Source organism: Orycteropus afer, unplaced genomic scaffold (assembly GCF_000298275.1).
Source record: "Orycteropus afer afer isolate SDZICR_OR568_19922 unplaced genomic scaffold, OryAfe1.0 scaffold00018, whole genome shotgun sequence".
Classification (NCBI taxonomy): Eukaryota; Metazoa; Chordata; class Mammalia; order Tubulidentata; family Orycteropodidae; genus Orycteropus; species Orycteropus afer.
Window position 1 is genome coordinate 18,809,613 of NW_006921605.1, and position 69,217 is coordinate 18,878,829.

General features: G+C 52.7%; 3 protein-coding genes across 3 annotated transcripts; all 3 read left to right on the plus strand.

Moving 5' to 3' along the window:
* The first annotated feature begins 6,661 nt into the window (after positions 1-6,661).
* SCN4A (sodium voltage-gated channel alpha subunit 4) lies at positions 6,662-35,930 on the plus strand. The gene is made up of 24 exons (XM_007959721.2): positions 6,662-6,934; positions 7,019-7,137; positions 7,254-7,343; positions 7,632-7,760; positions 8,172-8,263; positions 10,715-11,044; positions 11,879-11,942; positions 12,168-12,309; positions 13,246-13,455; positions 14,051-14,189; positions 16,071-16,309; positions 17,988-18,161; positions 19,408-19,764; positions 24,586-25,065; positions 27,518-27,653; positions 28,349-28,503; positions 29,036-29,209; positions 29,766-29,888; positions 31,243-31,521; positions 31,812-31,865; positions 32,105-32,242; positions 32,808-32,912; positions 33,579-33,849; positions 34,705-35,930. The coding sequence occupies exons 1-24, from the start codon at positions 6,662-6,664 to the stop codon at positions 35,928-35,930; spliced, it is 5,499 nt and encodes a 1,832-aa protein (XP_007957912.1).
* A 6,178-nt stretch (positions 35,931-42,108) lies between these two features.
* On the plus strand, positions 42,109-45,131 carry CD79B (CD79b molecule). Its single transcript, XM_007959722.1, has 6 exons — positions 42,109-42,175; positions 42,740-42,793; positions 43,770-44,081; positions 44,376-44,494; positions 44,880-44,921; positions 45,033-45,131. Exons 1-6 carry the CDS (start codon positions 42,109-42,111, stop codon positions 45,129-45,131), a joined length of 693 nt encoding a protein of 230 aa, XP_007957913.1.
* An 11,778-nt stretch (positions 45,132-56,909) lies between these two features.
* On the plus strand, positions 56,910-58,408 carry LOC103213950 (somatotropin). Its single transcript, XM_007959726.1, has 5 exons — positions 56,910-56,919; positions 57,190-57,350; positions 57,560-57,676; positions 57,783-57,944; positions 58,208-58,408. The coding sequence occupies exons 1-5, from the start codon at positions 56,910-56,912 to the stop codon at positions 58,406-58,408; spliced, it is 651 nt and encodes a 216-aa protein (XP_007957917.1).
* Positions 58,409-69,217: the final 10,809 nt, after the last annotated feature.

A 69,217-nucleotide genomic window follows, 5' to 3' on the forward strand; every position in this document is an offset into this window, starting at 1 on the left:
GGAGGCTTACATGCTGCTGTGAGGCTGAGCAGGTTTCAGAAGAGCTTCCAGACCAAGACAGACTAGGAAGAAAGGGCTGGTGATCTACTTCAGAAAATTAGCTAGTGAGAACCCCGTGGGTCAGAACAGTCCAATCAGGCAGTGTTTTGTTCCATTGTCCTCCTGGTCAGTATGAGTTGGCGGCCAACTCAACAGCAGCTAACGATAAGAGGGAAAGAAAGAATAGGGGTGCTCCAAGAGGTATGCAGACCATGAGCAAAGGCACAGGGATGGGAACAGCTTGGTCCAATAGTAAATATGGAAGTTGCAAGGCCAGAAGGTGGGTGCATGTGGGGAAGGGGTGGACAGTGAGGTAGGGATCAGACTATCAGGGCCTTGGGGGCCTGTGCTGAGGGGTTTGAACTTGCTATGAAGCAGTGGCAAGCCACTGAAGGATTTAAGCACGAGGGTGATATGTAGAGGGTAGTTTAAGGAGCCCTACTGGCACAGTGGTTAAGTACTTGCTGCTCACTAAAAAGTCAGCAGTTGGGAGCTCACCAGCCACTCTGTGGGAGAAAGATGTCGCAGTCTGCTTCTAAAAATTTTCCCCCTTCAGAAGTCCTATGGGCAGTTCTACTCTGTCCTATAAGGTCACTATAAGCTGCAATCAACTCAGTGGCAATGGGTGAGAGTGGGAGCTGGATAGAAGCAGGGCTTCGAACCAGTTCAGTCATGAAATCTGAACAGACTCAAATTTTTTTAAATGTTTAAAATTCAGGTGAAGTGAACAGTAACCAAAAGGGAACAATTATGGGTCAAAGCCTTGGAATGGGAGACTCAGAAGAGGTGCAGTGAGCCCTTTCAAGAGTTGGAGATTGGATTATTGCCAGGAACGTGGAGCGTGACACATTCAAAGCAGTGCAGTCAACTACCATCTTTGAGCAGGGCACCGTTGTTTCTAACTCTGCCATTCAAAACATGTGGTTGTTGTGCAACACACATGCTGTCCTTGTTTTCTAAGAGGGGGATTAAGTTTATAGCAGGTCATTTTTTCTCATTCTGGTTATCATTCTAGTACACCACATTTTACAAAGTTGAGTGCATTTCAGTTTCGCTTCATTGGCCATGACTAAACAAGGAAGAGCTGATTTAAAGCCCTGGAGGAGAGCCAGGTAGGAGGGAGGGAAGAGGTGAAGATAATTTTAATAGAGCTGGTGAGGGTTAACGAAAGCAGCAATAGCTGTGGAGAAAGGAAAGGATGGGGTGGATGCTGGACTGGGGAGCTGACCAGATGTACCACTCCAGGTGCTTCAAGCAGCCAGCAAACAAAACGGTGCTTCAACTGACACAAGAAATGGAGACATCTTTTTCCTGCACAGAATAAGAAGTCCAGACAGCAAGTGACTTCAGGGTTGGTGAAGAGGATAGGAAAACAGGAATTCAGAATGATGAACGCATTTTGAAGGGAGAGATGAGGAGTCCCATTTGGGGTTGGCTGGGGATCAGCAAAAGGAGCTCTGGTGGTGTAGTGGTCACAGTGGTTAAAGCATTTGACCAAAAAGTCAGCAGTTCAAATCTACTCTGCCGGATAAAGATGAGGCCGTCTGCTTCCATGAAGATTTATAGCTGTAAACCCTATGGCCATCACTTACCTGTTAGTCTGTTGTATTGTGGTGGCTTGCATGTTGCTGTGGGGCTGGAAGCTATGCCATTAGTATTTCAAATACTAGCAGGGTCACCCGTTGTTCTGCTTACCTAGTGCCACTCTGACAAGAATATACCACAAATGGGATGGCTTAACAAATGGGAGTTTATTCTTAAATTTGGAGGCTTTAAGTTCAAAGTGCCAGGCTCTAGGAGCTGGGTGAAAGCTCCTCAACCTTGGGCTTCAGCTCTGCCTCCAGCTCCTGGCTCACTGAAGCTAGAAGCTTTTCTTTACCCAGACAGCTGCTGGCTGCTGAGACTGACAAGCCTAAGGTTGACAAATAAAATGGCGCAGTCCCGATATTACCAAATCACATGGCAGACCATTAATTCAAGTCTTTTGTAAGTCCCAAGGTTGGCAGAGCATGGCCGGCTGCTGAACAACGACACAGCTACATGCAGGGTTCCGGGTGCCCTAAGCTAGAGACCATTCCCAAAGCTGCTGCTTATATACGGGGAGCAGACCACATCCCAAAGGCAGCTACTCAGCTGCTTGTGGTAGATCCCACCATGGAGTTGAATGCCAGTCTCATCATGGGGAATAACTACCACCAGCTGCCCAGCCACTCAACCAGGCCCAGCCAAGTTGACACACAAACATAACTACCACACCCGTGGTGGACAGGTTTCAGCAGAGCTTCCAGACTAAGACAGACTGGGAAGAATTTATAGTTACTCAATCTGTATGCTGAGCAAATAACCCAAGAATCTGGACTATATGAAGAATGCAGAATCAGGATTGGATGAAGACTCATTAACAACCTGCGATATGCTCATGACACAAGTGAGCTTGCTGAAAGTGAAGATGACTCGAAGTACTTACTGATGATGATCAAAGACTACAGCCTTCAGTATGGATTACACCTCAACATAAAGAAAACAAAAATCTTTACAACTCAACCAACAAGTAATATCATGATAAATGGAGAAAAGACTGAAGTTGACAAGGCTTTCATAGTGAACGCCCATGGAAGCAGCAGTCAAGAAATCAGATGTATTGCACTGGGCAAAGCTGCTGCTTTAAAGTGTTAAAGAGCAAAGATGTCAATTTGAAGACTAAGGTGCGCCTAACCTAAGCCACTAAGACACTTGCCTGCTAACCAGACGGCTGGCGGTTCAAACCCACCAGCCACTCCTCGGAAGGAAGGTTGGGCAATCCTACTTCCGTAGTGATACTGCCTCGGAAACCCAAGGAGGGGTCGCTATGAGTCGGGGCCGACTCGACGGCACATAACAACAACAACAACAACCTAAGCCACAGTGTTTTCAATCACTTCATATACACATGAAAGCTGGACAATAAATAAGGAAAACCAAAACTAGAATCGATGCCTTTGAATTGTGGTTTGGCAAAGAATACTGAAAGTACCATGGACTTCCAGAAGAACAAATAAATCTATGCTGGAAGAAGTGCTGCTGGAATGCTCCTTAGGAGACAAAACAGCTAGGCTTTGTCTCACCCTAAATGAGATGGACTGACACAGTGGCTGCAACGATGGGCTCAGGCATAGCAAAGATTGTGAGGCTGGCACAGGACCGGGCCGTGTTTCGTTTTGTTGTCCACAGCATCACTGTGAGTCCGAGCTGTATCAATAGCACCTAACAATAAACCCTATGGGGCAGTTCTACTGTGTCCTGTCAGGTAGTTAAGAGTCAAAATCGACTCAATGACTGTGGGTTTGGTTTTGGTTTGGGGAACAGCAGAGTCCCTGGGTGATGCAAACCCTTAACATGCTTGACTGCTAACTGAAAGGCTGGAGATTCGAGTCCATCCAAAGATGCCCCAGAAGAAAGGCCCGGTGACCCACTTCCAAAACACCTGCCATTGAAAACGCCATGGAGCACGGTTGTACTCTGCCGTACATGTCACCGTGAACTGGAGTCAGCTCGATGGCAACTGTTTTTTTCTGGAGAACAGCAGGAGGAGGGACCAGGTTGTCTATGACATGTGTGTGTCTGAGCCCAGGGGAGGCCCAGGCTTGAGGCGAGACCCTGAAACACAAACACGTACCAATGCACCAGGTGCTAGGTCCAGCAGTGGCCCCAAGCCCCAGCCTTCAGGGAGGGTGGCAGGGAAGTCAGACATCAACAGATAACCATACTGGTAGCACTTTAGTTAAGTGTACTAAGGGCTGTGGAGGCTGTGGCCCCACCGACAAGGTGTCCCTGGCTTAACCACTCTGAGGCCATCAGGGAAGTGGAAACAGATGTGCCAGGGCTGTACAGACACAGAAAGAAGTAGGTGGTAGGTGCTTCCTTGGCAGGGAAAAGGATGGACAGGGAGAGGGTGCATGCTGTAGAAAGAATGCAGACCTGCAAACCAGCCCCAAGAACAAGCAGGGAAGGAGGGGCACGAAGGGCTAGGCCAAGCTCTTCCTTCAAGAGAAAGGCTATGAGTAGCGTGAAATGCGAGAGCCCGGAAGGCCAGCTGAGAAGATCCTCTGGGTCTGTCCACAGGAGCCATGGCTGGCTAAGGGGAGGGGAGTTTCTAAAGAGCACCAGGGGCTGGGAACCAGACTGCTGGTTCCTGGTGTTTTGTGGTCCCCTTGGGCTCCTGTGAAGGGGGCGTGGGAGTATTCAGGTCAGACACCCTTGACAAGGAGAATTGTGGACGTGGGTAGACAGCAGCTTTGGGGTCCCTCCAAGGCCACCTTGCAGGTCAGTGTCCTCTGTTTGGTAACGAGTGAACTTCAGGGTCGAGTAAGGTTGTGTAGAGGTGTCGGCCATGGGAAGAAAGGTGGTGAGGTGCATGACGCATGACAGGGCCGTAGTGAATGGTGGGGGTACAGATATGAGGGTCTGTGTGAGGGGTGGTTTCAGGCTGGTGACTGTGTGTGTGTGGTGCATGCAGTATGTTGTATGTGTAGTATGTGTTGTATGTGTGTTTTTGTGTGTTGTGTTTGTGTGTGTGTTGTGTATATTGTGTATTTTTATGTGTGGTGTGTGCTGTTATGTTTGTGTGTTGTGCATGCTGTGTTTGTGTGTTATGTGTGTATGCCTTGTATGTTGTATGTGTTGTATGTGTATGTTGTGTATGCCTTGTGTTAGTGGTGTGTGTTGTGTATATTGTGTTTACTGTGTATGGTATGTGTTTGTGTGTTGTGTGTGGTGTGTATCTTGTGTTGTTGCATGTGGTGTGTGTGTTGTATGTCATATATGTTTGTTGTGTGTGTTGTGTGTTATGTGTTGTGTGTGTTGTGTTTGTTTATTGTGTGTGGTGTGTGTTTGTGTGGTGTGTACATATGCTTTGTGTTTTGTGTTGTATGTGACGTGTATGATATGTGTGTTTGTTGTGTGTAGGATGTGTGTGTTGTGTGTTGGGTTTGGGTGTGTATGTTTTGTGTGTGTGTGTTGTATATCTGTTCTGCTTGTTGTGTGTGTGTGTGTGTATTGTGTTTCTGTGGTGGAGGGGGTGCTCCCACACACACGATGGAGCCCATGCGCAGCTGAGGGCCAGGGCCAGCAGGAATGAGCAGAGTCATCCCCGTGGAAACACGACTCCTCGCTCCTTGGGTGATGGCAGAGAGCAGCTGGGAAGCAGGCACGGGTGGGAGTGGTCAGCTCTGCCCAATGGCTCCTGCCGCTCCCTGGGCCACCCTTCCCACCTGTTGGCCAAGCCTGAGAAAGTGGCCATGTTGGCCAAGGCAGAAACACTTCTGTGGGCATCTGGGCCTGCTGAGAGGGGACTGCCTCCTGCGTGTAGCTGTGGGAGGCTCTGGGGGGTCTTCTCAGGTCCCTGTGGGGAGGAGTGGCTTTGGGGGAGGTCTGTCTGTGTGTGACTGGGCTGCAGCGGTCTCCTTGTGCTTACCCACTGATAGACATTCCTCCAAGGCCATTTGCAATCTGTGTGGCCACCACCTCCCTTCCACAGACAGCGGGCGTAGGAGGGCTGGGAGTGAAGGTGAGGGTGGCTGGGAGAGGCCTGGGGACTGACCCAGGAGACCCAGCTGACAGTCCTCACAGGCCTCAAAGGCTCTTGGTGGGTGACCCTTCCCGTCCAGTTCACGCAGGACCACCCACCAGAAATGGGCTCTGGGAGCTCCAGCCCTGCCCCCGCCATTCAAATGGTCCATTTCTCCTGTGTTAGCCTCTGCAAGTGCTGCTGGCGTGGCCCACACACTCCGTGCATCTTCCTACTCTGATTTTCCCCGCCCACCAGTAGTTAGATCCCACGGTCCCTGTGGAAGAGTGCTGGGCCCAGGACTCTCCCATTTTCTCACTCCCAGCCCAACACCACACTTCCCTAAGGCTCAAGAAGGAAGATGTTACACCCCACATCTTCCTTTTCCCTTCCTTCCAGCCCAGGGATGGGCCATACAGGCAGATGTGCCATATTCTTTCCCGTGTCCCTGGCAGACATCACTAATCAATCACAGCAGTCTTTCCCGCTGTGTCTGGATACACACTACCCAGACCTCCAGGCAGCCAGATTAGCCAATGCAAGTTGGCCCTCAAAATGAAATCCATTTCCCCTTCCTACTTTAGGTTGTTTCCCCCAGGCCCCTCATTTCACACCTGACTGCCATCCCCCTCCCTGCGGGTTAGATACAGCCAGCTGTGGTTCTCTCTTTGTCCCCACAGGCTAAAGCCACACAGTTGCCGGAATTTGGGCCAAGGAAGTGCTTGAGGACGCTTGGGGCTTTGGCCCCAAGTCCCCAAGGCCGAAGAGGCTCTAGCTTGGTTTGCTGTCAGCCCTGAGGTCAGCAGACCCCGTTTCTGGGGACAGTGCAGTGTGGGGCCCAGGGGGGATGCCCTTGTGTCAGCACCTAAGCAGCAGCAGCCACCCCACCCTGCAGGGACCTCTCCAACTCCAGGCAGGGCCTGCACGCCGGCCTCCGCAGCCCAGCCCCTGGGCACGCAGGGGTGAGTAGTGGACAGCAGGCTCAGCGCGGGTGGCCATCCAGCACCCCGGGGGCTGCACACCGCAGCTGCCCCGGCCGCACTTTGCCCTGCTGGCCCCTGAGTCCAGGATGCAAAGATGGCCAGCACGTCTCTGCCCACCCTGGTGCCTCTGGGCCCTGACTGCCTGCGCCCCTTCACCCGGGAGTCCCTGGCAGCCATAGAGCGGCGGGCCGCGGAGGAGGAGGCCAGGCAGCTGCGCAACAAGCAGATGGAGATCGAAGATCCTGAGCGCAAGCCACGCAGCGACCTGGAGGCCGGCAAGAGCCTGCCCCTCATCTATGGGGACCCCCCGCCGGAGGTCATCAGCATCCCCCTGGAGGACCTGGACCCCTACTACTGTGACAAGAAGGTCCGGGCCTGGGAACACTCCCTCTGTCTGTCTATCTATCCGGCTGTCTGTCCCTAGGCCTCACAGGCTCTCTCCCTGCCACAGACCTTCATTGTGCTCAACAAGGGTAAGGGCATCTTCCGATTCTCCGCCACCCCCGCTCTCTACATACTGAGCCCCTTCAGCATCATCAGGCGCGGTGCCATCAAGGTGCTCATCCACTCATATCCTGTCTGAGTGGGGCGAGCGCGGGGCCGGCGGCAGGGATGGGCAGACCAGGGTCCTCTATCCGCCTCCCCTTCCCACCTGCTCCTTCCCTTTCCTTGACCTTGCCCCCAACGCTGTTCAGCATGTTCATCATGATCACCATCTTGAGCAACTGTGTGTTCATGACCATGAGTGATCCACCTCCCTGGTCCAAGAACGTGGAGTAAGTACACCCCACCTCGAGCATCCTGGGCCTGGGACACGGCCTGTCCCAAGTGTCTGCAGCTCTGAGGATGCTCAGAGTGACACTGCTCTTGTCCTCCAGGGTGACACACACTGTCACCCCATCAATGTCTTAAGCCCCCAGGGTGACACATACTGTCACTGTCACCCCCATCAATGTCCTCAGCTCCCTGGGTGGCACGTTTCACTTCTGGGAGGTCCATCCCTGCCACGCACACCTGCACTTGGGTGTGACAAGCCCGGCTCTGGCTGGCCCTCTCCCTGCCAGGTATACCTTCACAGGAATCTACACCTTTGAGTCCCTTATCAAGATCCTGGCCCGAGGCTTCTGTGTGGATGATTTCACATTCCTTCGCGATCCCTGGAACTGGCTGGACTTCAGTGTCATCATGATGGCGTAAGCCAGGGCCCGGGGGTGTCCCGAGGCTGGAGTGGGGGAGGGAAGGAGGCCAGGCCTCAGAGGGCAGCTGACGGGCCTGACCCTCACAGAGGGGCCAGTTGCATGGATTGTGAGCTGTGCCATTGCAGGAGCTGCGGTTCCCTGGCTCTACCCTCAAGGCTGTCCTGCTGCCCATACCACCACGTGCGGCAACCCTAACACACAGTCCCGTGCCCCACACCCTCAGTCCCCAGGAGCAAAGCTCCTGCACTGTCGTTCCCACTCTTGGGCTCCAATAGGAGCCTTGGGGTGTCTGTACCCCGTGGTGGCCCCAACTACAAGGATTCCCGGGCCTGGACAAGCCCTGATTTCTGTTCTACCACCCACGCCTGGCTCTGACACAGCCCCCACCCCCACCCCTCCACCCAGGTACCTCACAGAGTTTGTGGACTTGGGCAACATCTCTGCCCTGAGGACCTTCCGAGTGCTGCGGGCCCTGAAAACCATCACAGTCATCCCAGGTACCAGGGCGGTGCAGGGACCCTCTGCCTGGGCCTGAGGCCTGACACTCACATTTTAAGAACCTGACCCAGAATCACAGCACGTCAAAGCCTGGACACAGAGGGGCGCCGTGGCCAGAGAGGAGAAGGGCCCAGGCAGGAAGACAGCCTAGCAAGGTGTTTATGAGCACAGACTCTGGACTAGACTGCCTGGGTTCAAGTCTCACCTCTACCACTTCCTCACTGTATGACCCTGGGCAAGTGCCTGGATCTCTTTGTGCCTTAGTTTCTTTATCTGTAAAAGGTGGATGATAATAGTGCCCACTGACTGGGTGGTTAAGAGAGTTAAGTGCCTTGATTCTATAAGGTGCTTAGAACAGCGCCTGACACATGGCCTGTGATATGCACATGTGTGTTGAATGCAATAAGCAAAGGAGGCAAGGCAGAGGCCTCCACCAGGTCTACACACAGGGAACGAAGATGGAAAGTCCCAGCCCTCAGGGCTCAATTAGTAACACACCACACACACCCGCTCAGCAAGGAGGCCAGGGCAGTTCCAAAGTAATGCATCAGGAAGCGTGAAATAAATAGAATCTGGATCATCCCAACCCTCAAAAAAGCATGTGGCGAAATTAGAGACGGTTCAGTCAAGGGAGAGAAAGGCATATGAAAAGGGATGGAGAACAGGCTCTGGGAGCAGAAGAAATAGGGTTCAATCTGAATGTTAGAAAGTTCCACCACATTTACCAGTGGCCACTGGTAAAGTTGAGCCAACCCAACTCATGGTGACGCCATGGCTATCAGTGTAGAGCTGTGCTCCATGGGGTTCCCGGTAGCTGTTTTTTCGGAAGTAGATCTCCAGGCCTTCCTTCTGACGTACCTCTGAATGGCCTTGAGCCCCAACATTCCGGTTCGCAGTCGAGCACGATAAATGTTTGCACCACCCAGTGACCTTAGAAGGTACTGTAGGTCTCTTCTAGTGCACAGCCTTTGTACTGCAGCTGAGGCAGGTGAGATTCTGAGCATAGAGGCGCTTACTGGAGGGCACACAGCACAGAGGCCACTGAGCTAAAGGCAAGCCTTCCCTCTGTGCTCTGCTTCCAGCATCCTCAGGGCTTGGGGGAGTGTTTACAAGGAGGACGTTGAGCACTTGTTTTCCATATCAGGACAAGAAAAGGAAATGGACTAACATGGAAGAGACACCATGATTAGGGAAGAAACCATGACTCCTCTGCAGACTGTAGGAGTCTGTTCCCAGAAGTCTTTAAGCACTGTTCACGCCTTTGTCGTCCCAAAGGGGCAGAATCTTTGGGGTCAGGTCAAGGTCATCTAGAGCGTCTCAGAGTGAACCCTACTGTTCCTCCAGAGTTAATAAGCTTCCACCAGGTAGCCGGGCCCTCTCTCTAGGAGCTCTGGTGGCGTAGTGTCTAAGGCATTTGACTGCTAGCCAGAAGGCTGGCAGTTCAAACCCACCAGCCACTCCTTAGAAGGAAGGTTGGGCAATCTACTTCCGTAGTGATACAGCCTCGGAAACCCAAGGAGGGGTCGCTTTGAGTCAGATCTGACTCAACAGCAATGTGTTTTAGAAGAAAGAAGGGTATGTGGTCAAATAAGGAAACATTTGTATTGAACAAAGTGAAATAAAGTTAGTTTCTGCAGGACTTTTCAGAGCCTTTAATGGGATACTCTACATAAAGACTCTCCAATGATGGAACACGGAGAGCAGCCTTTCCCAAACACATTGAACTCCCTTTTGAAAGCAAGCAGCTTGGGAGGTTAGTGTTCTGTGGAGCACACTGTAGGAGTGCTGACCCAGCAACATTTAACAAACCTCTCCCTGCGCCTCTGTTGGAGTCCCAGGGTGGTGTGAATGGTCAACACACTCAGCTGCTACCCAAAAGATTAGAGGTTCGAGTCCAGCCAGAGGCACCTTGAAGGAAAGGCCTTGTGATCTGCTTCCAATAAATCAGCCACTGCAAACTCTGTGGAGTCTACTTGGACACGCATGGGGTCGCCGAGTTGGCAGACTGAACGGCAACCAGTTTTGTGTGCCTTTGTGGAGTTCTGTGGGTTGGGCAATGGTGGCTGAGATTTGTGGCAGCTTCAAGGCTCTAGAGTGAGGACATGATCAGAGAAGGGGGGGTAGGTTTTTTTTAATTATTACTTATTTTTTGTCAAAATATACACAACAAAATATACACCACTCCATCAACTTCTATATTGTACATTTCAGTGGCGTTGGTGGCATTCCTTAAATTGTGTCTCTTTTCTTTACAACCTTTTCCAAACTACTTCATTACCATTAACACAAACTCATGGCAGACAGACGGGCGGGGCTCATTTGGGAAGGTTTCTGAGTAGTGGTGCCTCTAGGAAGTGGAGCCTTGAAGGAGATGGGGGTCGGAGGCAGGGGAATAAATGATTATTGTTGTCTTCCCGTGACCCCAATAACCTCACCTGCTCTATGGCCAGGCCTGAAGACCATCGTGGGGGCCCTGATCCAGTCGGTGAAGAAGCTGTCGGACGTCATGATCCTCACTGTCTTCTGCCTGAGTGTCTTTGCCCTCGTGGGTCTGCAGCTCTTCATGGGAAACCTGAGGCAGAAGTGTGTGCGCTGGCCCCCGCCCTTCAATGACACCAACATCACGTGGTATGGCAATGACACGTGGTATGGCAATGATACGTGGTACGGCAATGACACATATGGCAATGACACGTGGTACGGCAATAACACATGGAACAGCCATGAGAGTTGGGTCAGCAACTTCACCTTTGATTGGGATGCCTACATCAATGATGAAGGTAAGGATGGCAGGTGGGATGGACCTCTCAGGCAGCCCCCTCCTCGGCCTCTTGTGAGACAAACACCATGCACAACTGGACTCAGGTTGCTGGGCAGCACAAGCACTGTGTGATCACCCAAAGGTTGATGGTTCAAACCCACTGAGTGGCATCACAGAAAAGAGGCCTCACAATCTGTTTCCATAAAGATGACAGCTGAGGAAACCCATTGGAGCAGTTCTACTCTGTAACCCACGGGGTTGCTGTGAGTCAGAATTGACTTGACAACAATGGATTTTTTGTCATTTTTGATGGCCCTTATTCCCTCACCTGTGCTCCCTGTTCTCCTTCACACACTATTTGCTCACACCCTGGCAGGGCCCCCGCCAGGCACCCACACATACCATATTCACATGCCCATATGTCCCAAACACACACACAACACATACACATTCCCACACTGCCACTATTAGTTCATGCAAATTAGAAAAAGATCTCCTTTCTCAGCCTGGCATCCTGGATTCTAGTTCCTCAGTCAGGGGTCCTGTGCAGGTACATGGTAGCACCATGCACACATACATGTTCCTCCCATCTCTCTGTGTGCCCCTGCTGTGTCCTAACTTAACACCACACCAGCCACTGAGCTTCCTGCAAGGTACCTACCCAGACAGACACCAGTTCTGTGCACTAGAGCTTGGGGCTGCCATAAAGGAGGAGGGGGAAGGGGCACCCAGGGAGCATCCATGCGGTGTAGGTGGTCCACACAGATGTGTCCATAGGTATGCAATGAGTATGTGTGCTCACAGTGTGTCCTTGTGGGTGACATGCCTCCTTTGTGGCCTCTGACTTCCAAAGGGAACTTCTATTTCCTGGAGGGCTCCAACGATGCCTTGCTGTGTGGGAACAGCAGTGATGCTGGGTGAGTGATACTCGTGTGGGAACAAGGCACCCTGGGACCTAAGGAGATGGGGCAGAGTCAGGATAAGGGCCGGGGGTGGATGGGAGGGCAAAGGAAAACCCACAGGCATGGAGGGACACGTCCCTGTTTTCAGGGGCACAGGCAGAACTGAAGGGGTTCCCCATCTCTGTCCTCCAGCTATATTTCTCCTCCTTCCCTAAACCCAGTTCCCCATCCCATCCTTAGACGCTGCCCCGAGGGTTATGAGTGCATCAAGGCTGGGCGGAACCCCAACTATGGCTACACCAGCTATGACACCTTCAGCTGGGCCTTCCTGTCTCTCTTCCGCCTCATGACACAGGACTATTGGGAGAACCTCTTCCAGCTGGTACAGCTACCCTCACCTTGCCCTCCAGCCCTGAGCCACCCCCGTCCAGGATGGCCCAATCCCCAGCAGGGACTGTCTCCTCCAGGGAACCCCTCAGTGCTCTCTGACACCAGGCACCTGCCAGGATCACAGCCACTGCCTTTTCTTCCGTCCTCACCTTTGCCTTAAGACCTGAGGTGTGGGCCCCTGGCGGAGTGAGACCGTCTTTGAGCCACAGTCGTGCACCTTCAAGCCCAGTTATGCCCACATGTCTCCATTCCAACTTGTATTCTTTGCAGGGCGGGCAGTGAGCCAGGAGCAGCAGCGCCTTCTGATTCCTGCTTATGTTTCTAACCCTAACGATGTTAATAACAATAATGACAATGGCCAGTATTTGTTGAGCTCTTACTAAGTGCCAGGCACTGTGACAAAGCTAGGATTCAAGCTGATCCCAAAGCCTGTGGTGACCATTTTTCTGTCCTGACTCTCTGATCTGGGGAGTGATTGGCTGGGGTCCTCACAATTCTGAGCCAACATACCAGGAAAGTCTGGCTTCCAACTACATACGCTGAGTGGGGGCTGACTACCCAATAAGTAAGGTAAGCGCAGGCTTACTTATGCTCACATACTAATCTGTAGTGAGCAATTTCACATGGGTGACAATTTCACTCATATGAAATTGTTCACTGCAGACCAGTAAGTAAGCAAAAGTAAGCCCATGCTTACCTTGTTTATTGGGTAATCCATGCCTGAAGCTCCCTGGACTGTGGCTTAGCCTGTCAAGGATGGTCTTTCTCTGCCTCAAAGTTTCTCAGATCCCCAGGCTCTGGGAGGGACCCTCTGTTTATGTTTACCCATCTGGGCAATGGGCGTGCAGAAAGGGGCAGTGGGTGTAAAAGGGAACAGGATAGGCGTGGAATGCCGAGTGACACCCTCCCCACCTGCCCCTGCCCCCAGACTCTGCGAGCAGCCGGCAAGACCTACATGATCTTCTTTGTAGTCATCATCTTCCTGGGCTCCTTCTACCTCATTAATCTGATCCTGGCCGTGGTGGCCATGGCGTACGCCGAGCAGAACGAGGCCACGCTGGCCGAGAACCAGGAGAAAGAGGAGGAATTTCAGCAGATGATGGAGAAATTCAAAAAGCACCAGGAGGAACTTGAGAAGGTCTGGACTCAGGGAGCGGAGGCCGAGGACCCAGGGGTCTCCCTGCTCCTCAGCCTGGGCTGTTTGGCTACTCCCCACCAGTAGGCTGAGGGTGAGGGAGGGGCCAGGGGCAGGAGTCAGAAAGCAGAGGAGCAGAAGGCCTCAGGCTAGGGGCCTTGGTGGGATGGCTGGCTTTCACAAAGTAGAAAGGGTACTTGGCTTCTCTGTGCTAGTTTCCCCACCTGCATGAAAGAATATGGAGTTGATCAACCTGAATTCAAATATCTCTGGCTTTGATTCTTTCTGTGTAGGACATGGATCCAAGCTGAGGGAGAGGTTAGGTCCTGATAAAGCCCAAAGGGCAGTTGCCCATTTTCTTAGCATCTCGTCAAGTGCAGGGGTCCATTAGGGCATCAGAGTTGAGGATCTGCAGGGCTGAGGGTCCTCAGTCATTTTGGTCCCTACCCTGTTACCCCCTTGCCCCAGAGGTTAGGGCTTAACCCCACAAAATCCCCCAACTAGGCTCGGCACAGGCCAAGAAGAGGGGCCAGAGTCAATCAGTGTACCCCTCTGGCTCAGAATTGGACTTCATGCCCACCCCCTTGCTGGTCTGCAGGCCAAGGCCACCCAGGCTCTAGAAGGTGAGGAGGCAGGTGTCAAAGACTGCAATGGCAGCCTGGACACAGCACCGGGGGAGAAGGGGCCCCCGAGACAGAGCTGCAGCGCAGACAGCGCCATCTCGGGTGCCATGGAAGGTGAGTGCCTGCATCCCCGCCCATCCTAGCCTGGCTGCCTCCCCATCCTCCTGAGGGAGCAGGGTGGGGCCCAACTGGGCCCAGCTTTAGGACGACAGTAACTTAATCTAGGCATCGAAGAAATGGCCATGATAAATATAGTTCTGGCTTCACCTGGCCCAGCTCTGGCCACAAGGCCAGGCCGCTGTGGGAACTGGGGGCTTCCGGGAGGGCCTAGGAGGCTGCCAAGGCAACGGGGAAGGACAAGCTAATAATACTAACCAGGAAGTCCCAACCTTCCGGAAGCCGGAGATGCTTCTCCTCAAGTATGCCCAGGTTAGAAGTTAAATGTCAAAGGTCAAACTCTGCCCAGGTGACTCACAGATTCCCCCCAATTCCCACCCCACCCCTAACATCAGGAGAACAACAGGATGAGGTAACAAGCAAAGGATGGATGACATCCAGATGAGCTGAAAGACTTAATGAATGGAGAGAGACAGATGGGGTGTGGATGGAGGAGAAGGAGGAAGGAAGCAGAGAGGGAAAAGGAACAGAGGGAGGAGAGAAAGAAGGAGGGAAAAGGATGAGCGAAAGGAAGGAAGGAAGGAAGGGAGGAGGGAAGAAAAAGATAGGAAACCTGACATAGACGTAGGGAACTGCGTCACCCCACGGGTGACGTTCAGAAGCATCTGGTCCCCTCTCCTAGGCCAGCTTGCCTTGCACCCAGGAGTTTGGGGTCCTACAGGACTTTGTGCAAACCTCTCAAGGGCACCATCTCACCTCCCCCTGCATGACAGGCATCCTGTGTGCCCTGAATGTTGAGGTCCAGCTGGTGTAGTACCTGCCCAGGTGTTCCCAGCCTCAGACACTGTTAGGACATCTACAATAATGCTGGAAGGGGAAGGGGTCACAGTCAGACTAGAACGGGCTGCAGGCTTTCTGAGAGGTCCAGGTTGCTAATTCCCCGGTGGGGGTGGGGTCAGCCAGCACTCAGCCCTGGGCCTCCATGGGGCTGCCATCCCTCCAGTCCCCTTCCCTCATCTATCACCGGAGAGGCTCTAAGCGTATTTGTAAATGCGTTGTGCTCATTAAACGAGGCCATGCCTGCGGCAGGGCAAGGAGGCCCACTGACGTGCAGGGCCCCGAAGACCTGGCCGAGAGCAGCCTTAGAGAGCCCCCAGGGCTTCAGAACTGGAGGCAAGAGCCTAGGATGCTTCCAGAAAGCCACCCTGATGGCTGAGAATGAACTGGCTGGGCCAATCTGGAGGGGCGGCAGCGGGGAGGGAGAGCCCTCAGGTGGAGGTCTCAGCCTGCTCCTGGCCAGCGGTGGGTGGGACTGGGGACCCAATCCCCTGCAGCAGCCTCCCTCTCTCGCTTCTCCCTGGAACCCCTGGAGGCCCAGCCTGAGATCTGGGCATGTCCTGGGCCAAGATTGCCTGCCCTCCCCCTGGGGAAGATGGGGTCAGTCTGGTGGCCAGAGCTCACTGAAAGGCGGGGCTTTGTGCCTGGAAGGCGGGCCTAAAGGAGAGCACTGAAGGGCAGGGCTTTCAATGACAAGGCTTTAGGGGGTGGAGTTATAGGGGGCGGAGTTTGTAGAGGCGGGGCTTTGAGTGTGCGGCACTGAGAGGCGGGGCTTCCTCGCGGAGGGGACAGGGTTTTAAGGGTCAGGGTGCTGAGGGGCGGGGCTTTTAGGGATGAAGCTTTGATGGACAAGGCTCTGCGGAGAGCCATATGGGGACAGAGTTGATAGAGGAGGGCCTTGGGGTAGGCCTCGCTGAGGGGAGGGGGTGTGGGATGCTAGGGGTTGGGGTTTGACAGGTGAAGCTAAAGATCTGATGGGGCGAGGTGCGTGTGAGAGGGCAGGGATCCTCATCAGGTGTCTGTGTTGTGACCTGCTCCCAGAGCTGGAAGAGGCCCACCAGAAGTGCCCACCGTGGTGGTACAAGTGCGCCCACACAGTGCTTATATGGAACTGCTGCACTCCGTGGGTGAAGTTCAAGAACATCATCAACCTGATCGTTATGGACCCCTTCGTTGACCTGGGTATCACCATCTGCATTGTGCTCAACACTCTCTTCATGGCCATGGAACATTACCCCATGACCGAGCACTTTGACAACGTGCTCACCGTGGGCAACCTGGTATGGAGGGGCCAGGGGAGAGGGCAGTCATGCGGGGGCTGTCTCGCTGTGTGGCAGCATGGAGGACTGTTGGGAAGCATGTGGGGACAGACTGGTTATTAGCCCAGTCTGTGGGAGATGTGAGTTGATGTACTCAGGAGGTTTAGGGGTTGACCTACAGGCTGTGGAATTTGGGTTTCAGGGTGTTTGGGGGCAGGAAGAGTAGGAGTGGCATGCTGGGCTTCTGAACTGGGAAGAGCCTGGGCTGGGGCCTTGGCCATGGCCATCCATGCCCTGGTGATAAGGGATACTAGGTGACAAGGCTCCCCACTTCCAGAGATTGTCCTGGGCCAGAGAGAGACCAAGGGGCCTGGAAGTGAGGCATATAACCATGGGCGCCCAGGCCCAAGAAGCTCAGGCTCACCCTGGAGGCCTCCTCCGCCCTCACCAGGCTCCAGCCCATCCCTGCTCCATTATTGTTGACACCACTGATCCGCCTGCTTATCCCTGCCCATTAGGGGCATTATCACCTCGTTGCCAGCCCCGGTGGAGCCTGACAAAGGGAGAAAGCGCCTCTTCCTCCCCGGGCCTGCCCTGCCCCACCCTTCCCATTTCACTCTGTAATTTTTCCAGAATGGCAAATGGGCAAGATGTTTTCCACATCCTGAGCTTAAGGGGAGTCCAGGGAGAGGGAGACTGGGGCATGGGCAGGGTGAGGGCTGAGTGAATGGCACAAGCATCAGACAGACCCTAGACTCCCCAGCCTGAGTGGCAGGCCCATCTAGCCCCACAGAGGTGCCCGAGGCAGCCATGGCCAGGCGGGGCTGGAGGGCAAGGGCATGCTGTGGACTCCGCTGGCAGCTGCTGGGGTGTGTGTGATAGGCCCGGGCCCGTCACCCGCCCGCCCCCTGCCCACACTATTGCTGCCGCCTGGGCACCTGCTATGGTCAGGGACAGCTCCTGGGAGGGGATCGGCATGTGCCCGGGCAGGCTGTGAGCCTGGGGCAGCTGGTGCCTGGCAGAGGGGGGCTGTGCCCAGGGAATTTTCAGGGGCTGTGCAACCCTCAGGCCCCTGTGTCCAGGGCTTGGGGGCAATTCTGACCTTCTCATTGATCCCTGACTTGGGCCCCTTCCATAGACCTTCAAGTCCACCAAGAGTTTTTGGGCCTGAGACTCCCCACCCAACAACTAGGATAGACAAGCTGTAGAGGTAGACAGTGCATTGAGCACTCCAAGACCTGAGTTTGAGACCTGACCTGTCAGCACATGGGCTGTGTGACTTAGAGCTAGCTGTATAACCTCTCTGAGCCTCAGTTTCTCAACTATGAAACGAATGTGATGATGTCTCCCAACTTCAGAGATTGAGAAACTGATGAGGTCATCGTGAGCCACAATGAATGAGTGCTGACTATTAGGATTGGGTTGAGGCCTCAAGAAGTTAAGTGACTTGCCCGTGGTCACAAGGCCAGACACTGGTGTGATCACATCCCTGGGTTATGCCGACTGCTGCCCTGTGGCATGATTATTCTACTTGCCCCTCACATGTGGAGTGTGGGTACCACTCCTTGCCCCTCTCTGGGCTCTGGACCCCTTTCCCCTGCTCCACACACTCTGCCAGCAGGCAGGGGTGAGGCAGGAGCCTCCCAAGACCCTGTGCTTCCTGAGGCTCTGTGACAAGGACCCCTACCCCACCCCGCAGGTCTTCACGGGCATCTTCACAGCTGAGATGGTACTGAAACTGATTGCCTTGGATCCCTATGAGTATTTCCAGCAGGGCTGGAACATCTTCGACAGCATCATTGTCACCCTCAGCCTGGTGGAGCTGGGTCTGGCCAACGTGCAGGGGCTGTCTGTGCTGCGCTCCTTCCGGCTGGTACGCGAGGCCCCCAGGGCCCGGGGCTGAGAAGGAGTGGGGTGTCGATCCTAAGGAGGGTGGCTGTCGGGGTAAGGAGGGAAACCCTCAAGAAGCCAGAGTTCTGGAAGTAAGGTCCCCCTCTGCCCTTGTGGGTGATGCTTAATGTCTCTGCATCTTTCTTACCAGTGCAATAAGGAGCCCTTGTCACACAGGGCTGCTGGCAGAGGGTAGCGTGAAGCCCCAGAAGCTGACATTTGGTTTGATTCCACCATATTGCCCTTGGACAGGAGTGGAACAGGGACTTCAGCCCCATATTAAAAAAAAAAAAAAAAAAAAACCTTAACCAAACCCACTGCCATTGAGTCGATTCCAACTCATATTGTTATGTTGTTATGTGCTGTCAAGTCGGCCCCGACTCATAGCAACCCCTCCTTGGGTTTCCAAGGCAGTAGTATCTCTATGGAAGTAGATTGCCCTGCTTTCCTTCCGAGGAGTGGCTGGTGGGTTTGAACCACCAGCCTTCTGGTTAGCAGTCAAATGTCTTAGGCACTATGCTACCAGAGCTCCTATTCCAACTCATAGTGACCCCCATTGGGTTTCCAAGGCAGTGCATCTTTATAGAAGTAGATTGATCCATCTTCTGTCCATGAAGCAGCTGGTGGGTTTGAACCGCCAAGCTTCTGGTTAGCAGTCAAATGCTTTAGGCACTACACCACCAGAGCTCCTTCGGCCCCATACAGCAGACCTGAAACCTGAAGCTCAGACGTTCCTCGGAAGTGGGATTGAGTCTCTTGAGTTTGTTTGTGCCACCACCCCACAAGAGCACGTCTATTATTATTTTTTTTAACTTTGTTATGAGAAATTCATACCCCAAAGGAGAGACAAAGTGTAAGGAACCTCCATGTACCTAGAACCCAGCTTCACAACAATCAACACTCTACAAGTGTCTCATCTTTCCCTGGATTTTTTATGGGGAAAGTATATTGAAGCAAATCCCAACATATAATTTCACCTGTAAATATTTTAATCTGTATCTTTACCAGGTAAAGACTCTGTTTTGTCCTTTTAACATATGAAGAGCAGGAGGTGATAGGCCATGGCTGTCCCCATTTAATAGAGAGGCAGACTGAGGCCTCGCATCCCTCAGAGGCATGGTGTAGGGTTTGAGCTATTTGACCTAGTTCTTTCTCCTAAGGATGGGCTCTTGGGTTGGGCCTGGGGGTCCCTGGGCCTCGTTCACCCCTTCCCTCCTCCTGTCCGGCAGCTGCGGGTCTTCAAACTGGCCAAGTCGTGGCCGACACTGAACATGCTCATCAAGATCATTGGCAACTCAGTGGGGGCGCTGGGCAACCTGACGCTGGTGCTGGCCATCATAGTCTTCATCTTTGCCGTGGTGGGCATGCAGCTGTTCGGCAAGAGCTACAAGGAGTGTGTGTGCAAGATCGCCTCCGACTGCCTCCTGCCGCGCTGGCACATGCACGACTTCTTCCACTCCTTCCTCATCGTCTTCCGTATCCTGTGCGGCGAGTGGATCGAGACCATGTGGGACTGCATGGAGGTGGCCGGCCAGGCCATGTGCCTCACCGTCTTCCTCATGGTCATGGTCATCGGCAATCTTGTGGTGAGTGAGGCCATCTGGGTGATCTCCCAGCCCTGCCTGGAAAACCCAGAGGCCCCTTACTTTAATTTCCTTTAAATCCCATTGTCATGCAAGGGTCAGTTTTCTATTAGGTCAAACTGTATGAAATTGTTGATATTTGATGTTTTCAACCACCCTCGTTCCCCCGGTGATAATTTTATATGGTTCAACCCAGTGTTTCTTAAATTACAACATACTTAAGAATGACCTGATGTCCCGGGAGTGCGCACACGCAATTACTAACCTAAAGGTTGGCAGTTCAAACCCACTCAGTGGCCCCATGGAAGAAAGGCCTGGTAGCCTGTTTCCATAAAGATTACAGTAAAGAAAACGCTCTGGGTTTCTACTCTGTGGCACATGGGGTCATGATTCAGGATTTGCTGGTAGTGGGGTTGGGTTTTTATTTAAGAATCACCCACAAGCTTCTTAAAGTGTAGACTCTTGGGCCCTCGTTGCTGTCAGTTGCCATCAAGTGGATTCCAATTCATGGTGACCCCACGTGTGCAGAGTAAAACTGCTCCATGGGGTTTCCAAGGCCGTGACCTTTCAGACCCAGATCACCAGGCCTGTCTTCCAAAGCACCTCTGGGTGGGTTCAGACTTTCGACTAGTAGTCGAGTGCTTAACCGTTTGTGCCACTCCAGGACCTTCCTGGACCTTCCTACCCCCAGAGATTCAAATTGTATAGCTCTGGAGTGGGGCCGGGAGATTTGGTTTCTAACAAGTTCCAAGGTCATGAGGATGCCTCTGGTCCAGAGACTGCCCTGGGAGGAGCACTATTTAAACCTGGTATTTCTGACAAAGTAAGGTGATGGCTGGAGAAGCCCTGGTAGCGCAATGGTTGAGTGCTCAGCTGCTAACCAAAAGGTCAGTGGTTTGAACCCACCAGCCGCTCTGAGAGAGAAAAGATGTACCAATCTGTTCCTGTAAAGATTTCAGCCTAAGAAACCCTGTGGGGCAGTTCTACCCTGGCCTGTAGGGTTGCTGTGAGTTGGAATCGACTTGATGGGACACACAAGAATGACAATAACAAGATGATGGCTAGAGTCAGATGGACACGTGTTCTAATCTCAGCTTCTTCACCATCAGCAGTGTGACCTTGAACTGCTCTCTTCAGAGTCCAGTTGGGCTCTTTAACTGTCCAACAGAAAGTGATAGGTGCCTCACAGAGTCACTAGGAGGACGGCCTGACCTAGTGTAGAAAAGAGCACAGATTGGGCTTGGTACCCAGCAACTGCTGGGCCCTTGTCCTCCTCCCCACTTCTTACCTTCTCTGTCCCTGGGATTCCAAAAAAAAAAAGAATCAGACCCCGGTGATGGGGGAATCCGGAGATGGTATAAACTACATCTATCCTGTCACTTTCTGCAGCTCAGGGCTTGGCATGTGGGGCAGGTGCAGGGTGGGATGCAGGGAGGTGAGAAGTAGGCATCCAATGAGAGACAGCTGGAGCCTTGGTCTACCTGATGGGCATTTCTGTGGCCAGGGCCTGGAGGCATCTCTCCTTCTCTGCCCACCCGTCTCCTCCCCTTCTTGAGGTGGCAGGGTCATCCTGCCAGGGCCCGCAGTGCTAAGCCCGGCTGCCCCCCTGCGGTGGCTGGCACTGCCCTGGGCAAAGGGGGAGGGAAGTTGCACGTCCCTACGTTCCAGAAAAGCTTGTGAATCCTTGGGCTGCTGGGTCAGCACTTCTCAGGTATCAATGAACTTTCGCTATGGGCAGGGGCTGAACAGGGAGTTGGGGTCACCTCGGCTGCAAGAGGAGATGATGGGAATTGGTCCCAGGAACAGCGAGGGAGGGAGACCTTGGGGAGAGAGGAGAGAGAAGGAAGGTGCCTGGACAGAACTTTGGGGTAGGACTGGGGAGGGGTTGTGTGCACTGAGCAGAAGGCTGTGAATGGAAGGTTAAGGACATGGGGTGACTGAGAGCATCTGTAGGGGGTCTCTTTCTGTGTGAACTCAAAACCATCTCAAGGCCCCATGTTGCCAGTTACTGACGAGCAGCTGGGAGCCTTGACTTGCCTGAGCCTCAGTTTTCTCTTCTGGGAAATGGGGATGATAATGGTGACGACCTATTTCACTGGGTGGTGGTGAGGATTGTATGACATAAGTGGTCAGGAAGTTCAACCATCACTGGGGTACTGGAGGGGGAGGATAGTGCTGTGGGCATCCTTTAGGTACCAGTCATTAGAGAAACTGCTCCTGAGTTTTGGCTCCTGCTACATGCTTAGGCCTAAAGGGGCTTTAATGACATTATCCCTAATCCTCTCAAAAACCGTGTGAGATAGACACTACCTCCACAGTCCGTGCTTCCCTGCCCAGAAACTGACCTGGGACCAGACCCTAGGTCTGGGTAACTCCACTAATAACAGCAGCAGCAAGAACACGAATCGTTGTACTGGCCCATCCACACCATCCATAACCGTGACGACAGCTGACGGTCCTGTAGCATTTACCCAGCGTTCGGAGCACTCTGTGTACATTTGTTCACAACCGCCCTGTGAGAGGCGTGTGGCTTGTCTCTGCTTCCTACAGCAAACAAGGCCACAGGAGGTAGATTAGTAGCATGTGCAGGATGGGAGCCTGAGCAGTCTGGCTCCAGAGTCCGTAACCACTGCACCACACTGTCACCGCCAGCCCCTCACCCCCACCCTGCTGCCACACACACACACACACATGCACACACATGCACACCACTGACACCCTTTTCAGGCCCAGCTCTGTGGTCGTCCCAGTTTGGAGGGACCGAAGGAGATGGCATGATTGGCTCCTTGGGCACAGTCCCTCCCAGCCCACCCCCCAGGCCTCAAGGAAGCAGGTGTCTGCCAAAAGGTACCAGGGCATCCTGCCAAAGAGTGTGGGGACCAGTGCCCCCTGGGTCCATGGCAATTGGGCACTTCCTCCAGGCTGTTGTGAAGAAGAAGAGGAAGTGGCTAGGTCACACATAAGCCACCCCACAGAGCCCTCAGGGAGCACACTGTCGTCCCCTTCTCTCTGCGCCACCACCCCCCCCAGCCTTGCCTGGGTGGCTATTTCTGTCCCAGCAGGAGCCGTGTGCAAACCCTGCTGACCCGGAGAGCAGCTAATTCCCATCTCAGATGTGTTTCTGGCAACTGAATGCCTCCCCCCACCCCGCCCCGAGAAGGAAAGAGAGACCAGTGGACGCTGGTAGATGCAAAGGCAGAAAAGCAGCGAGAAAGGCCCGCGGGAGAGGAGTGACCCCCAGAGGGTCTAAATTTTTAAAAACTGTTATGCTAACACAGTAGTTAAGACAATGATGTGAAGAACGTTGAGGACACTGGTGAGTCAGAAAGTGAGAGACCCACGAAGGAGATGGTCAAGTTTGGCAGATTCCGCGGACTGGCTCCCCTACTCACTTATATCCACTCACACACCTAGCCCCGCCCCAGCCCCTCCAGAGTAAGAACCTGGCTCTGCCTCTGGCTGGTAGGAGCCAGGGCAACCTCATCCCAGCTTCCCTTCACTCTCTTCCCCACTGCCCAGGGTGGGAGCCAGGCCCACCGCCTTATATACCTCTGGGGGTGCATTCACATTTTAGTCTAAGTGAATGGTGCCCCCTAAAATTGTACAATAACTGGAAGCCTGGGTTCTAGTCTGGAGTATGCTGTGTGTCCTAGGGCAAGTCACTCCATCTCTCTGGGACTCAGTTTCCTCATCCGTACAACAAGGGAGCTGGCCTTAGAGTCTAAGCAGCTCATCCCGTACTTTGTGTAGCTTTCTGTTATCACACACGTAATAACAGCCAACACGTTTTGAGCATGTTGACCACACTTGTACTGATCATTTAGTCTCACATTGTGAGGAGGTGGGTAATAACTACCCTCACTTTACAGGTGAGGAAACCGAGGCAGAGAGGTGGGTGACTTGCCCATGGACACACAGCAGGAAGCTGGAGGTGGAAGCCAGCAGTTTGTTCCAAAGTCTGTCATCCCACTCTGTGTTGTGTGTCATCAAGTCGGTTCCGACTTAGCAGATAGCCAGGTTTTCTCCCACCGAGAAAGGGGGACGACAGTGTGCTCCCCCGAGGGCTCTGTGGGATGGGTTTGTGTGACTAACCACTTCCTCTTCTTCTTCTGGTGGGTTCAGAACACCTGGCCTTTTGGTTGGCAGCCGAGCACTTAGCCACTTCCCCACCCCTTCCCCTAGCTGTACTGCCGTCCAAACACACTACACTGTATTTGACCCAGTGTCTCTCTCTGCTGGTCTCTGGCTCTCTGAGGTTGCTTGCTCCTGCACACAGGGCAAGGGCTCAGTGAATGTCCTGGTGGAAAATCAAGTGCAGATGGGAGGTGGACCAGCAGCCTCAAGTCCCCTCCATAGGGGTTATGGGGAGGGAACCAAGAACCCCAAGAACCCCAAGGGCGAGAAAGGGAGCTGAAGGCTGCGCCTTCTAGAGAAACAGGGGGCAGGCATCTGAGTTGATTAAAAGCCCCAAGATTAAGGTTCCCAGTAAGTCCTGGAAGCCTGGAGACCTGAACGCTGTTCTTCGGTCTATGTCCCCAGCAGTGGGGGTGGAGGACAGAGGTGACATCAGAGAGCCCCCTCGCCTTGGCCTTGGGCACAGTCATATAGGCCCAAGCCTCACTTTCCTTATCTGTCACGTGGGGGTGATAAGAACAATCAGGCCTCCACGGCGGTTGTGGGCATTTGGCAAGGTGAGGGCCTCCTTTTAAATGTCTGACATGAGTCAGTTCTGACCTGTAAGCCTGGGCCCCTCGGGCCAGCTCAAGGTGGCACCCCTAGGGGCCCAGAGGCTGAACCGAGGCTACCCTGACCCTTGCTCCCCAGGTCCTGAACCTGTTCCTGGCTCTGCTGCTGAGCTCCTTCAGCGCGGACAGCCTGGCAGCCTCAGACGAGGACGGGGAGATGAACAACCTGCAAATCGCCATCAGCCGCATCAAGTGGGGCATCGGCTTTGCCAAGGCCTTCCTCCTGGGGCTGCTGCGCGGCAAGGTCCTGAGCCCCAAGGAGATAATGCTCAGCCTCGAGGCACCCTGCGCGGCGGTGGAGGCCGGGGAGAGTCCCCCTGAGGACGAGAAGAAGGAGCCCCCGCCCGAGGAGGACGACAAGGACCTGAAGAAGGACAATCACATCCTGAACCACGTGGGCCTGGCTGACGGCTCTCCCGTCAGCATTGAGCTGGACCACTTCAACTTCATCAACAACCCCTACCTGACCATTCAGGTGCCCATCGCCTCTGAGGAGTCAGACCTGGAGATGCCCACGGAAGAGGAGACCGACACCTTCTCAGAGCCCGAGGACAGCAAGGTGAACCCGGCTCAGGTAGACCCGGAGTCACATTTTTCACGTGAGCTTGAACAACTCACAAACCTCTCCAAGCCTCAGTTGTTCCATCTGTAGTATGGGGTAATGATAACTACCTCGTGGCACTGTTGTGAGCAGTAGATGAGTTGTGCCCATAGTAAACCAAAAAAACCAAACTCACTGCCATGGAATCAATTCCAACTCATAGCTACCCCTCCTTGGGTTTCCAAGGCGGTATCTCTACGGAAGTGTACATGGTGACTGCTGTTACTGTTACTAACAGGACTATTAAGATCAGCCCTGCCTGCCCTAAAAGTCTGGTCTCCTGCCTTTGCCTCAGACCCCACAACTCTGGCTAATCCAGGCCCTGGTGGCCCCTTGGGCCCTCTCTCACCAGCAGGTGGTGCTCTTGGACAAGACACTCTTGTCCTTGGACTGGGCCCCAAGAGAAAAGTTTCCATTTTGTGGATTCTCACTCATACCGCGTGGGTCAGAGTAGAACTGTGCTCCACAGGATTCCCGATAGCTCATCTTTTAGAAGCAGGGCACCAGGCCTTCTTCCTGAAGTGCCTCTGGGTGGGCTTGAACCTCCAGCCTTTCACTCAGCAGCCTTGTGAGTTAACCATTCGTACCACCCAGGGACCCAAGAGGCCTCATTTAACTCTTCCTCTGGGGTTTTAAGGAGCTCTGGTGGCATAGTGCCTAAGGTATTTGACTACTAACCAGAAGCCTGGCGGATCAAACCCACCAGCCACTCCTAGGAAGAAAGGTTGGGCAATCTACTTTCGTAGTGATGACTGCCTTGAAAACCCAAAGGAGGGGTTGCTATGAGTTGGGTCCGACTCGATGGCCCATAACAACAACATAGGAAGGTTGGGCAATCTACTTCTGTAGTGATACCACCTCAGAAACCCAAGGAGGGGTCGCTATGAGTCGGACCCGACTCGATGGCAGTGAGTTTGGTTTGGTTCTGGTTTCTGGGGTTTTAAACTCCTGCTTAATCTACGGTCTTATTATTCCTGCCTAGATCCACCTAGGGCTTGTCCCAACTTCCCAGTGTGGGTCAAGGTGCTGGTCCTGGACTCTGAGGAGAGGACCTGGAGGGGCGCTGAGGGGGTAGTGGAGCAGGGTGCAGCCTCAGGGCCCTGGCCCACTCATCCTGTGCAGGGCAGCTGCCGCTGAGCTGAGGTACCCTCCCACTGCTCCCCCCCCCCGCCCCCCGCAAGGCTGGAGAGAACCTGGAACAAGGGTGATGGTCAGCCCCAGAAGCCAGGGATAAGATTGGAACCCTGCTGGTCCTCCTCAGGGAGCTGACCTGAGCCCCCCTCACCTACCCTCCAGCTCGGGCAGGAGACGGAACGCCCCGGGCTTGGCCGGGAACTGGAGCCTGAGTGAACTTTGTCCTGAAAACTCTTGAGTCCTTATTCCCCCAAAATATGTGGCGGGGTGACTTACCAGGGCAGAGAGTGTCTGCCCAGCTATAAATACCCCTAGAAATGTGGCGCGTGGCGCCAACCTCGATAAGAGGAACATGAGTGGGGGAGGGGCTGGAAGCACTGGGTCCTAGGCTCGGGGAGGGAAGGGGGCTGGGGAATCTTTGAAGGGGGCCAAGCACGGCTCCAAGGGGACCTAGTTGTGGAAGTTGGGGGACACAGGTGGTGAAAGTAGCTCAGGGAATGCTCTGGTTCACGTAACACTCTGTGCCTCAGTTTCCCTTTCTGTCAAGTGGGAATAAAAGCCCCTGCCCCTTGGTTTCCTTTTCACCACTCCGGGCCCAGAGCTGCCCCAAGCTGCCCTCTTGACCAGCTCCTTCTATGTCTCCCTTTGCGGGCCTCACCCCTAGCCACGAAGGGGTCCTCTGCTGAGTGGAAGCAGGGGCCAGGAAGCTGGCCTGAGACAGCCCCAGGAGGAGGTGGGAGGAGGCCCCTCGGGCAGGCTGCTGGTCAGCCTCCCCCACCCCACCCCCACCCCGATCAGGTTCCCTTGGCGTGGGCAGAAGCTTTGGCTGGAGAAAAGTTTCCATCCTTTCTGGATTCCTCAGCCAAACAGCCCCTGGGGGTGGGCAAGCTCAGACCTCAGAGGCACCACATGCCTGTTATCTGTGGGCTGTGGCACCCCAGTTCCATCTTGAACCCTCTTCACGCCCTGGCCCATCACAAGTACCCCTGCCTCCCCATCCAGCCCCTCTGCCCCAGCCCAGCTAAGCTCCAGCCGCTTCCGGTACCTCTCATCCCCATGGTCTTCTTTTCTCACTGCCCTTCCCACTGCCCCTCCAAATGAAGCTCCATGAGGGTAGGACCACCTGCCTGGGTCATGGTGCTATTTCCATACCCAGCACAGGGCCAGGCCGAGTAGATGATCCAGGAAGGAAGGAGGGAGGGAGGGAGGGGGAAGGGGTCTGCTCCACCCCTCTTCCTCCTCTTCCTGTGGTCTCCATCCTGCTCTCTGTCCACAGAAGCCCCCGCAGCCCCTCTACGATGGGAACTCCTCCGTCTGCAGCACCGTCGACTACAAGCCCCCCGAGGAGGACCCCTCGGAGCAGGCCGAGGAGAACCCTGAAGGGGAGCAGCCCGAGGAGTGCTTCACCGAGGGTGAGCCTCCATAGCCCCATCCCACCTTGAGAGGCCAGGGGCTGGCGGGGGCAGCGTCCCCCCATGCGTATCACCCGAGGGGCCTGCTTCCCCGCCTCACGCCTCACCTGGGAGAATACAGCCCCAACTGGTGGGGCTGTCAGAGCCTGAGGTCCTCCCAACCATGCCCCTCTTGGAGCCCCAGTATAGAGTGATGGGGTGCCTGCCTCCTCCGAGGGCTGCTATGCAGATTCCATGCGGGGCCCCTCAGGAGTGTATGTAAGCGGCTGCTCCTGACACTCCTATCCTCTTCCTCATCTTCCTCTTCCAAGAGGGGCCTGCCTTCAGGAGCAGGCCTGGGGAAAACATTTTACCTAACAGGCCTGGCTGGGCAGTGAAGGCTTGCCTGGACGAGGAGGGGAGGATGAGGAAGCAGAAGGCCACAGCACTTGGGCCGACGGCCTGTGCCCGATCTCCTGTCACGAAAACCCCTGAGGAGTGGGCTGTGGAGGCAGGACCTGAGGCCCCTGGTGGAAGGGAGCTGGCCCTCCTTCTTCCCCACCAGTCCCACTTGGAGCCAGGTCTTGGGAGGAGATGGGCTCCTGGGTCTGCGGCAATGAGATGAGGCATCCAGGACTTCCAGCAGAACATGCCAGCTGGGCACCCTGGGCAGCCCCCCAGCCTTTGATGAGGTGCCCACGCTTGCCCTCCCTCAGCCTGTGTCCAGCGTTTCCCCTGCCTCTACGTGGACATCTCCCAGGGCCGCGGGAAGAAGTGGTGGACCCTCCGCAGAGCCTGCTTCAAGATTGTTGAGCACAACTGGTTTGAGACCTTCATCGTCTTCATGATCCTGCTCAGCAGTGGGGCCTTGGTAGGCACCGCCCTGGGGGCTCAGGGCAGGAATGGGGGCAGGTGACGGGGCCCAAGCAGTTTCTCCCAGGGCTTGGTCCTTCCCACACCACGGGAGGGATGCAGCCCGGTCAGTCCTCAACCCACAGAATCTAAAGGAGCTCACCAGTGGTTCCCAGGATGTGGTCTAGAATGTATTATCTTAAAGCGACAGGTGGGTCTTGCTCATAGTTTCTGTTTAGGCACCCCCACCACTCCAGTGGGAATGTGGGGAGAGCCCTGGGAAATTTGGGACAAGGTGGGGGGTGGGGAGACAGGGTAAAGCTCTGCCACTGAGAAGCCCCCAGCAGGCTATTTTTAGACCAGAAGGAGGGGAGCTGAGAGACTACCTCCAGTTGGGGGAAGCTCTGTCATCTCCATGAAGGGGGCAGGGAAGGGGAGCCTGGAGATGCCGACAGCCGCTCCAGACCCCTGGGACCCAGAGGCGTCATCAGGCAGGATAGGGGCCATGCTTCCTGACCTGGGCACCCCCCTGTCATTCCTGGTGCCCCCAGGCCTTCGAAGACATCCACATTGAGCAACGGCCTGTCATCCGCACCATCCTGGAATACGCCGACAAGGTCTTCACCTACATCTTCATCATTGAGATGCTGCTCAAGTGGGTGGCCTATGGCTTCAAGGTGTACTTCACCAACGCCTGGTGCTGGCTTGACTTCCTCATCGTAGATGTGAGTCCTCCCAGTCCCCAGCCCCCAGCTAGACCCAGAGATGGTCACTGTGGCCAGGGCTTTAGGGAGCCCAGGTCCCAAGAGAGGCAGGACCTGCCCGAGGTCACACAGCGGGTGAGAGGCCCTGCAGAGGCACAGTGCTGCCCCCCTTAGACTGGCCTCCTGGCTTTTCAAACCCAGAGCTGCCTAGTGGGTATAAGGAACTGGGAAAGCCCTTCTAAGGAAATGCTTTATTTCTCTTGAGGGGAAGATGGTGAGTAGGAGGGTGACCATGAGGCCAGCCAATGTCTGTGGAGCTTTTTCTTCTCCTCTCTGATCACTCTCCCTTCCATCTATCATCATCATCCTCAGTTAATTGATGGCCTTGATAAGATGGAGCCCACTCCAGGACTGCTGTTCCCCCAGATGGAGCTACCCACCTAGGATATTGGGGGAGACACCTTGGAGCTGGGAGTTCAGAAAGATCTCCTATGGAGACCATGTCCCCAGGGACTGTCTCTGGGCTTGGAGGAGGCAGAGGGTCCTGTACTCACTGACACACAGCCCCCCTTTGCAGGTCTCCATCATCAGCTTGGTGGCCAACTGGATGGGCTACTCGGAACTTGGACCCATCAAATCTCTACGAACCCTGAGGGCCCTGCGTCCCCTGAGAGCACTGTCCAGATTTGAGGGCATGAGGGTGGGTGCTGAGGCTGACTCTGTATGATGCTTTGAGTTGAGAGGGCAGCTTCCTGCAAGACAAGGTGGAGGGGGCGCATGTCTATACTCCAGCCACCACTAGAGGGAGGCAGAGGGCTCAGACCGACTGCCCTGCAAAAGGTCACATTTGGGGGCCTTGGAGACACTCTTCCACATGCAGAGCCCTTGGCCTACCCCATTCCACCCCCAGGCCCCCTGTTGTAGTTCATCCCCGCCTCTTGGGGGTGGGACAGTAGCACCAGGGAGGGGAGGGCACCATGGGAGGGAGGAGGAGGAGGGAAAGCAGATCTAGGTTCTGGGTGACTGTGGGTTTATGAGGTCTGTGGGTTTATGGGTATCCCTCCCCAGTCTTAGACTGGGCCCCCAGGGCTCTGAGGCCTGAGTAAGTGTGAAGATGTTTACGCCCCAGCTCTGAACCTGCCCCCTTGAGCTCGGGTCATGCTGAGCTTGGAGAGAGCCCTCAGACCCGTTAGAGCGGAAGTGACAGGTAAACACAGGGTTTGGGGAAGAGAAATGGGGCTTCCTGAGGGAAGGGAAGAATGTAGGAACAGTCCTGCTTTGGGGACAAAGCCTGTGAGGCAACTGTTGTGGTGAGCAGTGTGCTCTGCCCAAGAGGCTCCTTCCTGTCCTTTCAAGGGGCCAGCCAGGTCCTGGGCTCTGCCCCCAGAGCCAGGGGAGTCTCCTAGCTGAGGGGAGAGGGCCTGCCCATGCTATACACCTGCTTAGCGCCCCAGCTCAGAATAGAGTCCCCAGGGCACCGCCGGGCCGTACCACCCACTCTGTCTGCAGGCAGAGAAACGGCTTCTCCTTAAAAGAGAGAAACTCTCCGATTCAGCCCAGCCTGAAATAGTGACGTTGGCCTCTGTGCCAACGGATGGTGGGGGACAGGGCTCCGACCCAGGGGTCCTGCTGCTTTGAAGAGCCCAGTGGCTTATTTCCTGGGACTGGATCCGTGTTTCTAATGCTGTGAGCAGATAAGCAAGGGGCTGGGTCACGTGTGCTGAGTTTCCTATGGGGGCTGAGGAAGGAGTGTTTGTCTCCTGCCTGGTGAGCCGTGGCCAGCTTGCTTCCAGAGAAGCCTCCAGTCAAGCAGAAAACCTTCCTTGACCATCAGGTTACAGCCTGAACCTGTTCCTTGCTGCCACACACACACATACACACAAGCACCAACTTCACCTCTAGGCCCCGGCTCACACTGCCCCTCCTGGAGTCACAGTGGCCAGCTCTGCCCAGGCCCCAGTTAGTGTGTAGGTGAGGAACCCTCTCTCAGAGGAGGTTGTGTCTCCCTCCCCCGCCTGAGGGTCTGGCTGTGACCCCTCTCCCCCGGCCGCCAGGTGGTGGTGAACGCCCTCCTGGGGGCCATCCCCTCCATCATGAACGTGCTGCTGGTCTGCCTGATCTTCTGGCTCATCTTCAGCATCATGGGCGTCAACCTGTTCGCTGGCAAGTTCTACTACTGCATCAACACCACCACCTCTGAGAGGTTCGACATCACCGAGGTCAACAACAAGTCCGAGTGTGAGAGCCTGATGTACACAGGCCAGGTCCGCTGGCTCAATGTCAAGGTCAACTATGACAACGTGGGCCTGGGCTACCTTTCCCTCTTGCAGGTGGTGAGTGCCATGTCTGACCCTGCACTAAACTAAGATGGAGGTGCCCCGGTCTCTCTCATTGCACCCTGAGTCCATTGTTGCTCCTTGTTAGGGGCTCACCCACCCTGTTCTCAAGGCTGTGGTTCTCTGAGATAGTCTCTAGGCCTCTCTGGGCTCTATCTGATGCCCATCCAGTACAGCTCTGGGCAAGCAACCTCTGAGGAGGCCCAATCTGGAGACGGGAGGGAAACTCACAGAGGACAGAAGCGGGAGAAGCCTTCACCCCTCACACTCCAACCACACTCTTTCAGGCCACGTTCAAAGGTTGGATGGACATCATGTATGCAGCCGTGGACTCCCGGGAGGTGAGTGGGAGGTCACTGAGATGTGGCAGTTGACTCAGACTGGAGACACAGGTACATTCTGCCCTGTCCCCACCCCACCATGTCACTTCCTAGGAGCCCGAGACCTGGGAAGCCTGAGGGTAGAAGGGGTCCACCTTCTCGGCCCAGGCCTGTCCTGCCCACAGTGTGATGGGGAATAGGGAGAGGGCAGTGTGTGCACCCAACCCCAGTGCATCCTGTCCTGTCCTGTGACCCCGCAGAAGGAGGAGCAGCCACAGTACGAGGTGAACCTCTACATGTACCTCTATTTTGTCATCTTCATCATCTTTGGGTCCTTCTTCACTCTCAACCTCTTCATCGGCGTCATTATTGACAACTTCAACCAGCAGAAGAAGAAGATGAGTATCCAGCCCGGTCCGCTCTCCCCACGCCCTTCACCTACCCCACTCCTGGTCTCTCTTCCCTTCCTTTATTCACTCATTCCGTGAGGTTTCATAAATGCTGTGTAAACACCTCTTACGCTGTTGTTGGCAGCATGGTTAAGGCGGCAAGCCTGGGTTCAAATCCTACCAGGCAACCTTAAGCAAGTGACTTGGCTTCCCTGAACCTCAATTTCCTTATCTATAAAATGGGGTTGATACCACCACCCCACTCAGTTATTTGAAGGACCCAACAAGATATTGATGGAAAGTGTCTGTCCTGAAACAGGCATGAGAAAGAGGTGGTCCCTTTCCCTCTACCACCCCCACTTGCCCCCCTTCCCTTCTCTGGGCCCTTCATCCCTCTCAGTCTCCCTCCCCCTTCTCTTCACTCCTTCATCGCTGACCCATCCAAGACACCCCTCCTCTTCCAGGCCCCTCTGCAGAGGTGGGGGCTTCTCAGGGTGGTCCCTGAGGTAGGGAGGTCTTGAGGGCCAAAACAGGACCTCTCGACCCCAACCTTACGGACTCAATCCCATTATACTTTGGAGGGAAAGACATCTTCATGACGGAGGAACAGAAGAAATATTATAATGCCATGAAGAAACTGGGCTCCAAGAAGCCTCAGAAGCCAATTCCTCGTCCCCAGGTACTGCCCTTCTGGACCCCTCTGTCTGCAGCCGTATCAGACCATAGCCTGTACATGCACCTGTACACACTGTCCCTGACAGGACGGTGGGGATCAATGCGGGCTGCACTCTGCTCACCGGGCTGTGTACCTGGTGTGAGGCTGGCTCCACCTGCAGGAAGGGTGCTCCTTCATAATCTGCAAAGATGTCTTATGGGCCAGCAGCAGAACCTGCTAAACTCAAGCCACTGGTTTACCCTTCTCCCATCCTGCACAGCCTCCCACTGTCTGTCACCTCCTCACCTGGGACCCTCAGTGATCTCTTGGGTGGGGACCTCCAGAAGGGGGTAAAAGAGAAGGTCCAGACGCCTTCTGCAGTGAGCAATGGCTTCAGGAAAAGGGCAAGGGGTAGCTGGGAGACCTTGAGGGGAGGAAGGGCCCCAGAGCAAGAGAGATGGCCAAGGATCCCATAGAAGAACCTAGTCCCAGGCCCAACAAAGAGATCAACCACCACACCCATCCCTAGAAGACTCCATCATGAGCCCTGGCACCTCCTCCCTCTCTTGCCTGTCTTCTCTCTCTCTCATGCCATCATGCTGTGTCTCCTGCCTATCCCTGTCTTTTCTGAACCTGAGTGCCCCCACATTTGCACACATGTGAATCCTTGCACTCCCATCCATGCTGCAGAACAAGATCCAGGGCATGGTGTATGACTTTGTGATGAAGCAGGCATTTGACATCACAATCATGATCCTCATCTGCCTCAACATGGTCACCATGATGGTGGAGACGGACGACCAGAGCCAGCTCAAGGTGGACATCCTGTACAACATTAATATGATCTTCATCATCATCTTCACGGGGGAGTGCGTGCTCAAGATGTTCGCCCTGCGCCAGTATTACTTCACTGTCGGCTGGAACATTTTCGACTTTGTGGTTGTCATCTTGTCCATTGTAGGTGAGCAGGGCCAGGTTGGGATGGGCAAGGCAAAGCCTGGCTGAGCCACTCAGGAATTCCTAGGGCTTTCTTCTCATGTATACACAGCTGCTTATGCACCTGGAATGCTCACAAACACATATATGCACACACATGCATACACACACACACACACACCTGGCATTCACATTTATACAGAGTTCATACAAGAGTGGGCCCACATGTAGCCTATCACCTGTACACACATGGATACACCTCAAGAAATGTTTACCTGACCAATAGATGCACACTTTTGTGCTGTGCATTTATTGAAAAATGTAAGAAGACCATTCTAGCATACGTACCCATGGAGAAGCTATGCACGTAATTATGTTAGCAACTTGCTGTAGTTGATTGAACATTTACTATATGACGCTAGATATGCTTTACAGGTGTTATCTCACTAATTGTCCATAACTATGCCATGAAGCAGGTACTGTTTTTGCCCTCATTTTACAGTTGAAACTGAGTCACAAACAAGTTAAGTGGCATACTCAGAGTCACATAGCTGTATATACACATGCACACACACACAACTTTCTCTTATCTATGGCACCTACAAACAGCTTTAGGAATGGGCCTTACCCCATCAACTTTGGCATATTCACCCTCTGACCAGGTCAGAACAAAGATGTAGCCCTAGGCCCAAGACCCCTTGAGAGAGGCTGGCCTCATCTGTCAGGTCATGTGGGCTGTGGTCTGTGGGTTGAGCCTCTACTGCTTCCTCTGGGCATGAGTACACCAGGCCAGTCCTCCTTTGGGCCTGATCCCACACTCCCATTCCCTGACCCAGCCCACCATCCTGAAGTTGCAGTTCTCACTAGCTCCTCCCTGCAGGCCTCGCGCTCTCCGACTTGATCCAGAAATACTTTGTGTCACCAACATTGTTCCGTGTGATCCGCCTGGCACGGATCGGGCGCGTCCTGCGGCTGATCCGTGGGGCCAAGGGCATCCGGACGCTGCTCTTTGCCCTCATGATGTCACTGCCTGCCCTCTTCAACATTGGTCTCCTCTTGTTCCTGGTCATGTTCATCTACTCCATCTTCGGCATGTCCAACTTTGCCTACGTCAAGAAGGAGTCGGGCATCGATGACATGTTCAACTTTGAGACCTTTGGCAACAGCATCATCTGCCTCTTTGAGATCACCACATCAGCTGGCTGGGATGGGCTCCTCAACCCCATCCTCAACAGCGGGCCCCCTGACTGTGACCCCACGCTGGAGAACCCAGGCACCAATGTCAGAGGTGACTGTGGCAACCCCTCCATTGGCATCTGCTTCTTCTGCAGCTACATCATCATCTCCTTCCTCATCGTGGTCAACATGTACATCGCCATCATTCTGGAGAACTTCAATGTGGCCACTGAAGAGAGCACTGAGCCCCTCAGTGAGGATGACTTTGAGATGTTCTATGAGACATGGGAGAAGTTTGACCCCGACGCCACACAGTTTATCGCCTATAGCCGCCTCTCTGATTTCGTGGACACCCTGCAGGAGCCACTGAGGATCGCCAAGCCCAACAAGATCAAGCTCATCACGATGGACCTGCCCATGGTGCCAGGGGACAAGATCCACTGCCTGGACATCCTCTTTGCCCTCACTAAAGAGGTCCTGGGAGACTCTGGGGAAATGGATGCCCTCAAACAGACCATGGAGGAGAAGTTCATGGCGGCCAACCCCTCCAAGGTGTCCTATGAGCCCATCACCACCACCCTCAAAAGGAAGCATGAAGAGGTGTGCGCCATCAAGATCCAGAGGGCCTACCGGCGGCACCTGCTCCAACGCTCCATGAAGCAGGCATCCTACATGTACCGCCACAGCCAGGACGGCGAAGGGGACGGGGCCCCAGAGAAGGAGGGGCTAATCGCCACCACAATGAGCCAGATGTATGGCCATGAGAACGGGAACAGCAGCATGCAAAGCAAGGAGGAGAAGCAGCCCTCAACAGAAGACACTGGACCTGCAATGGGGCTTAGGCCCATCGATCCCTCAGACGCTGCCCTCCCTCCCTCCCAACCACCAGGGCAGACAGTGCGCCCAGGAGTCAAAGAGTCTCTTGTCTAGCAGGCAGCAGTGAGGTGGCCAGCTGAGCCTTGGCATGGTCCTACAAGCTCCCCGTGGTGCCGGCATGCTGAAGGAGCAAGGCTCTGAGTCTGGGACTGTGCCTGGCTCCCTCACGGGGCACGAGATGTGGCCACGCTGGGGCTGACCCCAGGCCCGAGTACTTGTCCTGGAAGACTTTGGGAAATGGGAATTGTTTTCAGGGGCTCCATGCTGGGCCTGAGGCCCCTGCCACCATGATTTTGCCTTCAAGTTGTTCTAACCTCCTCATGGGCCCTGCACCCCTCCTCTTGGCCCACAGGGAGGGAAGAACATCAGAATCTGTGCCCCTAACTTGGGGAGGAGCCTGCCTACACTGGAAGGATTGGCTACCCTCCTTTCTCCAGAGTCTTAAGGGCTACTTGGCCTCTCCCCATAAAGCAGCTTAGGCCCCACAACCCAATCACAGACAAAGATGTCTTAACCCAGGTGCTGCCAGGAGTGCAACTTCCCTCTGCCCACTCAGGGATCCCTTAGAAAAGGGAAGTAACACTGGTCCAGAAATGGCTCCACAAACCTGATTGGCCATTGGATCCTGATGTATCGGACTGTGACTGTGGCCCCTGAAACCATTCCCTGGGCCTATCCAGTCCCAGGCTCCCCTGGCTGGCCCCTAGGGGAAGAGCAGAAGGAAGGAGTCCACTTGGCAATTGTCTTTTCTAAGAAGCATGGATGGGTGGGACAGATTGGGTTGTATGGCTGCTCTGGGGGCTCTTCTTGGCCTGAGCATCCAGAACTGGGGAGGGGTTGGGGACCCTGATGCTCGTTAAGAAGATTCTTTCTTGTTCCCTCTCTCCCTTCGTCAGTCCTCCGTTAGCACCACGGGGCTCCTTGAAGCCCCATCAAGCCTCAGAGTTCTCCCCCTTCTCACCTCTCCCCATGCCCGTCCTTCCTCCCTGCTCATCCTTTTTTTTTTTCCTCTCCTCAATGTGATCCTGAGAACGTTCTGGTTGAGCTCACGTTAGAGATTTTGGCGTGGGGGCTGCAGGAAAACCCCACCCGGCTCAGGCTCAACCTTGCCACTTCTGCTGGCCCTGCTGATCTGGGGGTGCTGGTGCCAGGCTTCTGCTGGTTCCTGGAAAACAGACAGAAGCTGAGCTTGAAGGAGAGGCTGAGAGACCCGCCCAGGGGCTGCTGGATTTATTCACTTTGTGTGTGTACCTGTGTGGCCTCTGTGTCCGCTTGTATGTCTGTGTGTGTGTGTTCAAGTATGTGAGTACATATGAATGAGCCACTGTGTACTGTGAAGCCTGCATATGAGTGAATGTACAGGTATATTTGTATATATGCTTGTCATTGTGTTCCTATAGTGTCTGAAGGTCCCTGTGTGAATGCAGTCTGGAGTGTGCGTGTCCTCTGTGCAGGCCTGTTCATGTGAGTGTACCTGTATGTGTAAGTGTGAGCCTGTGCCATGAGTGTGTGCATAGGCATTTTTGTGTATATGTGTGTCATTGTGCCCCTATAGTGTCTAAAGTTCCCTATGTGAATGCAGTCTAGTGTGTGTGTGCGTGTCTTCTGCTCAGGCTTATTTGTGTGAGTGTGCCTATATGTGTGAGTGTGAGCCTGCACTGTGTGTGTGTAGATGTGCATATTTGCATATATGTGTCATTGTGCCCCCATAATGTCTTAAGTTCCCTGTATGAGTACAGGTTGGTGTGTGTGCATCCTCTGTGCAGCTCTGTTCATATGAGTGTGGCTGTACATGTGAGCCTGTGCCGTGAGTGTGTGTATGGGCATGAACGTATGTGGTATGATTTGCACATTGAGTCCCGTGTTGGTTTAAGTTCCTCTTCTTTGTGTTTCTCGTGAGCAGTGTGATTAAACTTAGGAAACAGCAAAACAAGATGTGTGTGTGCGTGTGCATACAGGGCCCGGGCCCATCTCCTCTCACCTCGTCTCCATCCTGCCTGGGCATCCTCCCGCTCTCTCTGCCCCCTTCACCCCTCTCCCTTCCTCTGTTTTTCTCGTCATCACACTCATTGCCCAGCTTGGATCCCCATCTCCCACCTGCGTCTCCTCTGTGGAAAGAGGCCTCAACTCCTTCCATTTCTTCTTGTGGTGATTCTGTCTCTTCCTTCAGAAGGTTCATCCAATCAGGGTGAGCCTCCTCCCTGCCTGGCACCCTGCCCCACTGCTCTTCCCTCCTGGACCCAAACTGGCATGGCCCCAAGAGCTTCGGAAATCTCTTGGACTGGACCTTCTCCATCAGACTGTGCAGACTGCAGACTGCAGACTGGATGAACAGGGTCTAGTCCTCTCCCTGCCCACGGCCCCTCCCCTGCAGACCCCCACCCATTCCTGCCAGGCCAGTGGATGGGCTCCTTTGTACAGTTCTTACAATAAACCCTCCTCTGTTGCCTCTGATGTGCGGCCTTCTCCCTTCCGTGCCTGTGCTTGTGAATGTGGACCGGGGCTGAGGACAGCAAGGAGAGGCTGGTGGGGACGGGAGGCAAACGGGAAAGATATGGGGAGCCTTCAGGGGGTTGGGAGTGCAGGATAAGAAAAATCCCAACAACCCCCGATGGTGCTGCCTGACTCTCTCCTGCCCCCCTCCAAAATCCTCTTAGCTGGAGACCAAGAGGCCACATGGAGTCAGTGGCCATACCCCCCCCCCAACAGGCAGCATCATACTCCGTTTTCCCATCCGTGACAGCACCAAGGAAATACGTCATAGGGGCCCTTGTTCCCGCAGCCCCCCTTTCTGGGAGCCCATCCCCTCTCCTTTAGAGACCTCAAGGTGCCTGTGGGGCACACTGTGCTGCCCCTCCCGCCCAAAGATCATCCCCCACAATGGCACCTCTGACCTCAAGAGTCCAGTCACATAGACCTGTGACAAAGAGTATTATTACGCAGAGCACTGAGTCAGCAAACCCAGTTGAGTGCAATATAATTTTAAATCGTTTTATTTTCTATAACCTGATTATTGACTTTCAGGCCTGTGTTTTCCAAACGTGTAAACAATCTTTTTCAGCGTTGGTGCACCCCCTTCTCCAGGGACCCGAGGTTACATAGCACCACGTGGGGCATGGGGAGAGGCCCCCACCCTCATGGGGCCTTGGTCCCCAGGCCATCCCTAGATGTCCCTCAGCCTTATCCCAGTGGCCCTCCCCACCTTGCAGTTATCTTTGCATGTTGAAGAGGGGCGCTCAGGATCTCTGTGGAGCTTTTCTGAGCCCCCCACCAGGGGCAGCTCTCTGCTCAGGGTGCCAGCCCCCCTCCCTGGGCAAAGACCACCTTCTCCAAACTTCACCAGGGCCCTCTCTGGCTCCAAGGGCAGGAAGATGTCCAGCATGCCTGGCCCACCCTTCCCCTGAGCCTTGAATGATGGGAGAAAAAATGGTAAAATACTGAAGGAGAAACAGAAAACACAAGCTAATATTTCAACACATCCCACCACCCCCGCATGTCCACGCTGCTCACTCCTTTATGGAGAGCAGCCTGTTCTTCCAGGTGCTTCACACTCACAACCGCCCAAGGTGGAACGTATGTCGTGATTATTTCTGTTTTACAAAGATGAGGAAACCTGGTCTCTGAGAAGTTAAGAAATGAATATTGCTTAACTGAGGTGCTGTTGGTCTTTGGAGCAGGGATGTTCTTTTGACAGTGCACCACACTGCCCCTCCCGCTGCAGAGTCTTTAGCACCCCAGGCCCACAAATGCCAGGGGTCCCATTGGTCACGGCAACCATCCCAATTGTTCTCGCACATTTCAAAATGCTTGGGACACACACACACGCCCGAGAACCACTGGGTAACCTGGGGAGGCTTTCCACATGGTACACCAGTGTCAGGATTCGAACCTGTGTCCTTCTTAGCCACCAGGCCTCCTCCCTAACAGCAAGCCCAGGCTGACCCAGTGAAGTTGGACTGAGGAGAGGCCAGAAGTCTGAGCCTCTGTACACTGGGCTTCTTCCTCTCCCTGCCTTTTTGCTTCCTGTCGACCCTGAGCCTCTTGTTCTTGACCCCTTAACCCCTAACTCTTGTTTTGATGCTGCCTTCCTGGAAAGGTTGGGGGGCTGCCAGATGTCAGGGTGTGCAGCCCAGGGCAGCTGGGGGCGGAGACGGGGTGGGCTTTCCAGGCCTCCTGTTCAGGCAGGGAAAAGGGCATCACAGCCCTGGGTCCAGCTGTGTTGTTGTCACACGGGGCAGGGAACAGCATGGCCCAACTATGATAAATAATCCCGTGGGCCCCACTGCCCCCACCCCTCCTGAAAAAGGATCCCTGCCAGCATGAATGGGAATGAGGTCCAAAGGACACATCTGCATCCCTGCCCACGGTGATGCTGATGTACGTGTTTGGAGGCTGCCAACCACCCATCTCCATGCCCCTTACTGTCACCCTGGGCCCCAGGACCTCCTCCTCAACCACACAGCCAGGAAACACACGTGTGTACATATACATGAGCATGCGTGCACACACACCTACCCAAGCCTTCACCAACCACCCTCCCAACTTTGGGGGGACGCCGGGTCTGAAGCTAACCAAGGTCTCCCCATCACAGGAACTTGGGAGGGATAGAGTTTGCTAAAGTAAGAGAGCCCTAGAGTTTGCTCCCATCCTGGGGGAGCTTACCTCTCTCTCCACCTGACTCTCTTGACCTGCTCCAACCCCAGGGACCTGTTGGTTCCCGAGCTGACCTCAGGTGATGTTTATATTCCCAGGTTGTTTGTTCTGTGAACTGAACATCTGACACATTTTCAGAGAAATGTTTTTTCCCCCACCGGGAACATCTGGAAATGAGTAAGAACATCTGGGATTGCCTGCCTGGAACAGGCAGTTCCTTGGGTGAAAGCTTACCCCTCCCATCTCCGCATTCAAGAGGTCAGGGCCTGGCCTTTGCCCACCCCACGCTGCCAGGTGAGGGCCATGCCCAGGCTGAGGGGTGAGAGAGTACTCTGAGGGGCCAGGACCCTTGCCTCCCTCAGCCCAAAAGTGAGGATTAGCGTCTCTCCTCCTCTCCGAGGAATCAGGGGGGAAAAGAGAGAGAAGGGGAACAAGAGCGGAAAGAGCCTGCAAGGAGACGTAAGACTCAGAGCGAGTGTGGCTGTGGGGCTGGAGCTTGTAATGTGCGCCATCCACCAAGGGCGAGGACTGCGTCTGGCCTGGGGCTGGAGCACCAAGCGGAGCTTGGACGAGCCCCTGAATGCTAGGGTCCCATCTACTCTCCGTGCCCCCTGACTGGCAGGATAAAGCCAGTGAGTCTTTTCTTTCTGAACCTGAAGACTCCCCCACATTAGCCCCCAGCCCCTGCCCAAGACCTCCTGGAACTGTGGACAACAGCTCTGGGAGCCTGGCAGTTAAGAACTGTGAAGAAACCCCCAGATTGTGGAGTCGTGGGTTTTCTCTAAGGTATCTCCACCTGCTTTGGCGGACTCCAGCCAGCTCTGCCCCAGCATGAGGAAGGGGGCACCTGTCTCTGGGGCCTGGACCAGATCCTCTCACAAGTGGCCGCCATACTTGGCCTACTCTTGCTCAAGCGTCCCTCTGGCTCTCATCCCCCTCAATGTCAAATCTCCATCAACTCCCAACATGGCCGCCTGCATTGCAGCCAGGAGTCTCTGCTCTGGGCTGTTGTAGATGCCTGGCCTGGGTCCGTGACTACTCATTCCCTACCCCGGCATGGCCCTTCCTCAGTGCTCTTCTGCCTGAAGGGTGTGGGCTGGTCCAGGGCAGGAGGGGCTTCCCGTGCCTTCTTCCATGGACCCGTGTGCATCTCGCTTAGTGCCGGGCCCTGGGCTGTGTGCAGGAATAAAAGAGGGACTCAAATGCCTTGCACAGGAGCTTGCAGACTGCAGGATGGAAGGCTCCGAGCCCCGGGAGGTGGGAGCAGTACAGCAGAGCATGGGGAAGGAAGGACAGGCAATCCTCAGAGGCCCCACCCTAGCGGCGCCCACCTCAGACTCCATTTGTGGTGCCCAAGCCAGCTGACCTTCCAGTCTTGGCAAAGCCCAGCTGATGAGAGCCCGCCCTCCCCCAGCCCCCAAAGAGCAGGTGCCTCCCCTGGGTCCCTATTTGCATGGCAGGAAGGGGCCTGGTGGTGAGAGGAGGGGAGGGGACAAGCTGCAGCCAGCAGTTCCACGTTTCCCCCTAGGAGCCTCAGACGTCGTCGTCACAGGGCCAGGGTCGGGACAGAGTGGTGACCATGGCCGGGCTGGTGCTGTCCCCTGTGCCCAGCAACTGGCTGGTGGTGTTGGTGCTGCTGCTCTCAGGTACACCCCACGCAGGCCTGTGCCTCCGCCACCTCTGTTGCTGCTCACTTCCCCTTCTGCCGTCTGTCTCCTCTGGGTCTGGGGTACCTCGAGTGGGCTCAGGGGCCTCCTTCCTGGAGGATGACCCAGGCTCGGGACTTTGGCTGCGAAAGAGCTGGGCCCAGGGTGGGCGCCCAGCAGAGGAGGGGAGAGCCAGGGAGGGCGTGTGCAGTTCACCCCCGTGTCCCTGGAGGTGTGCTCTACACAGGCAGGGCAGAGGCATGTCCCCGGAGGGTCTTCTTTCTGGACGGAGAGCCCCCTGGCTGTGACTTGCCTCCTCTGTCATCATGGAGCCTGCTTAAGGCCACCCTGCTGGTCACAGGAAGAGGGAGTAGGAGGCAGGTCTCCCGGTGTCCCCTCATTCCTATCTCCACCGTACAGGGGCCAGGGAGGGTGGTGGGGTCTGCAAGCCACTGCCCAGGAAGGAGGAAGTGGCTGGGAATGTGCAGGGGCGGGACGGCGACTCTACAACCACGGCTGGGGAGGCCTGAACTGGCCCCACCCACTTCCTCCATCTGTCTGCAGCAGGTGAAAAGGTGCCAGCAGCCAAAACGGAGGACCTGTACCTGGATTCCACAGGTTGGCAACCTCACCCACTCCTGGTTTGACTGCTCACTGTCCTGTAAGCTGCCCTGTGGTTGCCCCTCGTCCTGGCCTTGCATGGTTCTCCCCACCCAGGACGTCCAGCTTTGGCCTCCTTAGAGTATCCCTCTCCTCCTAGTCCCTGGCCCCGGCCAGCTGCCACCCTCATTAGCGCTTCAGACCTAGTGGGTCAGGCTGTCTAAACCTCAGAGAGGGGAGCCAGAGGGAACCCCCGACCAAGGTCAAGTCTAGCTCTGTCTAGTGGGGAAGTCAGGCTCAGCCTCAGAAAGAGCCAGAAACCTCAGAGGTAAGGTTTGCCACACGAAGGGCTCAGGGATTCCGGGGGGCAGCTCCCTGCTGCAGAGGCCTGAGGAAGACTTCTCAAGGAGGAGGTGGGAGGGGGCAGCAAGTTACAGGGGAGAGGAAGACATTCTAAGCTGAGACAGTTCATGGAACCAAAGGTTGAGCAGGCCTGTGCAGGAGAGGAGAGGGAGATAATGCAGAAAGGCAGGCAGTGGGTAGGCTGTGGAGGGCCTCAGAGGGCCTCAGCTGCCGGGCGAAGGGTTTGGCCATTAGCCACTGCAGGCAGGGCGACTGTTGAGGATATCAGAGCAGGGGCTGCAGGAGGGAGCACCAGGCAAGACCGCCTGCCTGGAGGAGGGAGAGGGGGAGGCTGGCCTGTGGGCCTCCCATGACCTATGGGAGACTGGAAAGGAGTGAGGTGGTTTGAGAGCCCTTCTAAAGGAAAATTCAATGGGTGGTGGGGTGGCAGGAAGGGGTGAGTCATTGGTTTGGCCTGTGACCCGTGACATGGCTCAGTCCCCCACATCCCTTTGCCTCCTGCCCCATCCCCACACCCTGTATCTGAAAAGGAAGGACAGAAGAGGGGCTGAGCCGAGGTCAGTGCACTCAAGAGGGGCTGAGGCCGGGGGAACACTAAGCAGGATTCTGAGGCTGGCCTTGGTGCCCACAGGAAGCCGATGTTCCCGAATCTGGCAGAACCCACGTTTTGTGGCTCGGAAAAGGGGCTTCGTGGTGGAGGTGAAATGCCACACAGAGGGCTTGGGCACTGTGAAATGGTTCCGGAAGCGAGAGGTCGACCAGGAGCCCCAGGAGCTCCCCCAGAATCAGAGCCGCATGCTGCAGACCCAGAACAGCACGGTCTTCACCCTCACCATCCGAGACATCCAGTTCGAGGACAACGGCATCTACTTCTGCCGGCATAAGTGCTCTGGGCCAAGCCTGTCGACCCACTGGGGCTGCGGCACTGAGCTTCGGGTCATGGGTGGGTCATGGGCCAGCCCATCTTCAGCCAGGGAGGGGGGCAGAGGCAGACGGGCTTCAGCCAGCACCACGGGCTACTCATCTAGTGTCCACCCCCTACCCCTCCAGCCCAGCCTGCCCTGCCTGTCCCTGCTGCCACCAGTGGGAGGTGGCCATGGCCCTCAGAGTCCCCAGGAGAGGCACTGGGAAGCAGGTCCTGAGGGGTACACCAGATCACCCCCACTGCAGGCCCGAAAGGTGTGAACCTGCCAGAACCCCTACTCCAGCCTCACCTCCCCTGCCCCGCCTCCCCCAGGGTTCAGCTCCCTGGCCCAGCTGAAGCAGCGGAACACACTCAAAGACGGCATCATCATGATCCAGACCTTGCTGATCATCCTTTTCATCATTGTGCCCATCTTCCTGCTGCTGGACAAGGTAACCACGGGGCTGGGCCACGGGGCGGCCAGATACAGGCGGGGCCTCATCACCCCATCTCTCTCGCTGCCCACTGGCCTGGTCCAACCCCAGCGCTTGCCCATCTATCACTCGCTCATTCTTTCAGTTGCCCCTGTACACGTTCATCCTTTCAATAAAAGTATGATGGTAACTTCTACGGCCTGGGGGCCACGCCAGGCTGGGTTTACAGAGGTAGCTCAGCACAGGCTTCGTGTTTCCCAAGTGGATGCACCTCACCTGACCCCTGACCTATGACCCCTCACCTCTGGCCCCATCTCCCTGGCCCTTCCGGGGCCTGGCCCAGCAGCAGATGGGACTGGGGGAGGCTAAGTCTCTGACCTCCACTGCTCTCTACCCCCACCAGGATGACAGCAAGGCTGCGCTGGAAGAAGACCACACCTATGAGGTAAGGAGCAGGGTGGACCTAGCGCCTGTGTGGTCCATGTGGTCAGCAGTCACCTTCTGTTGATGCGGTCAGGCAGGTAACTGGTATCTGAATCCCATTGCTTGTCTCCAGGGCTTGAACATTGACCAGACAGCCACCTACGAGGATATAGTGACTCTGCGGACAGGAGAAGTGAAGTGGTCAGTGGGTGAGCACCCAGGCCAGGAGTGAGGGACTGGCCCTTGCCATACACCTCAGGGCAGAGCCTCTTGGGCCCTCCATTGACTTCCTCAGAGCCTGCCTGGCTCCCAGCCTGCCCCTCTTCCCTGGATTCCCCCAACGGCCTCCAAGCCTGGCCTGCCAGAGCCGCCTCCCACTCCAGCCCCTGGTCCCCAGCTGTCCCAGAAGGGCCTGGACTAGAAGGGCCACAGGGCAGTGATTTGGAGCAGAAGCTCTCAAGATAGACTGGACCAGACTTCTGAGGGGTGTGATGTGGATTCCGCCCTCGTGCTTAGGATGGGGAAGGCAGGGACTTAGGTAGAACCTGCAAATGGACTCAGAGCAAACCAGCTCCCTGAGGAGGGTGGGAAGGGCCGGGACCCTGGACTCAGCCTCAGAGAGGCTACCGAGAGCTATGGCCCTCTCTCCCACCCTCTCCCACCCAGGGGCTCCTAGGCCTGGAGCCCATTCTCCCACGGAATAAACAATGTGTTTTGAGAAACAACATACAGACTTGTGATATCTTATGGCTGTGGGCTGGAGGGGAGTGTCTGAAAGTGAGCACCTGTGGGCCCATAGGGTTGTGGGAGAGGGTGACTGCTAAGGGCTCGTGACCTTCTCCTGGGCCTACCTGCAGCTTCTCTCTGAAGACCCAGCTCGGTTCTGTGGTCCTGTCCCTCTCTCTTCCCCTAGCTGGGCCTAGAGCAGTTGGAGAAAGCTGCTTTCACCAGGCATCCCCTGAGTGGGATGTCTGCACCCTGTATCCATTCATTCAGAAAGCATCAGTCCTGATCTCTAGAGCCCTGGAGTGTCTTGCCCTCCCCTACCTCCCTTTTGCCAGTTCCAATCCTCTATCTGCAGAAAGCCTTCTTGGAATGTCCTGGTCCCTGCCCTGACAGGTCTCTTAGTTTCTGCCTCCTGCAGCTCTTATAGCTCCCTACGCACTGGCCCTGGTTCTCCAGTTAAACTGGAAGCTCCCTGAGGGTGGAGGTTCCCTGCCTCTACCCCATACCGCCAAATCTACAGAAGTAGATCGCCCCATCTTCCTTTTGCGGAGCAGCTGGTGGGTTTGAACCACCAACCTTCTGGTGAACTGTCAAATGGCTTAGGCACTGCGCCACCAGACCTCCTTGTTTTTGGTTTGGTTTTACCCCATACCCTGCTAAGGCATTTCACTGCTAACCAAAAGGCTGGCGGTTCAAACCCACCAGCCACTCCTCGGAAAGAAGGTTGGGCAATCTACTTCCATAGTGATACTGCCTTGGAAACCCAAGGAGGGGTCACTGTGAGTCGGAGATGACTCGATGGCACATAACAACAACAACAAGCCCTCCACCAAGCCTGGGACTTTTTTTTTTTTTTTTTTTAAAGTATGATCCAGAGCCCTGCAAGAGAGGAATTATCCTAAAGAGGGAGACTTTATGGATTCCTTACTCAAGTGACACCTTCAGACTTTCCCAGCATCACACCATAGGTCCCTTAGGGCCCCAGAGACCCCACAAATGGCCCCAAGCCACCAGGCTTGGGCATTGCTGGGAGCGGCTCACAGCCGGGAACACAGATGCACAGAGCCTCGCCTGCGAGCCAGGCGGCCCGCGCTCTCACTGACCTCCCAGCAGACCTCGAAATGCCTCTCTGTCATTCTTTCTTCGGATTCCCTAAATCACCTTTAACCAGACCTCCCCTGGCCACTGTGGGGTCTGGGTCTCATGACAACCCCGCCTCTCGCAGGGCTGCTCGCTCTGCAACCCCAGCCCAGGGCTGCCAGAGGGAACTGGCTTGTTTTGGCATCTGCCTCCACTGAGCTGGAGCCCTTCTTTCCTGCTGCTTTGCATAGTGGCGCTAATTCTGTTCTCCTACCTCCACCGGGGACCCTGGGCCATGGGGCCCGGGTGGGTGGGGGGAGTCTTCACTTCTGTCTCCAGCAGGGTCTCACCCTCCTTGGGCTTCCCTGGGTAGGGTGAGGCCTTGGGTTTACCAAAAGACACGTTTATTAGTACCTTTGAATGAATAACTAGCTTTCTCTAATGCTTTGAGGTATGTACTGATAGAGAATAATTTGAACAGCCTAGGCCTGCCCTCCACTATCATACTCCCCCAAAGGGCCTGTACTTTCACTTTTAGGGGCTTATGATGAAGAAGCACTCCCCGATCCATTTTGTTGTTTGGGGGTCTTACGCTGTGTCGATGTCTGTCTTGCAGGCCACTGGCCGCAGACTGAGCTGAGACGCTGGGAACAGAGCCAGGTGAGAATGGTGGGTCCGTAAAATGGGAATCATGAAACCTGTCTGAGGGTAAGGAATTTAACCAGATGCTTTTAAAAATATTATCATAGAGTCAAACTGGCCTTTTCTTTTGGTGTACATCTTATGAATTTTAGCACACACATAAGCACCCCTACAATCAGGATACAGAACATGAATCACATGCTGTTACTGAGCACAACAAATATTTATTGAACACCTCTGAAGCACCAATAAAGATGGAGTGGGCACGTCCACGTGCATTGACGTATCTTGCCCCTAAGCTCCAGCAAAACCTTGGAGGGGTCCGCATTAGCCCCACTTTACAGATAAGGAAAATGAAGGCTCAGGTTGGTCACCACGATTGGCCAAAATTTACACACAGCTCTTCTGACTTCAAACCCAGCATACTTTCAACTACATCACAGAGGCCTCTCTTGAAGGGCTTTGCAGCAATAAGACTTTGAACTAGAAGAAGAAGAGAAAGAAGGGGGAGAGGAAGAGGAGAAGGCCAGGAATCCTGGGACAACCTTGGCCACCTTCAAAGGTTTCTGTTTTGAAAAGGTTTGCCCTCCAAAGCTCGAGGGCTTCACCCTGTCCTAACAGGGCCTGGATGGGTGCCCCTGCACACCCTCGAGAGGTCAGGCCACAGGGCAACCTTTCACTCTATGCCCCTCCCCCTCCCAGAGCACAGCCCCAGGCCCCCTGGGTGGGCACATGCCCCACTGCCTGATGGGGGAATCCAACCAGGTCCCCCGGGGCAGTGGTTTAAGCACACGCTGGTTCCCCCTCCATTCTAGCTTGACTTCCGGCCCACTAGCTGCAGGTGCTGCTAGGGCTGGGGTGATCTGATAGGAGGGTTGGGTGTTTTTCCAAAAAAACCAGAGATGAGAGAAAAACAAAACAAAACACACGAAGCTGCTGCTCTTTAGTGTCACGGGCAGGTAGTGTTTGGCCCTCAGTAGGTCTGGCCTGGCCGGGTCCTCTGCACCGCCCCCAGAAGCATCTACGGAGCCAGGGTCAGGACCTCCTGCCTCTGTCCACACGTGCCCAACTCTCTTGACTCCCCCTCAGTAGCTGGATTCAGATCCTGCATCACAAACAACAGACCGACCTTTCTCTTGGGACCCCCAGCTGCATCTCCCCACCCCAAAAGCCTTTATTGGGAAACTTAAGTGACTACTGAGAATAACTTAATGAGCATTGAACCCCGAATTTAATCCGACTGGGATTTGTCAAAAACACATTTAGACTGGCCCTCAAGCAATTTTTTAAAATGACGTATTTCCTGGACCTCTCACCGTTTTCTCTGTGTGGCTGGAGGGAGGGCGTGCAGGCAGGCCTGGAGGACAGTTCACAGGGATCGTGTGTGCGCATGGAATCAGTCCCCGCCCACTGCTGCCTCGTTTTGCTTTTTTCATATACACTGAAACCTGTGGGAGCCAGAACTCAACAGGACTGCCTTGTTTTTCTCAGTCTCACAAGTTTCCACCTGTGACAGAGTGCAGTCTGACCACTTTTCTGTTTCTACTAGTAAAAAAATATTGGGGTTTTCCTTCTCTGACAAGTTTCCGCCTTACACAAGTTCCATCTTTCACAGGTTTTACTGTAACTCTTTTCATATACCTGTGCTACAAGTTCCTGCACTCATATTTTTTTTAAATAATTTATCTTATTTTTGTTGGTGTTGTTGAGAATTCAATTCGACTCATAGCGACCTCTCCTTGGGTTTCCAAGGCAGCATCTCTATAGAAGGAGACCGCCCAATCTTCCTTCTGAGGAGCGGCTGGTGGGTTTGAACCGACAGCCTTCTGGTGAGCAGTCAAATGCCTTAGGCACTACGCCACCAAAGCGCCTTTTATTGTTGTGCATTGTAAGTTCCTGCACTCCTATTTTTTTTATAATTCATTTTATTTTTGTCAGTGTTGTTGAGAGTATACAGCAAGCAAACAATTTCTACGTATACAATTCAGCGACACTCTTCCCATAGTTCAGGCTGTGTGACCATCCTCACCCTCCTTTTCTGAGTCGTTCCTCCCCCATGGACATAAACTCATTGCCCACTAAGGTTCCTAGCTAATCTTTCCAGTTGCTGTTGTCAGTTTGATCCCATATAGATAGTTCTTATAAGAGCATAACACTCAAGACAGACGTTGTTTTACTAGTTAAGCTAAACTATTGGTTGATTTTAAGAAGACTTCAGGGCATGTTTTTGGTTTAAGGTATAAAGATGATCTCAGTGTACTCGTCATTTAAAAATATCTGTCCCGCCACAATCAACACCCAAGGAAGCAGCAGTCAAGAAATCAGATGACGTATTGCAGTGGGTAAACCTGCAAAAGACCCCTTTAAAATGCTGAAGCGCAAAACGTCTCCTTGAAGACTAAGGTGCGCCTAACCCAAGCCATGGTTATTTTCAATTGCCTCATGTGCATGCAAGAGCTGGACAATGAAAAAGGAAGACCGAAGAAGAGTTGATGCTTTTGAGCTGTGGTGCTGGCGAAGGATGCTGAGAGTACCATGGACGGCTAAAAGAACTAACAAATCTGTCCTGGAGGAATGCAGCCAGAATGCTCCTTGGAAGCAAGAATGGCCAGACTTCGTCTCACCTATTTTGGTCATGTTGTCGAAGGGACCATTCTCTGGAGAAAGCTATCATGCTTGGTAAGGTGGAAGGTCGATGAAAGAGGGGAAGGTCCTCAACGAGATGGATTGGCAACGGGCTCAGGTATAGCAAGGACTGGCACAGGACTGGGCAGTGTTTCATTCTGCTGTACATAACTTCGCTATGAGTCAGAGACAAATTGACAGCACCTAACAACAACCACATCCTCATTGGAAAAGGAGCTCTCGTAGCACAGTGCCTAAGGCATCTGGCTGCTAACCAGAAGGCTGGTGGTTCAAACCCACCAGCCACTCCACAGAAAGATGAGGGGACAATCTACTGTAATGATTTACTGCCTCGGAAACCCCATGGGGGTTGTTATGAGTTGGAATTGACTCAATGGCAGAGTTTGGTTTTGTTTTAGTATCCTACTTGGAAAGGAGCTTTGGGGGTGTAGTGGTTAAGGCATTTGGCTGCTAACCAAAAGGTTCATGGTTCAAACCGCCAGCTACTCCATACAAGAAAGATGAGGTAGTCTGCTTCTGTAAAGATGTACAGCCTTGAAAAACAATGCAGGTCACTTGAGAATGGACTCAATGGCAGTGAGTTTGGTTCTGAGAGTTTTCTCCTAGTGGGAGGTGGAGACACAACATGGCCTGCCCTGCCATCCTGGGCCACTTGGGTATTGCTGTTCTGTCTTTCACATGATCTTTCCATTCATCCAGACCGCTCAGGAGACACGCGTGTTGAGCTCCTGGGCTGGGACTATGACAGCAACCAGTTCCCCAGTCCCCATGTTATCTCTGACCTCTGTAACTTAGCTGTTCCCTTCACAACAGTTTTCAGTTTGAAATTACCGCGGACATTGTTGTTGCTATTGGGTGCTGGCGAGTCAATTACCATTCACAGCAGCCCCAACATGTGAGAGAGTAGAACAGCCCCACAGTGTTTTCTCAGCTGTGATCTGTACAGAAGCAGGGGGCCAGGTCTTTTTCCCACCAAATCAATGGGTGGGTTCAAACCGCCATACTTTTGGTTAGCTCTTGAGTGCTTAACCATTGCACCACCACATACTTCACCATTATATATTTATTTGTTTGCTATTCTCTCTCTCCCCAGTAGACTGTAAGTTCCAGAGGAGAAGGGATCTTGTCTTCTGTTGACATGCCTGGTACAACGTCTAATATGATAAGAGGCAATAAACCTTTGTTGAATAAGTTAATGAATGAGTAAGAGAATGAATGGATGAGGCGATGAAAAGCATGAACCCAGCCTCAATGAGCTTGTACACATAACTGTGAACGAACAGATGCCATCAAGTCAATTCCAACTCACGGTGACTTCAAGTGTCTCAGAGTAGAACTGTGCTCCACAGGACTTTCCACAGCTGCTTTCTCAGAAGCACATCGTCAGGCCTGTCTTCCGAGGCCCTCTGGGTGGACTTGATCCCCCAGCCTTTTGACTGGCCACTGAGTGCATTAACAGTTTGCTCCATTCAGGGATAGGACAAGGTCAAAAGAGGGAGAGGTTATTTCCTACTGACAGTCTAGGAAAGCACCCCAGACTTCCCATAGCTGCTGGAAACACCTCATACTTATTCTTTTTCAAGGGGACTCTCTCCCTGGGGGGTGGTAATCCCCAAAGTGAAAATGACTTAGCATATCCTTGGTTGTGTGGATCGTTAGGTGCTGCCAGGTTGCTCAGAGATGCTCGGCCAGTGTAAACAACACTCGCAGCAGTCCGCAGGAGAGCCTTACCTCCAGCCCTCCAAACCCCTTCCTTCATGTCTAAGCCCTCTGGCTGCATCGTGGGGCCAACTCAGGGGTCCAGCAAGATAGAGGAAGTGAAAGTACAATGAACACTGAAACGTGCAACACAAATGGGAAGGATGGTGTGGCCTGGTTCACTGATCTGCTCGTCGGATTGTTTGTTCTACCCCTTCTCTTGACCTCATAAGCCCTGACTGTGGATGCCTCATTCTGCAGCTGGAGTTCCTTGCATTCAATCTCCCCATCTTCATGGAACACCTTCTGCACAAGCACTTGAGCCCTGCCTCACTAGCTTTGCACCAAGGAAAGTTCTATCCACACCCAGAAACACCACTGTCCTTAGCAGACAGATGAGGGTTCTGGGGAGCTTGGTGCCATGGGAAGGCTCTGGGCCTGGGACAGCCATCATGAGGCTGGCAGACCTTGGGGGAGCGATGTTACCTCCTTGAGCCTGTGTCTTCTGCTGTGAAATGGGGCTCATGCTCCTATGACCCAGTATGGTGCTTGGCACATGGTGAACTCTCAGAAATCTGGATCTCCTCCCCTACCTCCTCTGAAAAGCCCTTGAGATCCCTGTATAATATTCTCTGAAGACCTTAACCCAGTGAGCTGAGTGATCAGCTTTGGGCTATGGTGCATGTAAAGGATGTTGCAAACAAGAGGGAGCTGGAGTGTGTCCCAGTGGGACGGCAGCCTCTGACCTCAAGGAAGCAGAAGGAGATAGAGGCAAGAAGCATTGGCCTCGAAGGACCACAAGGTGAGTGAGAAAGGCTGTCATCAAGCCGTCTGAGGCTGTGCCTAAGACCAGGGCGAGTACGGCTCTGCTAAAGGAGATTGCCTCAAGCCCCAAGGATTCGAACCTAAGAGAGTCCACTGTGGGACCAAGAGCACATCTGTCCAGAGAACCCCTAGAGAATGGTCAAGTCTGGAAATAAAAAGGACTTCCAGGAAGACTGAGAGAAATGCCTGGACCCCAAACTGTAAGGGGGTGTTCTCTAAAAACTACAAGATGATTGAGGCTGACATCAGAAATGCTAACCACAGCCTGTCCCCACTGCCACTCAGAGGCAACATCTGAACCCAGAGGAGGCAGCGATTGGGTCCCAATCTGTCTACTAGCAAGGAATTATGGGTGTGTCTCCATCAATAAAGGTCCTGAAAAGTCCAAGCTGAGCAAAAGAGTCCCAACTTCCACCCCAACACATGTGTACTCTTCAGTTCTTCTCTTTTGGGTTCTGGTGGTTGCCTTGGTAACAGTTTGTAAACATGTTTTTTAAAGGTCCCCAGGGGTCCCCGGAGTCCTCTGGACCAACCAGTCTGGGGTCAATAGAAGTGGGTGTGGTGAGAGGAGGCGTCCACTCTCCAACCTGCTGATCCCACCTGTTCTTGCCAGTAACTGCCTGGTGGGCAGCCTTGGCCACACCTCACTCGTGTCTACCTCATGTGGCCATTGAGATGCCCCTAACTCTGGCCCCCACTGTCCTCACTCCTAGGGGACACCTTTTGTTGCTGTTAGGTGCCATCGAGTCGACTCTGACTCATAGTGACCTTATATACAAATGAATGAATCACTGCTGGGTCCTGTGCCATCCTCACAATCATTGCATGTTTGAACCCATTGCAGCCACTGTATCAATCCATCTTGCTGAAGGTCTTCCTCTTTTTTGCTGACCCTCTGCCAAGCAGGATGTCCTTTTCCAGAGACTGGTCCCTCCTGATAACATGTCCAACGTACGCGAGACAAAGTCTCACCATCCTTGCTTCTAAGGAGAATTCTGATTGTACTTCTTCCAAAACAGATTTGTTTGCTCTTCCAGTAGTCCATGGTAAATTGTTTATTCTTTGCCAACACCACAATTCAAATGCATAAATTCTTCTTCAGTCTTCCATATTCATTGTCCAGCTTTCGCATGCATATGAGGCAATTGAAAATACTGTGGCTTGGGCCAGGCTTACCTTAATCTTCAAAGTGACATCTTTGCTTTTTAATACTTTAAAAAGGTCTTTTGCAACAGATTTGCCCAATGCAATACATTGTTTGAGTTTTTGACTGCTGCTTCCATAGGCGTTGACTGTGGTGTGGCCCCAAATAAAATGAAACCCTGGACAACTTAAATATTTTCTCCATTTATCACCTCATGTGCCCATCGAGATGTTTCCAACTCTGACTCCTGCTGTCCTCACTCCTAGGGGAAGATTTTACCTGTCCAAAGTGCACACACACACCTCAGCCTTAGCTAAAATCCTCTATCATGGTTGGGGAACTGCACGACAGTGCCCCTTCACCCCGACAGAAGGACTCAGGGCCCCTCCTCCACTTCCTGTCTGAATCCTCTTTGGTAGAGCTGGAAGAAGGACAGGAGAGGGGTACCTTCACCATCCATGTGGTCCCACCTTCCTTAAGCCTGTATCTTTGATGACACTCCTCTTTAGTCCTTCCACAGCCCTGTCTGGAGAGCAGCTCCCAGAGGTCCCAGCACTCCCAGCAGATAACAGATCAGAGGCACCAATTGGACTATGATTTGGGAATGACAGGAAGAAAAGGGAGCTCTGTCTTCTGGTCCTAAAAGAGGGAGGTAGCAAGGCCTAAGCACTCAGGGCCACAGGGGCGTAGCTTTTCAACAGTCGTCGTTTGCCAACACTATAACCAACCAACAGCCTCAACAAGGGCTTGCTTGTTTGTTTGTTTGTTTTCCCACAGGGTCAAATGCTAAATGTTCTTCACCTCAAGGGATGGGAGGTTTAAACACAGGGGAATGTGTTCTTTCCTGCTCTGATCCCTGGGCATTTTGATGCTGGTGAGCTCAGGTGCTGAAATAGCCCACATCTGGGGACCAGGAAGGTGGAAGGCAGCAGTCCAAGCCTTCCTTGGCCTCATCTTGTCCTGCCGTGTGCACACCGACATGTCTATGGACCACTGTCACTTGGGAAACTAGGGAAAACTGTCTGCCCCTTATGAGAGAACAAAGGGACCCTTGTAATCAAGGGCAGGACTCCCGTATTCCATTAAAATAACCCAGTGGACTTTGGATGATGTTAACATAGTGTAAAAGGAAAAGGAAAGCTTTGGAGATCTGCCACCTGGGCTGAGGTAGCTCAGACAAGTCAGCCTCTCTGAGCCTCGGTCTCTTGCTCTGCTAAATGGCTGATAGTAATACCTCCTTCACTGGATGGTCGTGATGGTCAAACGAGAGAATTGTAGGCAAGCTCTCTGCAAACTGATAAGCTTGATACGAATGTGAAGATTAAGAAGAAGTGACTTCAATGACTGGGCCAAGCACCTTTCAGGTGCTGTACCTTGAGGTCCAACACCAGAGAAGAGACTCAAGACCTCCAGGACTCTTTCCAACTTTTAGATTATTTCTAATGGTGGCAGGGCGGCGGGAGGAAGAACTTGTGATTCCTGGGGTTTCTGAGTCTTGGTTTGCATCTCTGTGGCTGGTCCAAGGAACAAGGACAATTCCCAAATGTTGGTCTTTTGCCCCCAGTGACCTGAGGAAACAGGGGGAGAGGAGGGAAAGGAATTGTGTAGGGTTAGTGCCCTCTAAGAAGCCCTGGTGATGCAGTGGTTAACTGCTAACTGAAAGGTCAAAGGTTCAAAATCACCAGCCACTCCATGGGAGAAAGATGAGGCAGTCTGCTTCTATAAAGATTACAGCCTTGGAAACCCTGTGAGACAGTTCAAATTTATCCTACAGTTGTTGTTATGGGCCGTAGAGTTGGACTCGACTCATAGCGACCCCTCCTTGGGTTTCTGAGGTGGTATCACTATGGAAGTAGATTGCCCAACCTTCCTTCTGAGGAGTGGCTGGTGGGTTTGAACCACCAGCCTTCTGGTTAGCAGTCAAGAGCCTTAGGCACTACACCACCAGGGCTGCTATAAATCAGAATCTACTCCACAGCAATGGGTATGTATATAAGTATGGTGCCCTCTAGTGGTCAATATCAACACCCATGGAAGCAACAATCAAGAACTCAAACCACGTCCTGCACTGGGGAAAATCTGCTGCACAAAAAAACTTCTTTAAAGTGTTAAAAAGCAAAGATGTCACCTTGAGGACTAAGGTGCACCTGACCCAAGCCATGGTATTTTCAGCCACCTCATATGCATGTGAAGAATTGATGCCTTTTCAATATGGTGTTGGCAAAGAATATTAAATATGCCATGGACTGCCCGAAGAACGAATGAACCTGTCTTAGAAGAAGGACAGCCAGAATGCTTCTTGGAAGCAAGGACGGCGAGATGTCATCTCATGCACTTTGGGCCTGTTATCGGGGGCCCCAGTCCCTGGAGAAGGACATCATACTTGGTAAAGCAGAGGGTGAGTGGGAAAGAAGACAACTCTCGTGAGATGGACCGACACAGTGGCTGCAACAATGAGCTCAAACACAGTGACAGTTGTAAGGATGATGCAGTACCAGGCAGGGGTTCGTTCTGTTGTACGTAGGGTCGCTATGAGTCAGAACTGATTCGACAGCACCTAACAACAACAACAGTGGTCGGTATCAGTACTGCCGCCAGCTGCCCCAGGCCGGACAGGTGGTAGAATGGTGGGGGCACGGAGATGGTAGAATAGATATGACAGGGGCAGGAGGTAGAGGCTGGGTTGGGGCTGTGCTCAGAACTGCAGAATCTATTGCTGTTCTTGTCCCCTTTCCCAATACACACATTCTCTCTCGTGAGTGGAGGGACTCGTATAGGTAGGAGGAAAGAAATGGAGAGGAGGGAAGGGGTCCACTCTCAAGGAGCAGATGTCATAGCATAGCGCCCCCTGGGGGAACCAGGCTGGGCCTTCCTCCCTCTGGTGGACAGTCCTACAGTGCCTTGGACTAAGTCAGTACTACCTTCTACCTGCCCCCTTAGAAAAAGGGACAGATTGGGTGGTGCTCTCAAGCTAGGTACACAAGCCTCACAGGGCTGGTGACAGTGGGGAGGGGAAGATGACAAGCCCAGGGGACATGACCCCAGGAGAGGAGCTAGAACAGGACAAGTGGGAGGAGGTTCTAAATAATCCATCAGCACAGGCCCTTCCGTGGCCCCATACATAAATGTATAGAGAAAACAGGTGGGGGCAGGGGCAGAGAGAGAAGGGAGCAGGGTATAAAAAGAGCCCACGAGGGACCGATGCCAGGATCCCAGGACCCAACTCCCCAGATAGCTCACCCAGCTGCCATGGCTGCAGGTAAGCACCCCAAGAAAGCCCTTGGGCTTGGGCTGTACTGAGGGGAGATGGTGGGCCCTGCAGGTAGGCTTGGGGCACTAACTTTGGGGTTTGGGGCTACTGGACATGAGGACGGGCATCTCCACTCAGACACCTGGTCAGGTTTAAAACGTTCTCCTTCCCTGGGAGGTAGAGGAGGAGAACAGAAAAGCCGCTGGGGCATGGAGAGAGCTGGCAGGTACCTCGGCCTCTTGCTCTGCAGCCCTCCCTGGCCCTCATGTCCCTTCCCAGGCACCCGGACCTCTGTGCTCCTGGCCTTCACCCTGCTCTGCCAGTCCTGGCCTCCGGAAGTGGGCGCCTTTCCCGCCATGCCCTTGTCCAGCCTGTTTGCCAACGCCGTGCTCCGGGCCCAGCACCTGCACCAGCTGGCTGCTGACACCTACAAGGAGTTTGTAAGCCCCCAAGGCCTAGGCACCGGGTGGGCAGTGGACAGAAAGGGCTGAATCTCCGCGGGCCTTGGACTGGGACGAAACTGACATGTTTAGGGTTATTTAAACATCCAAGTGGAGGTGTTGTCTGATGAGGACAAACCAAGGGCAATCTGTAAAATAATGATGGGAGCCGTGCCCTCGTTTGGACCTGGCCGGGGTCTCTTCCCCAGGAGCGGGCCTACATCCCTGAGGGGCAGAGGTACTCCATCCAGAACGCCCAGGCTGCCTTCTGCTTCTCCGAGACCATCCCGGCCCCCACAGGCAAGGACGAGGCTCAGCAGAGATCCGTGAGTGGCCCCCCTCTCTCTGAGAAGTGGCTCCCTCGTCCCCAGTGTCCCCACCTGGCCCCGCGCGCCGCACCCAGGTGTCCCTAGCCTGGCCCTCTGCCTACAGGACATGGAACTTCTGCGCTTCTCACTGCTGCTCATCCAGTCCTGGCTCGGCCCAGTGCAGTTTCTCAGCAGAGTCTTCACCAACAGCCTGGTGTTTGGCACCTCGGACCGCGTCTACGAGAAGCTGAAGGACCTGGAGGAAGGCATACAGGCCCTGATGCAGGTGAGGGCGGCTGTGGGTCCCAGCCCTGGGTCCCCACTGGCTTAGCTGAGGGTGGGGGAGCGTAACTGGGGCAGGAGAGGGAATTCATGCTGGTCTCCTCACTGTCTGGCCTTGACCTAGAAGAACTCATCTTCTCTTCCACCCCCATTTCTCTGTTTGGCCCTGAATCCTTTCCCCCTAAGCCCCGGAGATGGGGAAGGCTGGAGGGGGAAGGGAGGGGCCAGCCCCCCAAAGCCTCTCCTTCTCTCCTTTGCACTTGGCAGGAGCTGGAAGATGGCAGTCCCCGCAACGGGCAGATCCTCAAGCAAACCTATGACAAGTTTGACACGAACTTGCGCAGTGATGACGCTCTGCTCAAGAACTACGGGCTCCTGTCCTGCTTCAAGAAGGATCTGCACAAGGCGGAGACCTACCTGCGTGTCATGAAGTGTCGCCGCTTCGTGGAGAGCAGCTGTGCCTTCTAGCTGCTGCCGTCTGTTACCCTCCCCAGACCTCCCTGTGTCCCCTAGAGAGTCCCTCCACCTGCCCTCTGCCCTTTTCCTAATAAAATAAAGTTGCATCATATTGTTTGAGCAGGCGTCATTCTGTAATGGGGGGCAGTACAGGGCGAGGGGTGGGTTGGGAAGGTACCTGAAGGTCTCTTGGGAACCAGGGTGGTTGAAACATCACTGACCTAGCCCTTCCTGGGCCAGAACAAGCTGATAGGTTCACTCCTCTCTACCGCATACTAAGTCCACCCCCAAGTCCAGGGTCCCAACTTGCTGGGCAGTCACAGGCCAGGGCTACCCCCACAAAGTACTTGAAGACCTTTCTCCCTCCCCTGCCAACACCTAGGCCCCCCAAGCAGGGGAAGAAATGAAAGCAAGACAGGCTATTAAGTGCTGAAGCAAAATGCCCTGCCCTGTGCCTGTAAAGCTGTGAGGAAACAGTGAGAGCAAACAGAATGACTGCTGGGCAGAGATTCTAAGGTAATGCACAACTCCTCTTGAGAAATGGGAACACCAGTTGCATGGAGTCAGTTCTCACTCGTGGTGACCCCATGCATGTCAGTTTAGAACCATGCTCCTTAGGGTTTTCAATGGCTGTTTTTTTTGGAAGAAGATTGCCAGGCCTTTCTCCCAAGGCACCCCAGGGTGGACAAGAATCTCCAACCATTCAGTTAGCAGCGAAGCATGCTAACCTTTGCTCCACTCGGGAAAAACTGCAAAAATGCATTTGAGGAGAATAGAACCAGAGCGTTTGGGATCGAGTTAGGGCAAGGCAAGTGGAAGAGTTTCAAGTTCAGGGCCAGCAGGTGCCAGACAGATGACTACATAAGTAACGAGGGCTGGTGGGATGGGAATACCGTAATCACAACTGATACTCAGGCTCCTTGTGACACACACAACATGGAGGGTGCGGACCAGGGCGAGCACAAGAACAGAGGCTCCAGCTCAGGGGGGACCTCGCCACCTTGTCATTCAAGACCGCAGGGCAGGGCTGCCAGACCTTCTGACTCTTCAGGACTGACGGGACATCCAGATTCTACGGGAAATGTGATTTTTAAACATTGGCAATGAAACATATTGAAAACATTCTATGCACAAACACTGGTTAGCCCAAAGAGATGTGGTCTTAGAGCTGTCAGTGAGCATTTCTGTTCTAAGACGGAGGATGGAGACAACGTGGCATGAAGGAAAGAATCAGAAGGATTGGGACTTGAATTTGGGGTTCATGAGGTGCAGTTGCCTTACCCATAGAGCGAGATGTCTTGTCTTCTTAGAAGGTCATGGGAGGATCACATGAAATGATGTTCCTGAAATGCTGGCCCCATCACAGCAGTCAAGAAATTGTAGTTTAAATAAATAACACAATAAAACATTAATTGAAAAAAAGAAATTATAGCTAGAAACCCAAAGAGGGGTTGCTATGAGTCGGGTCCGACTCGACGGCACATAACAAAAACAACATCACCACGGAAGTAGATTGCCCCATCTTCCCTCCAAAGAGTGTGGCTGGTGGGTTTGAACTGCCAGCCTTCTGGTTAGTAGTCAAGTGCCTTAGGCACTAAGCTACCAAAGCTACCTCCTTCTGGCTAGTCCTTTCTATATTCAATATTCTTTGCCAAACACTACAATTCAAAGGCATCAATTCTTTGTTCCTTATTCATCGTCCAGCTTTCACATGCCTATAAGGCTATTAAAATGACAATGGCTTGGGTCACGCACACCTTAGGCTTCAAAGTGACATCTTTGCTCTTTAATACTTTAAGTCTTTTGTAGCAGATTTGCCCAGTGCAACAGGACATCTGATTTCTTGACTGCTTCTTCCATGGGTGTTGATGTGGATCCAAGTAAAACAAAATCCTTGATGTCAATCTTTTTGCCGTTTTTCATGATGTTGCTTATTGGTCTAGTTGTGAGGATTTTTGTTTTCTTTATGTCGAGGTGTAATCCATACTGAAAGCTGTCATCTTTGATCTTCATCAGTAAGTGCTTCAAGTCTTCTTCACTTTTAGCAAGCAAGATAGTGTCATCTGCATATTGCAGATTGTTAATGAATCTTCATATAGTCCAGCTTCACAGATTATTTGTTCAGCATACAGATTGAATAAGTATAGTGAAAGGATACAACCCTGATGCATACCTTTCCTGATTTTAAACCACACAGGCTCCCCTTGTTCTGTTCAAATGATTGCCTCCTGGTGTACGTACAGGTTCTTCATGAGCACAGTTTAATGTTCTGGGATTCCCATTCTTTGCAATGTTGTTGTTGTTGTTTTGTTATGTGCCGTTGAGTCAGACCCGACTCATAGTGACCCCTCCTTGGGTTGCCGAGGCAGTATCACTATTACTACGGAAGTAGGTTGCCCAACCTCCTTTCCAAAGAGTGGCTGGTAGGTTTGAACCCCCAGCCTTCTGGTTACCAGTCAAGTGCCTTAGGCACCATGCCACCAGAGCTCCCATTTTGCCCATAGAATCCTGCAATATTGCAACTCAAGGCTTGAATTTTTCCTTCAGTTCTTTCAGCTTGAGAAATGCTGAGCATGTTCTTCCCTGTTGATTTTCTAACTCCAGGTCTTTGCACATTTCATTGTAATGCTTTACTTTGTCTTCTCAAGCCACCCTTTGAAATCTTCTGTTCGGCTGTTCTATCAATGGAACATCATTTCTTCCATTGGCTTTAGCCACTCTCCATTCAAGAGCAAGTTTCAGAGTCTCTTCTGACACCCATTTTGGCCTTTTCTTTCTTTTTAATGACTTTTGCTTTCCTCAGGTATAATGTTCTTGATTTCATGCCACAACTCATCTGGTCTTCGGTCACTGGTGTTCAATGTGTCAAATCTATTCTTGAGATGGTCTCTAAATTCAGGTGGGATACACTCAAGGTTATATTTTGGCTCACATGGATTTGTTTTAATTTTCTTCAGCTCAGACTTAAACTTGCATATGAGCAATAGTTGGCCTGTTACACAGTTAGCCTTGGCCTTGTTCTGACTGATGATATTGAACTTCACAATTGTCTCTTTCCACAGATGTAGTCTATTTGATTCTTTTGTATCATCTGGTGAGGTCCATGTATATGAGCACAGTTTATGTTGTTGAAAAAAGGCATTTGTGCTCAGGACTCTGGTCAAAGGAGACATCAAGCTCAACCGGCAGAACATACTACACAAAAATATTGTTCTACATCCTACTTTGCTGAGTAGCGACTAGGTTCTTAAAAGCTTGCAAGCAAGTGGCCATCTAAATGACACAATGGGTCTCTCCTCATCCAGAGCAAAGAAGAATGAAGAAAAGCAAAGACACATGGAAACAATTAGTCCAAAGGACTGGTGGAACATGTGAACCTCAGCCTACATGACCAGAAAACCAGAACCAGATGCTGCCCGGCTAACACCATCAACCACTTGGAAAGGAATCAGTGCAAGAGACCCTGGATAGAGCAGGAGAACAAAGTGGAACAAAACTCAAAATCACTTTAAAAAAAAAAAAAAAAATAGACCAGGTTTACTGGTCTAATAGAGCCTGGTGAGACCCCTGAGACTCTTGGTCACTAGACCATTCAGATCTGGAATTGAACTCACTCCTATGGCTTCCAGCCAAATAACAGACAGGCATATAGGGTGAACACTTACCTCAGGTAGAAACTCCTTAGAACTCCTTAGAACCATTAATCATAGAATAGAAGGGTAGTATTTGCACAGGGAGATAGCTCAGGGGCAGGAATGCATAGGAAAGAAGGACACTGGGAAGAGTTAACTACAGGGAGGAAGTGGGAAGAAAGCTGTTAGATTGCAGTCAGTGTCATGAAACAAAATGTATATGAATTGCTATACGGAAAATGAATTTGCTCTGTAAACTTTCACCCAAATCACAATGAAAAATTTAAAAAAAAGAAAAAAGAAAGACTCATCTTTACAGCAGGCTTCTCTAACAGTGACAGTCTATATCAGCCTGTGTCTAACATTTAATGCCTACATTAAATTAACGCCTATATTAAAGCCTGGAAGGAAGATTGGGCAACCTACTTCTGTAGTGATACCACCTCGGAAACCCAAGGAGGGGTTGCTATGAGTCGGATCTGACTCCATGGCAGTGAGTTTGTTTTTTTTAATATTTTCATATTACGGTGATTTTGCATGTTGTTATGATGCTGGAAGCCATGCCACCAGTATTTCAAAAGAAAAAAAGCCACTTGCAATGAGTAAGCCATTGGTCTTGCAAAATTCTATCATGGGATCAGTAGTGGCATTTCTATCACTAAGGCCATGTTTTTCAACTGCCGGTGCTGCTTCTTAGTTACAGGCTAATGACCTGTAAGTCAATACTTATATGCCCAAAGCAACTCTGAAAAAGTGCGAATGAGTTACAAAGTCAATAATCCTTTTAAAATGCAAACAATCAACCCTGTAATTAATCTTCTTGAGAAGTTCAGGTTTTTATATGCTGCAATGGGCTCTCTTTAAAGAGGACTCACCCACATTCATTTTGGGATTTGCACGTTTAGTAACATAAATCCCTGGGGAGTGACTGAAAGGTAAAATAATCCGAACACTAGAATTTCATTTATTTTCTCAGAAACAAATCCTCTTCCCGCCTTGCATTATGCTTTTTTTCCGTGACTTTGGGATAAGGAATTCTGTAGTTGAAAGGGTTTTATGGGCCATCCTGAGTCCTCCTAATTCAGGAATCTTACTCTATACATCCCAGACAGATGGTGTTCCAGCTACTATGTGAGTAGTACATTCAGGGGAATCGTTCTCCACAAGGCAACTCAGTCTATTATTAGACCACTCTGGTTTCAGAAAAGTATTTCTTACACTGAAATCAGAGCTCCCTGTAACCTCCTTCATTGGGCCTTAGAATTATTTAGACATCTCATGGTCTTTAGAGTTTGATGTAATGAACACAAATAGAATTAACTCTTGCCTTGAGTAACTGTTAAAAAAGAGACAAACCAACAAACAAAAAACTCAAAAAAGACCAAGCTGACTGGTGTGATAGAGACTGGTGGAACTATGGCCCTTAGCCACCCTTCAGGCCTAAAACTGAACTCATTCTGTGGCTCAACTTTGAGCCAAACAATAGACAGACAGAAGCTCTCCTTAGAACAATCAACCATAAGAGATCAAAAGGGCAGCATTTGCCCAGGGATAAAGCTCAGAAGACAGGAAGGGAGAGGAAAGAAAGTAAAGGGGAAAACGGTAAACATGGGAGGAGGTGGACGAAGGGCTGTTGCATTGTGGGGACTGCAGTCAAAGCCACACAACAAAATGTGTATGTGCTGTCAAATGGCAAACTAATTTGCCCTGTAAACTTTCACCCAAATCACAACACGAAGTTAAAATAAATATATAAATAAACATGACACATGACAGCCTTGGAAACTCCATGCGGGCAGTTCTACTCTGCACACGTGAGGTCGCCATGAATGGGGGAAAAGAAGGGTTTGGAAAGGAAATGTGAGCCATCTTATCATTATCTGTTGAATGAATGGAGCAGAGATATCATGAGGTCAGGCCCTTGCAGGTACCGGTTGCTGCTAAGTGGATTTCGACTCATGGCAACCCCATGTGTGGCAGAGAATTGTACTCCATGGGGTTTTTAAGGGCTAAGTTTTCGGAAGTAGATCACCAAGTCTTTCTTTCGAGGTGCCTCTTGGTACCTCTAACCTTCAACCTTTTGGTTAGCCGGCTAATGTGTTCCTAGTTTGCACCACCCAGGAACTCTCTATGGCTACTGCCAGTGTTTCTAAAGTATGGCTGTCATGACAGCAGTAGACTGCAGGAGGCGACACACTCCAGTGAGCACCCACTCAGCTCCACCCAAGTGTGGAAGAATCAACTGGCTGCTGTTTGAGAATTACAAAGATGATTTTGCAATATTTGGGAAGTTAAAAACACCTTCTTGTTGTTGTTGTTATGTGCCGTCGAGTCGGCCCCTACTTATAGTGACCCCTCCTTGGGTTGCCAAGGCAGTATCACTACAGAAGTAGATTGCCCAACCTTTCTTCCAAGGAGTGGCTGGTGGGTTTGAACCGCTAGCCTTCTGGTTAGCAGTCAAGTACCTTAGGACTCTCTATTCTTAATACTCTGACTTGACAACTGTTAAGTCTCCCTTTCAGCTCTCCAAGTAGACAGTGGCTTGGAACCTTGCTGCAAATTAGAAACACCTGGGGTGCTTTCTCAATAACATATCCAACCTCCACACCCTGAGATTCTAATTCTAATTGGCCTGGGATGAGGACTGGATGTGAGTGTTTTTCAAAGCCCCCCAGGTGTTCTAATGTGTCAACAAGCTTGAGAAGCACTCAGGGATCACGAAGATAAGATACACCTGTCCATTGCTACTGACCTGGTAAGATGGAGCAAAAAGAGAGAGACCTGCCAGGAGTGGCCCTCTCCGCTTCTAATTTTAACCAATGATTAAGAAAATGTTTTCACTAAACTTCCTGAGGGTGTGATTAGTGAGACACACACAAAGAAGAGCTCAATGATCCTTGACTCCTGGAATAATGGTTCTGTACCCCATGTGATCTTCTGAATAACCTAAAGTGACCACTTCTGAATGTCCTCCATGGGCACTTCTGAAACACGCACAGTGAGTTTTGTCCCTTTATACACATTTGAGAGCAGAAGGGACACTCCCCTTTCTTCACAAGTCCTCCTCAGGATTACAGGGCCTGGGCTCTGGCCGGAGCAAACATTACACTGTGCCTTGCAGCTTCTTTAATTCAGAAGGAACCCAGCACCGCTGGCTGAGAAATACCTCGTCTGCCTGAGGCTTTCCCAGTTTAAGTGCTGAAGATTCGCCAGCAGAAACCCCTCAGCTTGATGCAATCAGGAAGATTGGCCATCCCACTGTTATCGTTTCTGACTCACAGCACCCCTGGGTGTTACAGAGTAGAACAGCCCATAGGGTTTCTGGGCTCTAATCTTTACTGCCATCGAGGTAATTGCAACTCATAGCAACTCCCATTGGGTTTCCAAGGCTGTAAATTTTTACAGAAGTAGATTGCCTAGTCTTCCTTCAGCAGAGTGGCAGATGGGTTCGAACCATCGATCTCCTGATTAGCAGCCATCAGAGCACCTTAATCTTTACCGAAGCAGATTGCCAGGTCGTTCTCTGTGGAGCAGCTGAGTGGGTTTGAACCACCAACCTTTCAGTTAACAGCCTGGTGCTTAACCATTGCACCACCGGCGCCCCTTCGTTGTCCTACTTGTTGTTGTTGTTGTTGTTATGTGCCGTCGAGTCAGCCCTGACTCATAGCGACCCCTCCTTGGGTTTCCGAGGCAGTATCACTACGGAAGTAGGATTGCCCAACCTTCCTTCCGGGGAGTGGCTGGTGGGTTTGAACCGCCAGCCTTCTGGTTAGCAGTCAAGTGCCTTAGCCACTATGCTACCAGAGCTCCCGTTGTCCTACTAGTAGTCCTAAATCTTAGGGAACAAGGAGGGGGGAAAGTAGAGGAACAAAGGAGAAAAATGAAGAGAGAACATGTGGGAAAGGTGTGATGTATATGACTTCTGATGGTCCTCAGTGGTTGCCAGGGATTTCTGACTCTTACCTTTGGGTTTATAATGATTATAGTTAGAATACCACCAGCATTATTATTGCTATTATTTTTAATGTAATAACAAAAGCTCACACTTATGAATACATGTATGCAATACTATGCTCATGTTTTACAAGCACTGTGTCATTTCTAATTATAACTCTCTAAGGTAAATACTGGGAGCTCTGGTAGCATAGTGGCTAAGACACTTGCCTGCTAACCAGAAGGCTGGCAGTTCAAACCTGCCAGCCACTCCTCGGAAGGAAGTTTGAGCAGTCCTACTTCCATAGTGATACTGCCTCGGAAACCCAAGGAGGGGTCACTATGAGTTGGGTTTGACTCAACGGCACATAACAACAACAACAACAACAAGGTAAATACTAAGGAGCTCTGGTGGCTTAGTGAATAAGGCATTTGTCTGCTAACCAGAAGGTCAGTGGTTCAAACCCACCAGCTGCTCCACGGAAGGAAGATAGAGCAATCTGCTTCCATAAAGATTTACAACCTTGGAAACCCAGTGGGTGTCACTATGAGTTGGAATCAACTTGATGGCAGTAAGAAAGTCAATACTATGGCCCCCTAGTGGTGCAGTGGTTAAGGCATTCAGCTGCTAACCAAAAGGCCAGCAGTTCAAACCCACCGGTCACTCTGTAGAAGAAAGATGAGGCAGTCTTGGAAATCCTGTGGGGCAGTTTTACTCTTTATGAGGTCAGAATTGACTGGATGGCCACGGGTTGGGTTTGGCTTTTTAAGGTAAATACTATGATCCCTACAGTTAGAAGCCCCACTGAATATGTAAAGTCTGAACTAAAACTTCTGAGAGAGTTTATTTGGTTTCAGAAAAGATTCTGAACCTGCAGCAGTGTCAGGGAGCCACGCTCCACTGGACGGAGAAAAGCTGGCACTTTGCCTACTCAATAGTTAACTTGTGCTTTCTCAGCTCTAGAGAAACGGAGACACCAAAAAGTCACCTTGGTCATCCTTCCAAGGATAAATCTTAGAGAATTAAAGGTAATTAAAGATAATCAGGGTAGCTGCAGTTAAGTGTGAGCTGGTCGCTCTACTCAGAAAAAGAGTAGGATCAAAAGTTTTTAGGTGTGGGGTCCTCAGACACAATGCAGGCAGCTAACCTTAGAAGAGTGGGCAGAGACCAGCTCTATTATAATGGAAAATGGATGTCACAAGACCCTCTGTGCTTTAGGAATTGACAAGAGCTGCCAGAGCCCTGGTGTGGATCCCTGGGGAGAGAAAGGGAACAGAATTCCAGGTCTGCAAAGGGAAGTCCCTAGGCCCATTCTGAAGAGCTTTGTGGGACAGCAAACCCCAAGTACTGAGCTCTCCAAGGTGTACCCTGGGAGCCCAAGCTAGGAGTCACCCTCAGCTGGACCAAGGCCCGTGGCAGTGGCTCACCCTCCCTCACAGATCCCTGGGAACCTGCGTCTGCGGAGCTGCAGAGTTTGTTGGGCTGTTGGACAACCTGGTAACAGCGACACCGTGTGACAGTTAGGAGGAAAGGCAGTAGCAAGCTAAGCCTCCAGGCTCTCCCTGAACAAGTGAGGAAGTCGGGACCACTCCACTCCCCACGCCCTTCCACCCTCCTTCTTTGGATTCCTGTCGTGGGGCCATGAGGTGGGTTTTGCAGGTGTGAGACAAACTTGAAGATCTGATGCAGCGGATCTCAAGATGCTGAAATGGCTAGAGACTCCTAGATCGGGCTGTTCAATACTGTTCTGGTTCCCTAGTGCCGCTCTGACAAGAATATACCTCAAACGAGATGGCTTAAACAAACAGGAGTTTATTCTTACAATTCGGAGGCCTTGAGTCCAAGTTCAAAGTGCCAGGCTCTAGGGGCTGGGCGAAAGCCCCTCAACCTTGGGGTCCAGCTCTGCCTCCTGCTCCCGGCTCGCTGGAGCTAGAGGTGTTTCTTCACTCAGACGGCAGCTGGCTGCTAAGGCTGAGAAGCCCCAAGGTTGACAAGTAAAAAGGCACAGTCCCAATGTTAACAAACCACACGGTAGGCCATTAACTTAAGTCCATTGTAAGTCCCAAGGTCGGCAGAGCATAGCAGGCTGCTGAGCAAAGACACGGCTACGTGCAGGGTCCAAGCGTGCCATGGGCTAGAGACCATTCTCAAAGCATCTCCTTACATACAGGAAGCAGACCACATCCCAAAGGCAGCTACTCAGTTGCTTGTGGTAGATCCCACCATGGAGTTGATTACCAGTCTCATCATGGGGAATAACTACCATCAGCTGCCCAGCCACTCAACCAGGCCCAGCCAAGCTGACACACAAACATAACCATCACAGATATTCATCTCTCTTAAACCTGCTTCCTAAGTCACTTCCCCAAGTGCTCATTTCAAAAAAGTGAATAATTTATCTTACACTCACATGAGAAAGTAGAACAGTGGCTACTATGAAACTAAACCCTTTGCCACTGAACCAATTCCAACTCATAGCAACCCTATAGGACAGAGTATAACCGCCCTGTCGCTATGAGTCAGCATCAACTCGATGGCAGCAGGTTTGGTTTGGTTTTTAGTCTTTACGGAAGCAGACTGCCACATCTTCCTCCCACGGAGCGGCTGGTGGGTTTGAACTGCCAACCTTTCAGTTAGCAACCAAGCACTTAACCACTGTGCAACCAGGCTTCCTCTACTCAGTGGAAAAAGGGAGGTTGAAGAGATCATGTCAGGGGATGCTGTTTTGCAAAATCAGACAAGAAACTTCCAGTCTCACCTTCCCCTTCCCTGAGTTTGGCATTTGAATTTTTGGTAACAGCCTAATGCTTTCCCAACCATAGGAGCTAACACACAACTGTAATTTCCTGTTCGTTTGCTCTGTTGTTGTCGTTAAGCAACGTGCAGTTGACTCCTACTCATAGTGACCCTATGCACAACAGAACAAAACTCTGCCCGGTCCTGCAGCTTCCTCACAATACTTGCTATACATGAGCCCATCACCGCATCCACTGTGTCAATCCATCTCGTTGAGGGCCTTCCCCTTTCTCATTGACTGTCCACTTTACCACGCATGATTTCCATCTCCAGCAGTAGGTCCCTTCTGAAAACATGACTGAAGTACATATCAGACAGTGTTTCACTGCTGTTCATAAGGTTTTCAGTGACCAATTTTTTCAGAAGTGGATGGCCCATCTTCCCAGTCTGTCTCAGTCTGAAAGCTCCGCTGAAGCCTGTCCACCATGGGTGACCCTGCTGGTATTTGAAATACTGGTA

Excerpts from the sequence above, each read along its gene's own strand:
- SCN4A (XM_007959721.2), top strand. The coding sequence starts at position 6,662 with ATGGCCAGCACGTCTCTGCCCACCCTGGTGCCTCTGGGCCCTGACTGC. Across the intron at positions 29,889-31,242 it reads CCAGATTTGAGGGCATGAGG|GTGGTGGTGAACGCCCTCCT; the intron begins GTGGGTGCTGAG and ends CCCGGCCGCCAG. Across the intron at positions 32,243-32,807 it reads TCAACCAGCAGAAGAAGAAG|TTTGGAGGGAAAGACATCTT; the intron begins ATGAGTATCCAG and ends ATCCCATTATAC.
- CD79B (XM_007959722.1), top strand. The coding sequence starts at position 42,109 with ATGGCCGGGCTGGTGCTGTCCCCTGTGCCCAGCAACTGGCTGGTGGTG. Across the intron at positions 42,794-43,769 it reads CCTGTACCTGGATTCCACAG|GAAGCCGATGTTCCCGAATC; the intron begins GTTGGCAACCTC and ends TGGTGCCCACAG. Across the intron at positions 44,495-44,879 it reads TCTTCCTGCTGCTGGACAAG|GATGACAGCAAGGCTGCGCT; the intron begins GTAACCACGGGG and ends TACCCCCACCAG.
- LOC103213950 (XM_007959726.1), top strand. Across the intron at positions 57,677-57,782 it reads ACGAGGCTCAGCAGAGATCC|GACATGGAACTTCTGCGCTT; the intron begins GTGAGTGGCCCC and ends CTCTGCCTACAG. Across the intron at positions 57,945-58,207 it reads GCATACAGGCCCTGATGCAG|GAGCTGGAAGATGGCAGTCC; the intron begins GTGAGGGCGGCT and ends TGCACTTGGCAG.